The 72089-nt window shown below is 32.7% G+C and overlaps 4 protein-coding genes and 1 pseudogene across 10 annotated transcripts in view; 2 read left to right on the plus strand and 3 right to left on the minus strand.

Moving 5' to 3' along the window:
- Positions 1–6055: 6055 nt before the first annotated feature.
- LOC107641335 (lupeol synthase) lies at positions 6056–52479 on the minus strand. 2 transcript variants are annotated; one of them, XM_088488595.1, is made up of 19 exons: positions 52345–52479; positions 45315–45519; positions 44961–45146; positions 42547–42636; positions 42159–42356; positions 25407–25491; positions 25110–25276; positions 23107–23295; positions 22875–22988; positions 20471–20590; positions 20236–20358; positions 19836–19934; positions 19039–19095; positions 18913–18959; positions 17619–17762; positions 17259–17436; positions 17017–17097; positions 6309–6392; positions 6056–6190 (listed from the first exon to the last, which is right to left on the minus strand). In XM_088488595.1, exons 2-19 carry the CDS (start codon positions 45507–45509, stop codon positions 6080–6082), a joined length of 2268 nt encoding a protein of 755 aa, XP_088344721.1. In that variant the 5' UTR covers positions 45510–45519; positions 52345–52479; the 3' UTR covers positions 6056–6079. The 2 variants fall into 2 exon arrangements, with proteins under 2 accessions (XP_088344721.1, XP_016200317.1); XM_016344831.3 differs by having other exon boundaries at positions 45315–45514; positions 52345–52471.
- Positions 7808–8731, plus strand: LOC148566233 (uncharacterized; annotated as a pseudogene).
- On the plus strand, positions 48585–51468 carry LOC107644504 (uncharacterized). 5 transcript variants are annotated; one of them, XM_088488598.1, is made up of 4 exons: positions 48585–49356; positions 49453–49531; positions 49613–49749; positions 51220–51468. In XM_088488598.1, the coding sequence occupies exons 1-2, from the start codon at positions 48966–48968 to the stop codon at positions 49524–49526; spliced, it is 465 nt and encodes a 154-aa protein (XP_088344724.1). In that variant the 5' UTR covers positions 48585–48965; the 3' UTR covers positions 49527–49531; positions 49613–49749; positions 51220–51468. The 5 variants fall into 5 exon arrangements, with proteins under 5 accessions (XP_088344724.1, XP_088344723.1, XP_088344726.1 ...); XM_088488597.1 differs by having other exon boundaries at positions 51234–51468; XM_088488600.1 differs by having other exon boundaries at positions 49473–49531; positions 51234–51468.
- Positions 51600–56380, minus strand: LOC107644505 (uncharacterized). The gene is made up of 5 exons (XM_088488596.1): positions 56032–56380; positions 55821–55935; positions 55527–55643; positions 53376–53486; positions 51600–52650 (listed from the first exon to the last, which is right to left on the minus strand). Exons 3-5 carry the CDS (start codon positions 55587–55589, stop codon positions 52312–52314), a joined length of 513 nt encoding a protein of 170 aa, XP_088344722.1. The 5' UTR covers positions 55590–55643; positions 55821–55935; positions 56032–56380; the 3' UTR covers positions 51600–52311.
- Positions 56381–67984: 11604 nt separating this feature from the next.
- LOC107644506 (lupeol synthase-like) overlaps positions 67985–72089 on the minus strand; it is a 16505-nt gene continuing 12400 nt past the window's right edge. For both annotated transcript variants that reach the window (XM_088488594.1, XM_088488593.1), the window contains 7 exons: positions 71410–71466; positions 71278–71324; positions 70773–70916; positions 70511–70688; positions 68814–68894; positions 68462–68545; positions 67985–68319 (listed from right to left, as the gene is read on the minus strand). In XM_088488594.1, coding sequence (XP_088344720.1) covers positions 68209–68319; positions 68462–68545; positions 68814–68894; positions 70511–70688; positions 70773–70916; positions 71278–71324; positions 71410–71466 — 702 coding nt within the window. In that variant the 3' untranslated portion in view covers positions 67985–68208. The remainder of the gene's footprint in view (positions 68320–68461; positions 68546–68813; positions 68895–70510; positions 70689–70772; positions 70917–71277; positions 71325–71409; positions 71467–72089) is intronic.

Genomic DNA, 72089 nt, shown 5'->3' on the forward strand with positions numbered 1-72089 from the left:
TTAAAATATATCTAATAAATAAATTAAAATAATTAAATTTCTTTATTCAAATAAAATTAAAAATATTTTTGATAATTGAATGTATTTTTTAAAAATTTATATAAAATAGAATTTCTTAAAAAATATAGAAAGATTTTTTTTTCTCGCTTAACTTTCATGCAGGATGTTAACAAAATAGAAAAAAAAAAAAGAACAAAGCATTATATATGAGGGATGTGGCTTGGACACCTCAGTTGATCAAGTGATGGAAATGGTTTATCAGAGCCATGACCAAGAATGTTAATATTACAAGTGTGAGGAGTGTATAAAATTAGTTTCACATCAAAAAAAGTAAGAAAAAGTGAGGAATTCATAAGATGAGAGACCTATAAATTTACTACCTTAAAATTTTGAGTTAGATGTGCTGTCTTCTCATCTTATGTTCTCTCATTTGATTTTTTTCCAAAATCTTCGCGATAGTTGAGAGCTTCCTACGATGACCCAACAAAAAGATGCTAAAAAAAAGGCAAACTCATTAGTTAAAACTCCAATCATTAGCTCCAGGATCAAGAGTGGTATATAGGAGATACAAAATAAATTTTAGATTACTAAATTGTTTTAAGAATTCTCAATAACGTAATATAAGGTGAGTTTGGATTAGTTTTAAAAAATATATATTTTTAAAAGTTATATTTTATATTTGTATAAATTTTAAAAAATACATTCAATTATCAAAATATTTTTAATTTTATTTGAATAAAAAATCTAATTATTTTAATTTATTTAATAAAAATAAAAATAATGACTATAAATATAATAATTATAAATGCATTTAGTATAAATTTAATGACTATAATAAATATAGTATTTATATACCATTTATTAGATACATTTAATATTAACCATTTAAATTAATAATTTAATAATTATAAATACATTTTTACATTTTCATATAAAAATTTCATTCTCATAGAAATAGAATACATCCCCATATATATTATATAAGTGTGTGGAACTAATATGCCTATGCTAAGGTGATTATGTTATTTCAAAAATATTGGTAAAATTATAGTAATGTTTTTTTATTATTTAATAATATTTTTTAAAAACTTTTATTAAAAAAATATAACTTAAATTTTAACAAACACTTGCATAATCATTAAAGAATGAAAGTTAAATGCTAAGTTTTGGTTAACTAATTTAATTGTAAAAAAGACGTGAATTCAGTTATGCAGACCAACTTAGCATACCTTCTATCCTTATGATTATGTGTATATCAGTATTATTAAGCTAATAATACATACATTCAGTATTTGTAATTATTTTCTCTATTCAATTCCAATTTTCTTTTCTCTCTATTTTTCTTGAGACTCAAGTTATCAAAGATAACATCCTTATTAGTATCAAGAACAAGGTTTATTCTTGATCCATGGCTCAACCCAACAACAATGCCCTCATTGTCCCACCAACAATCCCATTCATTGCCAAATCGTTTCAGAATCCCATAAGCAACAAACTTAGTGAAAACAATTTCAAAACTTGGCAACAACAATCCTTGACATTTGAGGCCAAGACCTTGAAGTTCACTTGAAGAAGGAATTAATCCCAGCTCAGTTTACATCATATGAAAATCGTGCAGTAGGAACAGAATCTAAAAAATACAAGCAATGGAGGCAAGAAGACTATAATCTCATCTTCTTCTTGCTTGCTTCTATGGATGAAGAATTCAACAACAAAATGGTGGGGTGAGAGTTTTGTTATATATGAAAGCTAGCAAAAGATTGAGGATTACTTTGCCAGATCCACAAAATATATTATCAAGGTAAAACAGTTTAAGGCTCAACTCAAGAAACAAAGAAGCAAGGATTAAAGGCTTCAAATTACATTTAGAAGATCAAACATCTATGTGACTCTCTTACTGCACTTGGAAACCCCATCACTAGTGAAGAACAAATTGAGATAATTCTTAATAAGGACTTTCAAATGCTGCACACTTAGCACAAGCTAATCTTGGAGGAAGACGAGGTCGTCGTGGGCGCTTTTCTAGAAGGCAGAGGCAATTTTGGAACTTCTCGCCCTCAGGTGGTAAAATTGGCCATCTAGCTTGTTACTATTATTATAGGTTTGATCAATCTTTCCCCTATCCATCTCAATCACAAGCTAATCGTTCTTTCACAAATGTATGAATATTTTCTATATAAGTCATTCTTTACTTCTTGCAAAAGATTCAAATCTTATTTTCAATTTATATCAATTAATTTATACTCCTAATTTAACAAAGAACTGTATAAGTGATGCTAAATTTACTGAGGACAATCGGGTTTACTTTGAATTTCATGCTCATTCTTGTTGTTTGAAGTGCGAACATACTAAGGAACTTCTCTTGCAAGGAATCAGAACCAATAGCATCTGTAAATTTCTAAAGGTTAAGCGACATGTGAATTCTACTTTGTATTCTGCTTTTTACAATTCTTACAATATATGGTACATGAGACTTGGACATACTGCAACTAAAACAGCTCAGCAAGTCTTAAAACAATGTAATATACAACTTATTAGCAATAAAATTGACTCTTTTTCTTTATATTATTCTGTTTGTCAACACTGTATGCAAGTAAAAATGCAAAAAATGCCATTTACAAATTCATTAACACAATACACTAAACCTTTGGAATTAGTATACTCAAATGTTTGGAGGGCTGTCCTATTAGTTTCACATCTTGGCTTTCGTTATTATGTGACATTTATTGTTGCTTTCTCAAGATAAACATGCCTCTATTTGTTAGTCACTAAGTCTCAGGTCTTTCAAGCCTTGAAACACTATAAGGCAAGTATGAAAATTTTGATTGGTCATACAATCAAGAACTTTCAAACTGATAATGGTAATGAGTACCCCTCCCATCCTTTTCAAGATTTTCTTTCACAATCAGGTATCATTCATAGAAAAACATGTCCATATACCTCTGAACAAAATGGTAGAGATGAAAGAAAGCATCATTACATCACTGATATAGATTTGGCAATGCTCTATTCAGCATTTATACCTTTACTATATTGGAATGAAGCTTTTCTTACTTCTACTTATGTTATTAATCGACTGTCAACTAGTGTTTTGAATGCTAAATCAACCTATGAGCTTCTTTTTTCAGCTAAACCAGATTAAAAGTTTCTTAAGGTATTTGATAGTGCATGCTATCCACACCTTAGGCCATATAATCAATACAAGTTTGACTATAAGAGACAACAATATGTTTTCATAGGATAATCTTCTGACCAAAAAGATACAAGTGCCTTGTACCTACAGGAAAAGTTTATGTCTCAAGACAATGTGGTTTTGATAAAAACACTTTCCTATACTCTACCTTATTTACCTCTAAGCCATCTAATACCATGCATGCCCTCTATGTCCAATAATAACATTGCTTCAATTACAAAAGAGATCACTATTAACCCACCAACACTAAATAACCCCCTTTTTCCAACACCAGTTTTTGAAACATCTACTACTACTCACAATCAAAATACCACAAGTACCTCAAATACTGATGCCTTACTATCCAAATCCCCTAACTAAACAGACCCCTATGTCAGCCATAGAAATCAATCTTCCACTATTATGTACCTTCTACAAATAAACATTCTATGACAACAAGAGCTAAGGCTGGGGTATCAAAACTCAAAACATACACTGTTGTCATCAATAGTGAACAAAAAATGGTTGATCTTGTACCAAAATCTCTTCACATTTCTCTCACTATACCTCACTAACTTGAGGCTATAAGGGAAGAATACAAGGTCCTTATTCGAGCTAATACATGGCTTGAGGCTATGAGCTAATAATAGGATGCAAATGGGTGTTCGCAGTAAAAAAAATTCAAATGTCACAATTCAAAGGTACAAAGCAAGATTGGTTGCCAAGGGCTTCCATTCAACATGAAGGCATTGATTTTCAAGAAGTGTCTAGTCCTGTAATCAACTAGCTACTATCAGGCTTGTTCTATCTCTAGCTCTTTCACAAAATTAGACAATAATGAAGACATTTCGATTTTAACAATAAATTCCTTAATAGGAATTTGCATCAAACCATCTATATGACTCAATCAATCGATTTTGATCATGATTCACCAAATTTAGTTTGCAAACTCAATAAAAGTCTATATGATTTAAAACAAACTCCAAGGGAATGATTCACTAAGCTTAGCAACACACTTTTCTCTTTTGGTTTTAAAATACAAATTAAAATCAGATACTTCTCTCTTTGTCAAGTACGGTCCAAAATCTATAATTTTCTTATTATGTTATGTAGATGATTATGAAGAAATTCAGGCCATGATTCACTCTCTTAATAATGTTTTTACTCTAAAAAATTTGGAAAAACTATACTATTTAGGTATCAAGGTAGACAACAGCATTGAGGGACAATTGCATCTTTTCCAATCTCAATATATAGAAAAATTATTATCAAAATTTGGAATGAACACTGCTGCCCCTATGCCAAGCCCAATGAATTTCTCTATTCAACTACTTTCAATAGGGTCTGAAAAATTTGAAGATCCAATCTTGTTTTGATCTATTCTTGGAGCATTATAATATGCCACCGTGACTAGATCTGAATTATTTTTATTTGCTGTATATAAAATCTCTCAATTCAGGCATCATCCACTGCTTTCTTATTGGAAAACAGTGAAGAGAAATTTGCACAACCTACAGGGAACGAAACACGAGGGATTGATCATGAACGAGTGTGAAGATTATAGGATCTATGCCTTCTCTAATTCAGATTGGGCTATTGATCTTGAGAATAGAAAATCTATTTCTAGTTATATGTTTTTATGGGAACTAATTTCATCTCTTGGTCATGTAGAAAAAAGCTACTATAAGCAGATTGTCTGCTGAAGCAGAATTTCGTAGCTTGGCAGCGTGTGAGCTTGAAACTGTATGGATCCAGAACTTACTTTAAGAAATAAACATGAAGCTTCGAACTGCTCCAATAATTTTCTGCGATAACATAAGTATTGTTTTACTAATAGCTAATCCAGTACTCCATAATAAGACCAAACATTTTTAACTAGACATTCAAATTGTTAGAGAAAGGGTTAATAAAAAACTGATGCATGTTGTTCACATACTTGGAACTGAGTAGAGCTAGCAGGAATATTACCAAAACTAGTTACTGTAGCTACCTTTGAGAAGTAGAAGACCAAACTCAGAGTGGTTCCAAAACCACTCTTGAATTTGAAGCTAAGAGAGGTGTAAAGGATGCAGGTTAATGAAATGCTAAGTTTTAGTTAACTAATTCAGTTGTAAAAGATGTATCTGAATTCAGTTATGCAGACCAACCTAACGTACCTTCTATACCGTTATAAATATGTGTATATCAGTATTATTGAGTTAAGCTAATAACACATAAATTCAGTGTTTACAATTCTTTTTTCTATTAAATTCTATTAGAGATATAATTATTAATGTTACTTTTTGGAACACTCTACTATACAGATTGAAGTGGTACAGAGGGAAAATAAATTTTATTTATAGTTATTTTTTATTATTTTATTGTTATTCAAAGTGTGGGTCCTACCTTTTTCAATCCCTCTTTCATCCCATAAAAAAAAATCTGTAAACTTACATCTTTATCGTATAATTCACCTATTTTTTTCTATTAATTTAAATTTTTAGAATAAATAATTTTATGATATGTTATTAAAGCTCTATATTTAAAAGATTAAGAGTTTCAATGAACCCTAAAAATTAAAAAAATAACATAAAATAAATAAAAAAAAGCTTATGCAAAAATTAAAAAGAAAAAATAAAAAAAGACTCTTATTTAAAAAGAAGTATTAGACATTAATGTTACCTTTTTCTATTAAAGATAACTTCCTTTCAACTATTGTAACCACCATAAGCATAGACATAATAGAATGTTTGATATATATATATATATATATATAGCATTATTACGTACAGACAAGATGTTTTACTGTTTAGGGTTTAATTCGATATTTTAATAACTTTGATCATCTATCTATAGCTAGCACATAAATAAATATATATAAGAAGAAAAGCATGGAGGAGTAGTGGTTGAGTTGGTGGATTTGGATCATCATGCATGCAACCCTCTACGCCGATACTCTCCAAGAGCCCATATAGGGTATATGTTACGATATGATCCATAGTTTATGACACAGTTTCTGAAAACCACTCCTGTTGCTTCCTGGAAAATTGGATTAGAAATGATCAAAAGTTGTGTGTATATATATATATATATATATATATTGATTATAGAACCACTTTTACTAAGTGCTTAGATATAATTTATATGGAAGAATTACCGGCTGTGGGAAATCTCCATCTTCCATTTGCGAGTTGATTATTAACTTTATTCCTTTGTGTATGGGTGTAGCATCTATCTCACCCTTTTTAAGTTTTAACAACAAAACTCCAATGATTAGCACAATTTACATTCATTACATATAAAAACTTCCTTCAGAAAAATAAAAAGATCTTCATTCTCTTCATATCAACGGTTATCTCATGTTGAGGTTAGTTATAAATAGTCTTTTTTTTCCCTTTAATATATCATTATTTTAAAAATTTATTGCCAAATTGTCACTCTTTTTAAAATTATTTATTCAGGTGTCACTATTTTTACTACGATGGCATTTTATAAGAAATAAGTTATAATCCTTTATGATATATTTTATTATTATTGAATGAAATAAATTTGATTTATCATAAATAACTTTAACTCTTAATTAAGTTTAAGTTTTATTTACTAACTAATTAATTATGATATAATTTTTTTTTGCAAATTATAAAAATCACTAGAAGTCCCATTTTATAGTTTTTCAAAGCATACATCTATTAATTAATCAATTCTAATAAAAAAATATAAAAAAAACAAAGAAAAAGAAAATCCAAGAGACACTAAAAATTTAGAAATTCTCGAAACACTCTCTCTGCTGTTATAATAATTTTCTCTTATTTGCTTTTTTTTTTCAAAAATTTCCTTGGTTCTTGATACGTCACCATTATCCTCGGCCGCTCGAAAAGCTCGGCACGTGAATAGATAAGATCGGCCTCACTCATTTGAAAATAGGAAACGTGCTCAACAAACCTAATCACTAAAATAGAATATGATAACCAACTTACAAACTCGGACTTATCTACAGTAAACGGGTAAAACAACTTCTATAAAGCCGAATTAATATTCTCAGCTAAATATCAGGTTCCATTCTCAGTCTTTATATTTACTTAATTACTCTCACTCGAGATTATCACTAACTTGAGTGTTGGAGTATCTTTTACAGGTATTCCCGCCGCAGTGTTTGACCTTGACCAACGTATAGCTCTTCCACTCTACCTGCAACCTGCTCGGAATCGCTAAGCTCGGTCACTCTAGTACTCGGACGAATCACTGGCGCCCACCGTGGGGCCGGAATACATCTAACCCCACTTTTCCCTTTGTTTAGTCTTTTACTCTGTTTTGCAGGATTTCCGATCCTCGAACATGGCTGACAAGGAAAATTCACAACCCACACAGGCAGAGCTTCTAGCTCAAATCGCCGAACTTCAGGCGGAGGTGCGGAGGATAGCTGAGCTGTCCGCTTAGAACAATGAAAAACACGAAGGAGAAAGCTCCAAAAGCTCGGCTCAGGGCAACACAGATTCCCTGAACATCATTCCACCTAAAGAGAAGCTCACCCTTGAAAATCCCTTTTCTGAAGAGATCACTAAGTTCCAGATGCCAAAAAATTTTGTGCTACCCACGGCACTGGAACCATATAAGGGGTTCGGTGACCCCCGAGCTCACGTTAAGAAATTTCAGTCCATGATGTTCTTTAACGACGCTAATAACGAACCAGTGCTTTGCCGAGCTTTTCCTACTTATCTTGATGATGCTGCATTACTGTGATTTTCTAAATTGTCTGCAGGTTCCATTTCCTCTTTTGAGGAGCTGGCGAGATCTTTTATTGATTACTTTGCTGCATCGAGAATATATGTCAGTGGATCAGACTACCTGGGAACAATCAAGCAAGGCCAGCACGAGAGCTTAAAGGACTACATGACCAGGTTTGCTGAGGCTACTATGGAGATCCAAGACTTGGATCCGGCTGTCCACTTGCATGCCCTCAAAGCTGGCCTCAGACCTGGAAAATTCCGGGAAACTATCGCGATAACAAAACCAAAAATACTAGAAGAGTTCCGAGAAAGGGCCGCAGGTCAAATGGAGATTGAGGAACTCCGCGAGGCCCAAAAGTCGGACAAACAGCCACATCGAAGAGATGAGGAAAAAGCTCTCAGATCGCCAGGCAACAGGGATACAAAGAAACCTTTCAAGTTCACACCAAAATACAATACGTACACCAGATTCAACACCAAAAGAGAGAACATCATCAAAGAGATTCTGAATGCCAAAATCGTGAAGTCACCAGCTCGAGCAGGGAACTACCATGACCAAAGATTCGTGGATAGAAGCAAGCATTGCGCCTTCCACCAGAAGTTCGGCCATACCACGGACGACTGCATCGTTGCAAAAGACCTGCTCAAAAGACTGGCACGCCAAGGGCTCTTAGACAAATATGTCAAAGGTCGAAAAGCCAGAGGAGCAAACTTGGACAGGGACGAGCACAAACAAGCAGCGACAGATAAGAACAAAAAGGAACAAACAACTCCTGATCCGCCAAGAGGAATCATCAGCCACATATCAGCGGGATACGCTGGCGGAGGTGAAACAAACTCGGCCAGAAAATGAAGCTATAGGGCAATGCTGGCAATCGAGGGAACACTGCAGCCGAAGAAGGAGAAGGACCCAAATGTCATAATATCCTTCAATCAATCAGACTTCAGATCGGCAAGCCCTAACCTCGACGACCCAGTGGTGATCTCCATCCAGGTTGGAGAGCTGTTGGTAAGAAAAACACTGCTGGACCCAGGTAGTAGTGCTGATGTTTTGTTTTATTCTACCTTTAAAAAAATGAAGTTATCAGAAAAACTAATACAGCCCTCATCGGGAGAATTAATTGGGTTCTCCGGAGAGAGGGTCCCCATCATGGGACACATATGGCTAACGAACACAATGGGAGAGATCCCTATGTCGAAGTCCATTGATATTCAGTACCTAATAGTAGATTGTTATAGCCCTTATAATATTATAATTGGGAGACCCGCCTTGAATATATTCAAAGTGGTAGTGTCCACATTACACCTGTGTGTTAAGTTTCCAGTGCAGAAAAACAGAATAGCAACAGTCTACGCCGATCACCAAGAAGCTCGGCAGTGCTACAATGCTAGTCTAAAGCAAATCCAAACGAAACAGATAGCTCGGCCCCAAGTCCAAGCGATACGCAATTCTACCGAAGCCACAATGTTAGCCGATCTCGACCCTAGAGAAGACCTCGGCGAGCGACCCCAACCAATGGACAACCTGCACCGAGTAACATTAACAGCAGATGAAAAGCAGTATACTTACATCGGAAAAGCACTGGAGGGGGATGAGCGAACAGAACTCATACACATACTGCGCCAGAATGCCGATCTGTTCGCATGGACACCGAACGATATGCCTGGAATAAGTCTAGAGGTTATCTGCCACAAACTAACAATTGATAAGACAGTCCGACCAGTGGCACAAAAGAAACGAAACCTCGGAGAGGAGAGAAAGCAAGCAGCACTTGAAGAAACCAAGAAACTCTTCAATACAGGTTTCATCAGAGAAATTCGCTTCACCACATGGCTATCAAATGTCGTAATGGTAAGGAAAAACTCAGGTAAATGGCGCATGTGCGTCGACTTTACAAATTTAAACAAAGCTTGCCCTAAAGATGCATATCCATTACCTTGCATTGATAAGTTAGTTGATAGTGCTTCTGGTTTCAAAACCTTGAGTTTTATGGATGCATACTCTGGTTATAACCAGATTTTGATGCACCCAGAGGACCAAAGCAAAACAGCTTTTATAACAGAACATGAAAATTTTTGTTACAATGTAATGCCTTTTGGCTTAAAGAATGCAGGTGCGACATATCAAAGATTAATGGACAAAGTATTCCAACAGCAGATAGGTCAGAATATAGAAGTCTATGTAGATGATATGGTAGCAAAAACGCCTGCACAAGGGTCACACTGTGATGACTTGGTAGAAGTTTTCAACCAACTCCGAGCATATAACATGAGGCTCAACCCGGACAAATGTGCTTTCGGAGTCTAAGGAGGGAAATTCCTCGGCTTCATGCTAACCCCACGAGGGATTGAAGCCAACCCAGAAAAGTGTCACGCAATACTAAATATGGCGAGCCCAAAGACAGTAAAGGAAGTCCAACAACTAGCAGGAAGAGTAGCTGCCTTGTCATGCTTCATCCCTGCAGTAGCAAACCGATCTTATCACTTTTTCCAAACATTCTCTAAAGGCAGAAAATTCACTTGGACAAAAGAATGCGAAAGTTCTTTCATGGAACTCAAAAGGGTCTTAACGTCACCCCCCATACTCCAGAGACCAGATATGGGTAAGCCTTTGCACTTATATTTATCAGTGTCTAACCATGCTATAAGCTCGGTCTTAGTAATCGAAACAGGAAAAAAGCAAAACCCAGTATACTTCATTAGCCGAGTATCACAACCAACAGAAACAAGATACCCAAAAGTAGAATAGTTGGCGTTGGCATTAATCACTACAGCAAGGAGACTACGACACTACTTTCAGAGTCACACAATAATAGTACGAACTGACCAACCATTGAGGCAGATATTAACCAGACCAGAGCTCGCCGGACGATTAACAAAATGGTCTGTCGAGCTCTCTTAGTTCGACATTCATTACGAATCAAGAAAAACTCTGAAATCGCAAATACTTGCCGACTTTGTATCAGAAATGACCAACGAAGCACAACATACAAAGGTCAACTGGAGTATGCACGTTGATGGAGCATCAAACAAGGAAGGCAGCGGGGTAGGAATAATGTTAAAAGAGGGAGACACAGTGATAGCCGAGCAATCACTACAATTCCGCTTCAACGCAAGTAACAATTAGGCGGAATATGAAGCCCTGCTAGCAGGACTAAAACTCGCCCAACAACTAGGGAAATCTTGGATAACAGTTTACTGCGACTTTTCACTAATAGTGCACCAAGTAAAGGGCGAGTACCAGGTAAAAGATCCTTTGTTAGAGAAATATTGGCTCGTAACAAAGGATCTCATCTCAAAGTTCAGCAATTTTGATATTATTCATGTAAACCGAGAACAAAACACTAGGGCCGACGTGTTTTCCAAGTTAGCCACAACAAGGCAAACAGAAAACACATCGGCACTGTGCCAACTAACACTTGACAAGCCGAGTTTCGAGCAAAAAACAGTTCTAAACATCATGCAGGTACGAGATTGGAGAACACCTTTTCTCAATTACATCAAAACATGTGCAATACCAGAAGAGGAGCCGAACTTACCGCTTTTCCGAAGAAGAGCAAGCTTCTACACAGTAGTCGAAAATACACTGTACAGACGAGGATATTCCCAACCACTCCTCAAATGCATCAGCAAAGATGAAGCCGAAGGCGTTATGGCAGAAACACACGAAGAGGTCTGTGGAAACCACATCGGCGGCCGAGCACTGGCAGCAAAAATATTGCGAACAGGATACTATTGACCGAAGATAAAAAGGGACTGTATTTCAAAAGTCAGGGCTTGTGATAATTGTCAAAAGCACGCCACCCTCTCATAGACCCCAGCTGAAGAGCTCCACACCATAGATGTAAGCTGGCCTTTCGATAGGTGGGGATTGGATATCCTCAGACTTTTTCCGAAAGCGCCAGGCCAGGTAAAGTTCCTCTTAGTAGCAATAGACTATTTCTCTAAGTGGATAGAAGCACAACCACTAGCACATATAACGGCAGAAAAAGTGAGATCTTTTCTATGAAAAAAACATTATATGTAGATATGGTATCCCAAGAGAGATAATCTCGGACAACGGGAGACAATTTATGGACCATAAACTCGCTGCTTTTTTAACAAATTTTAACATTAAACACCATTTCAGCTCAGTCGAGCACCCGCAAACCAACGGACAAGTCGAATTAGCTAACAGAATTATCTTACATGGCTTAAACAAAAAGCTCGGTGAGGCCAAAGGGGAGTGGGCCGACCTCATTCCAGAAATCCTATGGAGCTATAATACCAGCATCTAATCTGCTACAGGAGAAACTCCTTTCGAGCTAGTGTACGGGGCAGAAGCACTAATACCAGTAGAGGTCAGCGTCCCAACATTAAGGGCCGAGCTTTACGATCAATCGAGCAACTTGCAAGCTCGGACAGCCGAGCTGGACCTTGTGGAAGAAGAAAGAGACATTTCAGCCATAAAGCAACGAGTCAGGAAACAGTTCATAGAGAAAAGACACAACAAAAGAGTAGTTCACAGGTCCTTCAACAAAGGAGACCTTGTGCTCAGACGAACAAAAGAAGCTCGAAAACCTCCAGCACATGGCAAGCTAGCAGCAAATTGGGAGGGACCATTCCGAGTACAACAAAACCTCAGAAAGGGGGCGTACAAATTGGAAACTCTTAGAGGGGACCAACTCCCAGGAACATGGAACGTCTCCTCACTAAGAGAATATCAATCATGATACATATTGTAAACCCGTGGATGATGGTACTCTTTTTCCCCTTCGAAGGTTTTTTTTTTCCCAAAAAGCATGGGTTTTACTCGAAGAGGGTTTTAACGAGGCCGGACGCCACAAATGATTGTACAAACGCCATTACTATTGCAAATAAACAGTTCATGCTATCATAATCCTAATAATGGACATACCTTATAGCAAAAGAGTGTTAATCAAAACAATCCGAGCTTCATACTCGGTAATATCCAGAAACATAAGCCGAGCTTCATACTCAGAAAAAATCCAAACAACAAAAGCAAATCAAGTTTTTACAACGAATCGTAAGGGCTTACTCCGCCTTATCACCTATACTAGAGCTACCGCTCTCCTTATTGATAACCTCATTGGCCGTTGACGACCATTTTCATTACGAAAACACCATTGCTATTGCAAAACAAAACCTTACTGTTATCATAACTTTGCCAAACGTCATATCTTATAAAAGGCTAAACAGTCACAATAAAACCGAGCTCTATACTCGGAAACCAAAAAATCACAACCGAGAATAATACTCGGAATTATCCAAAACGCAAAACAAACAAGTTAAATACAAGTTCTAAGGCCAAAGCGCTATATATAAAGCTTACAAAATAAAGCATAAATAAAAAAGGCCTACTCTGCCTTATCATCAATACTGGACTCCTCACTATCACCTCCAGCAGCAGCCTCGTCATCCATAAGCTAACCATTCACGACCACCTTCATAACATCAAGTCTCGAAGCATCGGCTTCCGGGTAAAGCACCTTAACCTAAGAAACGGCACGCTCAAAACCTTGAGCAAAAGCCTTGTAAATTCCACTCTCTAACTCTTTAATCCGAGCAGAAAGTTGATCATTTTCGGACCCCATATTCTTCAATCATTCAGAAGACGCCTGATGCAGCCGCCTCTCCTCAGCCAATTCCAACTCTTTCTTCTCTACGGAAGAAGATAGCTCAGCAATTTTCCCCTCCCTTTCCTGGATGATTCCAGACAGCTCCTCAACACGGGAAGCCTCCTTCTCCTCCCGGCCCAAAGCGAGCTCTTGTGCCCTACCAATGGCCACAATACGAGCACCAATCACCTACAAAAAGAAAACAAGTAATGACAACATCACAAAAACACCATGCACAACACTACAACAGTTAGTTATACCTGAAGAAACCGGCTAACACCAGCTCGGCCCACTTCATCAATCATCTTTATGTCATCCGAAAAATAGCAAAGCTCGTCAGCCATAGTACTAAAAGGGTAAAGCTTTGCCCACAGAGATCTAGCATACTCATTCTCATCATATCCATGAAGCCTTTTATGCGATTCATACGCAGACTCAACCATTTGCAGTATCATTGAAGACTCTCCTTTACCGTCCAACACCTCGGTGAGACCACCTTTCGCATGTCCTCTCTTCCGTTTAGACTTCTGCACGGGGCCATATTGAACCATCGCAGCAGCAGGACCCTTCCCCACAATGGAAGAAACTTCCTTCTCACTTTTCTTGCGTTGGTTGAAGTAAGACTTCAAACCCGCAGTGGTAATAGCAGGAGCTTTCTCGGCTGCAAATCAATAACAATCAAATCAGGAGGGACATGTCAAAATAAAATAAGGGAAAACAAACATAATAAAACAAATTACCTAAGTGTTCATACACAGCCTGCCTATCAGTATCCCATTTCAACATTTCAGCAACCGACAACAAACCTTTTGGACCCAAAGACTTAAACAAGAAATCCATCATGATATCATCATCAAGAAGCCTATCATCTACATCCAGTGCTTGATATGGCTCGGGATACCAAAATAAAGGGAACCTTTCGACTAAGTGCTCGTTTAAATAAAAGGGAAATTCCTTAGGAACACTTCTAACCTTTACAAACATGGATTTGAAATCTTTAAACGAAGATTTATATAAACCAAATATAGCCCGACGAGGATAGCTGCTAAGGTTCACCCACAAACCCCGACTCACCCCTTTCGCTTGAAATAAAGAGAAAAATAGCCTGAGGGACGGCGGCTGATCTAACAATTCCATTAATATCTCAAACGCCCGAACAAAACTCCAAGAATTAGGGTGAAGCTGCGTTGGGGCGCAATTTAACCAATACAAAATCCCACACTCAAACTCGATAAAGGGAAGCTTCACGCCTAGCTCAGTGAACAGACAACTATACATATAGAAGAAGGACTAATCATTTAATCGGTCACAGACCCGATCATCCCTCCTGCAAGGTAATAACTCTATCCTAATGTTACTACCATCTCTGACCCAAAAGTTCGACCCCAACAGCCTCACCGACTCCTCATCATCAAACTGAGACACACGCTCTTTTACCCTAGCATCAACCCAACCATATGGGTCACCCACATTACAGTTCTCCATCAGGGGCAACGAAAGAGAAAGCAAGAAAGCAAAGAAGAAAAGCAGGGAAGAATCAACACTGACCTTGCTTACTCATTTTCAGACAGGAAGAGAAACAAACTATTTTCCAAAACCCAGCAGTTTGAAAGAAAAGAGAAGTACAACAAAAGATAACCTCTATGAAACAAACGGTTACTAAACCCCTTGCATTTAATCCAGATTGTTAAAAAAGAGAAGCATTAACTCACTAAGGAATCCAACGGACAGGGGTGCCTCGAAAAACGGGGCACGTTTCACATCAATCATGTCATAATGGCGCGAAGAACGAAGCCACTACTACACACGAAAACGTTTTGCATTCTGCACAGAACCAAGCCGAGCTTGGGGGCTGTAAGGAACATACACGGCAACAATTCAACGGCCGAGGCTTGCGACATCTCTGATTCGAAAAGCTCGCCTTAGTCCTGTCCAAACTAAGGCAAGCTTGGGGGCTATGATACGTCACCACTATCCTCGGCCGCCCGAAAAGCTCGGCACGTGAACAGATAAGATCGGCCTCACTCATTTGAAAATAAAAAACGTGCTCAACAAACCTAATCACCAAAATAGAATATGATAACCAACCTACAAACTCGGACTTATCCACAGTAAACGGGTAAAACAACTTCTATAAAGCCGAACTAATATTCTCGACTAAAGATCATGTTCTATTCTCAGTCTTTATATTTACTTAATTACTCTCACTCGAGATTATCACTAACTTGAGCGTCGGAATATCTTTTGCAGGTATTTCTGCCGCGGTGTTTGACCTTGACCGACGTATAGCTCTTCCACTCTACCTGCAATATCGGAATTGCTAAGCTCGGTCACTCCAGTACTCGGACGAATCAGTTCCTATTGGAGAACCTCTATAATTTTAGCTATCCTTCACACACACACACACCCCCCTCTCTGTGTTGCAGAAATTTTTGATAATTTCATGTGTATGAAGAAAAGCAATAAAATCTAACGTGGTTGGCACTCAATATGGAGTTTTCATTTATATCAAGCCTATTGTATAACAACATTTTTTTTTACTGAATCACCAAATTAAATTCAAATCATCATTATATAACACTACTATTTATTTGATCTTTTCCTAATTCAATATGCATAATTTCTCTTTTATTATTGCGATAATATAAAGTTTTACCAAGTTATGATCTATGTATTGATTTCTATTTGGTTATGTGTTATACCATGTATTCTTCAATTGTTCAATTCTGTAACTATTTGTTATATTATATTCCCTTCCCTTTCTTCCTTGTTTTTTTTATGGTACCCTTTAATGTTCTAAAAAATTGATCAAATATTCGAAAAATTAGAAACCAACAGACTTGTCTTACTAAAAGGAAAACATAATTTTCTTAAATATAGATATTCAAAAGGTAATATCAAGCTTATGACATGAAGTAACTTCCTTTAGCAACTGGGTCATAGGTTAATAAAACTTAGATTAAATTAAAAGTTAAAATTAATTATGATAAATTAACTTATTTTATTTAATAATAATAAGATATATCACAAGAGATAATTTATTCTTTATTTTAGAGAAGATTGAATAGAATTCACTTTTTATATATATTGTATTCTTTAATTTTTTTTTTTTTTTTGAGAACAATGATGTGAAAATTGTAGAAGATTTTAGGATAGATATAGTAGTTATTTCTAATTTAACAAGGCTTTTTTTACAAATTTCCAATAATTTGTAGGAACTTATTAACTAATTGTGACGCGTATCTTTGAAAAACCAATCTGTTAAATGTTAATAGTAGCGGCCTTTATTTTAAGAAAAAATCTAGGAACACAATATAAGCTAATTCAAGCTAATTCTTTATATTTTTAGTTTTAAAATTTGAAAAATTAAGATAGTAAAAATTATTTTTTTATAATAAATCTTTTATTTTTCAATTAATTGACTCTAATCGGCTACTTTTCTAATTAATTTCCTAGCACAACCGTTATTTTAATTATATATCATCATATAAGAAAAATTAGATAATTTGAAAATGTTAACCTGTCCTGCTCCAATAAGAGACAACAAAGCCCATGAAGTTTGAATTAAGTTGGCGCGGCTGCCTTCTAGATTTGTATATACCTAAATGAAGGAAATTGAGCGTGTAAGGCAACACCAAAATAACAAAACCCCAACAACCCAAAAAAAGGAAATTAAACATGCATGTAATAATTTAATGATATTCTTTAGTTTCTTAGTATTGTCCAAAATTAAGAGCAAAATGAAATTTATTAAGGCATGACCTTGGTTTGGCATGACAAGTAACTTTCACCCCAACCGCCATTAGGAAGTTGTTTAGACAACAAAAATTGACATGCTTTGCGCAATGCAGGACAGTTATGGTAGTTCTTTCCAACGGCTTTTAGTGCCTCTACACCAAACCATGTGCCATATGTATAACAAACTCCCCAACAACCATACCTGTATAATAAATGTTCTCATCAACTATGTTAAAGTACGATTGCACTTAATAAACAATTTAAATTAAAAAGTAATAAAAACAAGACATTTCATTAGTTTCTAATAAATTAATCCCATCTTTAAAAATAGGATAGCATAAGGAGTAAATTTTTGGAAGGGAAAAAGCAAAAATAAATAAATACCATGAGCCATCTGAGTTTTGTGAGTTTTCAATGAAATGGATTGCCTTGGAAATAGAGTGATCTATTTCTTGTCTTCTATGCATTGGGTATTGCTCTCTAAATATAAGCAAGCCCTGCAGTGCCGATGATGTGCACTCTACGTAACTATTTCACAACATGCAACTCAAATTATTAGCTGAATTAATGAACTAATTCCATAATATAAAAGATCTTATATAATGTCATGAAATTATTTCTGCTAAAAGTTTAATTAATTCACTAGAGCAAACTCGATAGATTGTGGCAAAAATGTACTAGTGGTTTTTGATACTGTCGCTAAATAGGAAGATTTCGGCTGTTTGGGGGGAATTTTTTGGTTGTGCAGCAAAATCTCAAGATTTAGCGGCGGTTTTTACCCAACAGTTGCAAAACTATATATTTACAAATGAAGCAAAAATATATATGACTATATATCTAATCCGTTTTCTTATACAATGATCTCTTTTTAAGTGTTGAAACATGAACTGTGTGTGGGCTTGAAACAGTTGCAAAACTATATAGGTGAATGCTATGGTGCCTAAAAAATGGTGCCTATTTACTAAAAAAGGTTAAAAATTAATATTTAATTTAAAAGATATAAAAATAAATTATTTTTAAAAATTCAAAACTTACTACAAAAGATAAGTTAGGCAAAAGTTAGACAACAATTGATAGGCACTATAGAATTGGCCAACTATATATTTACAAATGAAGCAAAAATATATATGATTATATATCTAATCCGTTTTCTTATACAATGATCTCTTTTTAAGTGTTGAAACATGAACTGTGTGTGGGCTTGAAACATGATGAACTCTGGTCTGTGTGTATGTCTGGGCTTGAAACTTGATGAACTGTGGTCTCTCTCTCTCTGTGTACTAGGCTTGATACATTTAAAAAGTATTGCTAAATTCAAGGCACACTTTTTTACAATTTGAAAATATACTATTTATTTCAAATTTTAAATTAAAAATATTATTAAATAATAAAAAAATATTACTTTAATTTTAACAACACTCTTTAAATATTGTTAAAATTATATAGACATTATAACTATCAAAGACTGCATATATATAAATGTCTTATAATTAAATATTTTCTTTTAAAGTAATAATGCAAAGATCGAATTATATAGATATTTTTAATCATAAAAATTCTGTTAATATATCCTGAAATTATTTATAATAAACTTTTAAATAATTAAATAAAAATATAAAAATAATTATATATTTGGCGAACTCAATTTGTAACATATATAATTTTAACTAAATCTTACTCCATCTCAACCATAACGCCTTCAAAAGATTCTGTTGGATTGAATTTCTGCATGCATTAATTAAAAATGTGTGACTCAATCAAAACAAAGTCCATAATTAAATGCTTTCTAATTAAATGTTATTACCTCTAACCATTGATAGCCTCTTTTAGGCTCCCAAGCCGGGAAACCGCCATTACTACTCTGTAGTTGAAATCAGTGAACATGTGAGAATCACATTTAATTATTTTTCCATGTATAACTAGGGCTTTACTAATAAATACTTGGATAAAGTATTAAATTGGTCCCTTCAACTTAATCTTGTTTTGGTCCTAAGGTTTAAAGTGTCCTATTTAAATTCAAGAAAGTTTTATTTAGTTTTAATGTAGTCCTGCCGTAAAGTTAATATTAAATAATTAATATTATCGTTCCATTTTAATGTCCTTCCTTAAAGAAGAGGTACAAACTCGAGAAGCACATATCAACAGCGGATGTATCAACGCAAGCCATTTGCCTTAGTTTAAGCACATGGAGAACATCGTCGAAAACTCACTTTCCGCGAAAAAATTCATCAGTAGCAACGAAAACAAGACCATCGTCACCTCTACCGCAAGAAATTCTCCTCAACAACTGAAGAGTTTGGTTATATAAGTTTTTCATATTTAAAAACTGAATTTCTTTAATTATTTAATATTGATTTCATGGCATGACTACATTGAAGCTAAATGAAACTTTTTTTGAATTCAAATAGAACACTTTAAACCTTAAAGGTCAAAACAGAATTAGACCCAAACATAAATGACCAATTTAATATTTTATCATAAATACTCTTAAGAAACTTATTGAAATAAGTTTTAGCAAGACTCTTAAAACATTAGAGGATGTATATCTCAATGTATGGTTACAATGAAAAAATGACATGAAGGATATGTAGAATGCCATACTTGTATAGAGAGAATAACATTCACAGCATCGTATAGTCTTTGTGTTTCAACTTTTTCCCCAACAATTTCAATTGGCATTCTTGACATTAGAATCGATGCCTATGGAAAAATATAATTTAGTAGCAACCGTTATAGCTAGTTTTGCAAAAAAGAGAGAATAATTGAGTAGATATAGAGAATATAATAAATAATTACACCAAATTAAAGATAATTATATACCATCTGTTAATATAAGTTTCTCAAAAATAATATATATATTATAATCATCTTTTTTTTAATATTAATCCATTCTTAATTTTTATGTATGATTATAATTGAATTCTTGTTTTCGTATTTGAAAAACAAGGATAAACAATTAAACACCACCACCATATTTAATTAGCAGAATGGTGAATTTAACCTTTAACGCTTCTCCAGTGCTATCGGAAACTTGTAAAGCTTGATCATGTATTGAAAATGTCCACGCCCCTTTTGAAATATGTCTATGCATTGCCATGAAGTCGCCATATGGATTTTCAAGAACCTTTTTAATATGATATCACCATACAATTAAGTAAGTCTCTTACTTTCATTAGTTATTATAGCATCTATAAGGCATATATTAAACGGTAAGTAATATTTTAATTTGTTGTTACCTGAGAAGCCTTCAAGAAGTCATGGGCTCTTTTAAGTGTAGGTCCAAATTCTTCACTAAGATCACAAGCAAGTATTGCTTCCATACCAAAAACTACATCCCACATTTGACTACCAATACCCTGCATTAAAGTCAATTATATTGCTACAATCAATACCATTATGAAACATTTTTCAATAGGTGCATTTTAGTATACCTATAGTGCGATAATTATGGTGGATATAATATTTTAAAAAGTATTGTTAAAATTAAAATAACGTTCTCTTATTATTTAGCAACATTTTTTAAAAAATGTTAAAAAATGTTATCAAAATATATAAAAAAATAATTTTAATTTTAACAACACTTCCATAACTACCATATAATCACCATAAACATAACAATTTTAGAATCCACCTTCTTAATATTGCCTATGAAAAAGTGAATAATCTTTACAGTCATTATTTGTAAAGAAAATATTTGAAAATATTCTCGACGATCATCACTATTATTGGATTAAATTTGTAATATAGTGAAAATATGATACATTGAAAACTATAATTTATATCTAATTTAATGTAGGCAATTTATTCTAATTTATAAAGGATAATTTACCCCTAATTTATCCTATATATGGTGACTATATAACTTTAGCAGCAATTTGTATGGTTATGTGATTGCCACTCAAGCATAAAGTTGAGGATGAAATATTTTGTTGCCTTTGATTTTACTCTAAAATCTTGTTTTTTTATTTTTCAACTCTAGGTTGAAAATTTTGAATAACTAATTGAGACAAGATTGATCATCTTCTGTTAGTCACATGAACTTCAACAAAATAGACCAACTAACAATTTCGTTAGATAATTAATAGGAGTCTAATTAACAAGCATTTTTGAATTACATTTCATATTAATTTATTATTATTAATTAGTGATTATTTAAATTTTATTTTTTAAAAATACACAATTAATAATTATTAATTACAATTGTTTAAAATTAACTGATTAGGAGTTGTTTGCCTATACTTTTTCTTAGAACTATTATTAACTTTACTTGTTAGGATTAGGTTATTTGAAATTACATTTTTGAAAACGTGCTTAAAACTTGTTGCTTGAATTTATGATTTCATAGGATTATGATGACTATGTAAAACTTGCTACATATTTTTTGAAATGCAATGTTGGTATTTTTGTCAAATTCTATTTTTAAAAAAGAAATATTTGATATTATAGTATTTATATACATATAAACTATATTATTTATAATGAAAATAATTTATATCATAACTAAAAACTGAAAATTTTGATGCTAAAGAGAATGCGGTAGTTCAAAACCGCCACAAGCATTCAACATAATTTTTCACTGTCATTTTAGCGGTGTTTTAAAACTTGTCAATAAATATAGCAAAAAATTGTAACAGAAACAAGTAGTTTAGGCGATGATTTCAAATTGTTGCTAAACATAGAAAAAAAACCACCATAATAAGTGCTATAAGTTAACGACAACTTGATAATTCTAAAACCGTCACAAAAAAAGTAACAATGGTTTTACCAATGTGTCCTAAACTGTCGTTAAATTCACTGACAACTCTAAAATTAAATTGATGTAATTTTATAACCATCGCGAAAAATTTATAGATGATTAAAACTGTTGGTAAACAGTAAAAATAACCGTCGAAAAAATAGTGTTGTAGTGATATTTGATCTTTTAACTACTCTTGTATGGAATCATTCTACTAATAACAACTATTTAAAGTTAGGAAAAGTATAGGAAGACAATGAGAATATTAAACAATGTAAATGATGGATATGGTTTTACCAATGTGTCCTAAACTGTCGTTAAATTCACTGACAACTCTAAAATTAAATTGATGTAATTTTATAACCATCGCGAAAAATTTATAGATGATTAAAACTGTTGGTAAACAGTAAAAATAACCGTCGAAAAAATAGTGTTGTAGTGATATTTGATCTTTTAACTACTCTTGTATGGAATCATTCTACTAATAACAACTATTTAAAGTTAGGAAAAGTATAGGAAGACAATGAGAATATTAAACAATGTAAATGATGGATATGCCGGATGTTCAATTCAATAGGAATGCAGATGATTATGTTGATTCTTAATTGGATGGTTATTCCTTTTGATTCGGTTTACTCATGCACAGTTAACAATGGCTGAATATTCAATTCATGAGGTGTGCGGATGGTTATTCTAATGTTAGGGTTTAGAAGGTAATTTAGCGGTGGAGTATTTTTTTACTTTATTGGGTCATTTCTAGATCTCATTATTCATATTATTCATATTGTTCACAAAATTAAAGTCATTGTATACCTAACAAAACCCTTAAAGTTATACCAATTTACATGTTTACATAAAGTTGAAGTTTATTTTGAGTGTTACAGAAGACGAAAAAAAATACTAACCACAATTTTTAAACCATCTTCGGCAACCCAAAAGTAATCTGGAATCCGAGCTAAGTGAAATTTGTATGCCTCTGAATTGGGATCTTCAACCCAACATGCAAGCATAGACAACACCTTCCATTTCAATTAGGTATTCATTAATTAATTGTACTTATTATGGACATTGATACTATAAATACTACAGCAATTTAATAAGTGATAATTAATATATACTTTTGGTTATCATGTATACCTTCTCTACAACTCCAATACAAAGGTAGTTACTAATCTCATCCTCATATTGTATGTGCTTGATTGTAATTTGAAGTGCCTTCTCTCTAAGCATTGAAAAGGGCCACCGATTTAGCAAGGGCTCTCCAATGTGATAGAGAAATTCCCATAATACATCTTGTATTAAAGGATGTGGGTAATACAGATCCTCCTGAAATTATTTACATGCATGACATTGAATTTCACTGTTAGAGATATAAATATAATTATTCATGTATCTTCTCTTACTAGTTTAAATTTTTTGAAGAAGTAATTTTATGTTATAGTATCAAAATTTTTACAACAAAAAACTTTATTAGAATTTAATTCTTGTTGAACTCTAAAAAAAAATGCTAACATAAGACAAATAGAAAAAAGGGATAAGTACTGTTTTAGTCTCTAACGTTGAGGGTCAGAATCGAAACCGTCCCTAATGTAATTTTTGACTTAAAATCGTCTTTAATGTTGCATTTCATTTTAAAATCGTCATTTTTAATAAAAAATTTTAATTTATTCCTAAACTATCCCTACTTTAATAAAAAAATTATAAATTTTTTTTTAAAAAATAAAGAAAACGCGTTTTAGGGGGGGAGGAAAAGGGTATACGAAGGAAAGGGGGAAGGGGGGAAGGGGAAGGGGAAGGAAGGGAGGGGGGACGGCGCCGGCGGCGAAGCTTGGAGCCACCGTCGCTGTCAAGAAGGAGAGGGAGAAGGGGAAGTGGAAGAAGCCAGAGAAGAAGTGGAAGAAAATGAAGGGGACGCGGGTTCGGGGTGGGGGGAAGGGGAAAGGACGCGGGGTGGGGGTGGGGGGAAGGGGAGAGGGGGAGGGGGAGGGGGACGGTGGCGACGGCGAAGTTTGGAGCCGCCGTCGCCGTCGTCGTGGCCGTCGCCGTTGGGGATCGCGAGGGAGAGAGGAGACGCGAGTCACTGCCGCCATCTCGCCGCCTCGCTGCCTCGCCACCTCGCCGCCTCTGCCTCGCAGCCTCATCTGCATCGCTTTCTGCTTTCTGTTTTCTTGCTTCTGCTTTCTTGTTTTCTGTTTCTGCTTCTTGGTTTGGTGTTGTTGCTGTTGTTTGGTGTTCTTGGTGGTGGTGGTGGTGGCGGTGGCGGTGGTGGTGTTGGTGGTGGTGGTGGTGATGGTGGTGGTGCTGTTGGTGTTAGTGTTGGTGGTGCTGGTTGTGGTGGTGCTGTTGGTGTTGGTGGTAGTAGTGGTGGATGAGGTAATTGTGCTGGTAGTAGTGAGGGTATTTTTGTCCAACAAAAATTAAAAGGACAATTTTAATACGAAAAAAACGTTAAGGATTATTCTAAATCAAAAATTACGTTGGGAACGGTTTCGATTCTGACCCTTAACGTTAGGGACCAAAACAATACTTATCCCTAAAAAAAAACTATACAAAAATTCATATACAAATTCAAAAGAGACTCTTAATATAAGGAACGCTTATTAGAGATATAAGTATAATCATTCACATACTTTCTCTTATTAGCTTAAATTTTTTTTTAAAAAAAATAAGTTTATGACACATATACATTTAAATTTAGAAAATATTTAATTTACGCATTTTCACTACTGTTTCATCAGGTCACACTAAATTTATCTAAAGGAATGTTTTTTATATAATAAATTTTATTTATTTTTAATATTTTACCATTAATTATGAAACATATAAAAAATTCAAATTAAATATTTTTATAATAAGTTAAAATATTTTATTTCACTTGATAAAATATTAAAAATAAATAAAATGCATTACTGTTATTATTAATTTATATACGTAATTATAACTATTATTGAATGAAGCACGTATGTTAGACTAGCAGACTAACGAATAGATTATTTTAATAATTTTATAAAGAGAAAAGTGCCATTTTCTCTTAGAATTATATTATTAGGTAGCATAACAAAAACCAAAACAAATCAAATACGCCTTTAATTATGTAAAGATATGAAGATTCCATAAGAAAATAACAAGTTTGTACTTACCTTAGCAATAGTATTTCTGGCTTTATTCCATTTAATTTGATCATAAGGTTCGTTGTACATTTCTTCTCTAAGAGACTTGATTAAGCCAGTAATAGAACCTACAAATCTCTTCCCATATACATATGATATGGACATGTAAACCATCCGACAATAGGACAGGATTTTCCCTATTATAGCATATCATCAATTAATTGGATAATGGACATACAATAATTAGAGCAAAAATAACAAAAAAAAAAAAAAGAAATAAAATTTGGTTGAACAAAGAAATTGTTGATTAGGGAAAAAAATAATGACCTGGATGAAAAGGACTGAATTTGGGTAGAAGCCATAACTCTGGTGGAAATGGATTGCAACCTGACCACTCATAAACTCCAAGCACCTTCAACAAATTAAAATAATTAAGTACTATATATATATGTTATACATGTGTACTGAATTTCATATGCACTTGCCTGTATGGCACTATGGCTGAGATATAACAAAACTATTTTGAGCAAATATGTACTATATACCTTTCTTATCCCTAACATTTAAGGATGAAATAATCTAGTGCTAAAATCATTGACACCAGTTTAATCATAATACTAATTTTGACATCACTTATATTTTTCTGTCAAAACTAATTGTAATTTATTTGGTATCTTATTAACTAGCTGACATATTGACTATATATTGTGTTTGAATGTCCTTAGGAAGTTAATGGAGTTTTTGTACAATATGTATAATGGGCTATTTATTTGGTCCAATAAAAATAAATAATAAAAACCACTCTACAAATTACTCTAAATTTAAAAACTCTCATTTAGTTATTTCACATCAAATTTTAAATTTTAAATTTTCCAATTTTAAATTTCAAATTTTCAAAAAATTCAATTAATTATTTCAAAAAAATAACTATCTAAAAATTCTAATTTACCAAAATATTTCACTCCAATACCCTCTTTTTTTTTCAATCGGCGGCCACCCCCACCTTCATCAATAATCATCCCACTTCACCTTCGCTGTTTGGCTTGCCACACACCACTCACCTTTATAAAAAGTAACCATCCACTTAAAAGTAAAAATAATCATCCGTATATCTAATGAATTGAACATCCAACTTATTTTAATTATATATAACTAAACTCAATCCAGTCAAAATAATCATCTACATAAAAATAAAGTAACCATCCGCATATCTACTAAAATAACCATCCTAAATTAACAGCGTGCACAGGCGGCGAGGTTCCGACTGCATCTGAATGGCATTAGCGGAGAACGACGACGGTGCTGATGGGCGTTCGTGGTGCGCACATCGGTGTCAGCCGGAGCTATGGGCTACAACGGCTGGTGTCTGTGGCGGCACGACACCGATAAGAGAGGATGGAGAGGGAGAGGAAAACCGGTTGGAGGTGTTCGTAACTGTTTGTAATCCTTATTTGTTTTGTATTTGAAATTAGAAATAATTTTGTAATTAATTAATATAATAATCATTTAATGTTAATTTCAAAAATATTTCCATTGTACACATTGTACATTAATTACATTAGCTCCTCATACTTTTTCATTGTGTTTTTAGGGGATAAGTATTATTTTGGTTTCTAAGATTTGGGATCAAAATTAAAATCATTCTTAACTTTTTTTTTTAATTCAAAATGGTCTTTAACGTTGTATTTTGAATTAAAATCATTCTTTTAAAATTTTTCGGACAAAAATACCATTTTCTTTGTTCTAACTCCAATCTCATCATCTACCGTCACCACCCTCACGATCACCACTCTCCTTACTCTTACCAAATACCAGTATTCAAATTTAAGAACATAGTATTCAACAACAATAATACAATATTCAATTCAAGGACAACAACAAAATTATTTATTGCAACCTAATCTTTCAAATTCAACAACAATGCAACATTCGTGTTTTTTAAGAAAGAAAGAAAGAAAAAATTAGGACAGAGAGAGATAGAGTGATGGGGGAGAAGAAGAAAAAAAAGGAGAAGAAATAGAGGGTTGGGCAGTGGCGGTGAAGGAATCTACCGTCACTGTTGCTAGTTGGGTCACTGGGGGGGAGGGAGAGGGAGAGGGAGAGGGAGAGGGAGGGATGGAGGGAGGGAGGGAGGGAGGGAGGGAGAGAGAGAGAGAGAGATCACTGTTGAAATCGCCACTACCACCGCTATCATTACTACTGAAATCAAGTTGTTCCTGTTCTTCAAATCTGAAACCACCATCGCTATTACTTTACTCACTCTTTCTCGGTTTGCTGCATCAATGGTGACGACTTCACTCAATTCCACCAGCACACTTTTGGTTCGTAAGATTTAGTATCAAAATCAAAATCTTCCTTAACCTTTTCTAATTCAAAATGGTCCTCAAGATTGCATTTTGAATTAAAATCATCCTTATAAAAATTCTTGGACAAAACTACCGTTTTCTTTGTTCTAACTCCAATCTCATCATCTACTACTACCACCCTCATGACCACCATCACCCCCTTACTCCTACCAAATAAAAAACATTCAAATTCAAAAACATAGTATTCGACAACAAGAATACACCATTAAAATTTAAGAACAACAAAAAAATTATCCATTGCAATCTAATCTTTCAAATTCAATGACGTAACATTCATGTTTTTTAATGAAAGAAAAAATTAGGATAGAGAGAGACAAGAGAGATGGAGTGAATGGGGAGAAGAAGAAAAAGAAAGAAAGAGAAAAAATGGAGAGCTGGACAGTGACAATGAGGGAATTTGCCGCCATTGCTGCTAGTTGGGGAGAGAGGGAGAGAGAGAGAGAGAGAGAGAGAGAAAGAGAGAGAGAGAGAGAGAGAGAGAGAGGAGATATGAGATCCCTGTTGAAATCACCGCTACTAGCACTGCCACTACTGCTAAAATTGCCGCCGCCGTTGTTCCTGATCTCTGAAATCGTTGCGAAAAAGGGAAGAAGAGGAGATTTGAAACCGCTGTCGTTGTTACTCTTCACTACAAGAAAAATGCTGAATATCGTCAGATTTACTGTCAGATTTAGCAGCGAGTTTACTGGCATATTTGGTAATAAATTCGTCGGGTAAAAAAATTACCGTCGAATTTGGTTTTCTGACAGTAAATTTACCGGTAATAATTAGAGGGAAAAAAGAAAAAATAGCATGATCATTACTGTCGAATTTACCGACGAATAAATTGTCGGTAATCCAAATTAGTGCAACACTGTATTTTGGTCATTTGCAAAGCATTACTATCAGATTTATCCGCCGGTAAATCCAACGGTAATCTTGCTCTTAATTCGAATCGCAAACCCTCTCCTCTCTCATTTTTGAACTACTCTCTCTCTCTCTCTCTCTCTCTCTCTCTCTCTCTCTCTCTCTCTCTCTCTCTCTCTCTCTCCCCCTTCCAAACCACCTCCGGCAGTCCCTCCATCAGCGTCGGTCACCACCAACAACATTCAAATACTACGTGGACTCCTTGCGCGACGTTGGTCGCTCTATCGTCGCCGTTTCATCGTTCCCACCATTTCTGCCATCGCTGTCGCCGCTGCTCCCTGTGTTGCCGGAGCTGCCTCCTTTTTCCCTCCAGGTATGTTGTCCTCCTCTTTCTTCCTATTATTTATTTTCAATTTATTTAAAAAAAAGACCTTAATTCAGTTCTGTCAATTGGTCACCGCCGCCGCCACTTTGCCATTCGTGCTACCACCATGTCAACAAAGTCCTCTGCACCACCACTATCTCCTGATAACTCACTAATTAGTTTTGGATAGTTAAACGTCAAACCCTAATTTATCTAATTTTAATTTGTTGTGTATTAAAAAAATTTACAATTAGGATGTTTGTATTAGATATTTAATTGTTTTTCAGATTTAGTTAATGTATTAGTTTAGATTTAGGATTTTTTTTTAAAATTTGTTTTGATTTAGGGTTTTGTTAATTCTGTTTTGATGGTTTTGTGTTTGAAATTTTTTTTTATGATTTTGATTTTGAATTTTATTTTCATGATTCCATGTTTATTATTCTGATTTGTAATTCTATTTTTATTATTTTGTTTCAAATTCTATGATAATTATGAAGTTTGATATTAGTTCAAGTGAGAACATTAGCGACACAGAAGCTAAGGAGCAATATAATATGGTGTTGCTCATCCGAGTGAATCTGCAAGAGTAAGATCCCCAATTGCATTGTTTTGATTTTTGGTCTGATGTTGTTTGAGTTAATTATTTTCTGAGTTAATTTATTGAGTTGTTAATTGTCTGAGTTAATCTTAACTTATTTATTTTCTGAGTTAATTATTGAATTATTATTTATTGTTGTTAATTTTCTAAGTTTATTATTATTTGAGTTAATTAGTTGATTGTTGTTAATTATCTAAGTTAATCTTAACTTATTTATTTTCTAAGTTAATTATTGACTTATTGTTTATTATTGTTGATTTTCTAAGTTTATTATTATTTGAGTTAATTAGTTTATTGTTGTTAATTATTTGAGTTAATCTTAACTTGTTTATTTTTTAAGTTCTTGTTTATTTTTTAAGTTAATTATGGACTTATTGTTTATTGTTGTTATTTTTTTAAGTTTATTATTATTTGAGTTAATTATTTTTGGAGTTAATTAATTGATTATTGTTAATTGTCTGAGTTAATCTTATCTTGTTTATTTTCTAAGTTAATTATTGACTTATTATTTATTGTTGTTAATTTTCTAAGTTTGTTATTATCTGAGTTAATTATTTTTGGAGTTAATTAGTTGATTGTTGTTAATTGTCTGAGTTAATCTTAACTTGTTCATTTTCTATTTAATTATTCACTTATTGTTTATTGTTGTTAATTTTTTAAATTTATTATTGTAACGACCCAGCTTCTAGCACGTCATGACCAATGCTAGCCGCTAGGCGCTACTACACGGCTTTTCTTAGAGACTCTAGACTTTATATTAAATATATACATATGAGCCTGTAGCGCTAATCGAGATCACGTGTCAGATATATAGATATAAGAAAATAGATAATAGTTAAATAGATAATATATACATGAAGCATAGAAAATACATAAAACATAGTAATATCATGCATATATGCCCTAAGCCTCATTTAGTACATCATAATTCACACCGGCTTACGTCGTTGTTTATTCATGAAAATATTTACAGACTCCATATACTAACAGGCCTCACTCACAAGAGTCACCCTAGTCAGGGACCTATTCTAACTTATTTATATAGGTATTTACAAAAGCACATATCCCTCTTAAAGTCTATACAAAGCAAGGGCAAAGACAACTACTACTACTGCTACTATTATAACTACTGCTGGTCATCGATCCCTGGTAGCTGAAGAAACACGGAAGTATTGTGTGGAAGTAAGAGAAGTCACTCTGACCCTCTGATAATGCTACTGGTGCGTGCTCGCTAGTCCCAAGGCTGGAAACTCAAAGAAGATCTCGCCAGTTTGCATCTGCGGAATGGGGAAGTAAGGGGTGAGAACCTAAGGTTTTCAGCATGGTACTACACAAGAAAACTATGGGTTCCGCAGCCTAAGTCTAAGACTTCGCGCAGTTAGGTTGGTAAGTCACACAAACAAGTACAAGCACAAGTATATAGCAGAATAGTAAACAAACACAAAGTACAGGAAGCAGAGACAAAATACAATTACACGTACAAGTAAGCAACCACAAACATAGATAATGCCGCAACCAAGTATGATGCATGTCTAGTTCCATGCAGGCCATGAGCTCATCCGTCGGTTGACTACCCGCAACCTGACGTTACCTAGGAACTAGTCCTAGATATGGTTTCTCAATTGCGTCCGTCCGTGTATACGTGTCGATGTGGTTAAGCATACCACCAGTCCGTGACAACAGGCAATCGTCGCAACGCTTGATGCCATAATATACGCACAAAGGAGAAACATAGTTTTAGCAATCAGTGGGTAAATACCCGCCTCCAAACAACCTCTAGCACCTTGGGGTTTACAGTTCTTTTTTCGCGGCACATCTCAATAAACTTTATCTCTAAGAGACTTCTTTGCCCTTCTTTTTAAATAAAATTTGTGCCCGATTCTTTCTTAAAATATCTCAGCCTTGTCACATTTTACCATTTTGTTCTTGGAATTTTTGTACATTTTCAATTTTACCCTTTTTGTACATAACTTCGTTTTTCTAGTTTTCTTTAGGCTTTTATTGACACTTTCACCACTAGTGTACTTCACCATTTTACCCTCATATTTTTTCTAAAAGACCTTCTTACCCTTCATTAAATTAATTAGTATTTTTTAATTTTGATTTTATGCCTAAAATTACTAATATGTCCCTAAATACTCTAGTTTATTATTTAACTTGATTTAGCGTCAAAATGTTACCGGATTAATCCTAATATTTTTATATAACCAAATTATCCATAATACTTTTAATTAATGTCAATTCTATACTTAGGGACCTAAAAGATCATTTCACCTTTTATTAATTTATTTACTTATTCTATTTACCACTTTTTACCGTTTTATTTCTAACTTTTACTAAAGCTTTTATTTAGACCCGAAACTTTATTATAATTATAATTATAATTTTGACTCAAATAATTTATATAATTACTATCTTACCCCTAATGATACTAAGTTCATAATTTTATTCATTTTTCATTTAAATTATATTTTTAACTCTCTTTTTACCCAAAAATGACCATAACACCCTTTTTACTTTTATACCTTTTTTTCATAGGATTAAAAATAATTTTTTTAACCTCTTTTTAACCCTTATACACGTGACTGTCATGATCATTTAGTGGCTGAATTTTCAGGGGTGCAGTTTTTCATTTTTATCCACTTTTAGTGACTTTTAAGGCTTGAAACTTAAACCCCAAGTGCTCCATTAATTTTTTACTGTCCCATACATTTTCCAGAGGCAAAAAAGCTTCAAATATTATTCAAATAACAGTCTAAAAATAGAGAAGTATCACTGAATTTTCAGAATTAAGAATCAAGGACAAAATCACTACAAAGTGGCTCATATGAACACCAAAATCAAGCACAAACATACTCTAACTAATCCTAACCCTTACCTCTTATGTAATTTAGTTAGTAAACCTTTCTCACACTAGAAAATGTGCATACAAAGGCAGAAACACAGCTGGTGGTGGTGAATTTCATTTTTGGGCCTAAAGTGTCAAAAAACGTCAAAATTCAACCACAGTGAGCTCGAAAATCCTTAACTCCTTAGGCGTGCTCCATGGGTGCTTCAAGATGATTTCTCTATACATAGAGAAGAGTAAGGATTCATCATTATTAATATTTATTTTTAAAATAAAAAGAAAAGGAGAAAGAACAAGAGTTTGCTTAGCCGAATTCGGTATAAACGCAAAGATTGACGAAAACGGACAAGAGTTTGTGCTTGTATGGTTTGAGTCCTTGAAGAACACTTGAAGAATAGTGTATGAATGGTGAGATAAAAGGCTGAAAATGCAGGTAATGTGTGCAGAATTTTCTCTCTTTCTCTCTCAAGAATTTGGTCAAAAGAGTGCAAAAATGTGTAAGGTGTTTTATGAATTTTGTGGCAAATACTTCCTTAAATAAAAAATCAAAGTCTAGTGAATTTATGATGGTAAAAGGGGCTGGAATTTTTGTGGTCAAGGTCTGAGCTTCAATGAATAAGGGGCGTGAAAACGAGGAAGCTTGGTCAGCGCTTACGTGTCGAGCTTATCCACGGTTAACCACAGTTAGTTACTCGAGGTTAAAAGCACATCAGAGAGGGTTGAAAGGCTGAGATAGTCTCGTCCCAGAGGCTGAGAAGGAGATACAAGTTACTTTGATGCCAAGTAAGAAGATTTGGGGTCTCTAGGAGTCGTTTGCAGAATACTAGTCAGAAATTTGGTTCGGATAACTTTTACCGTGCTATAAAATAATTAATGGCTAATATTTATTCTTAAAGGAGTAAATCATGAATGGATGTCTAATATAAATTTTGAGGCACATTTAGTTGGGTAAAAATTATTTTGACCACTAATTCCGAGGTTTTCGGTTACTAGAGGTTTTCTCGACACACGCAAAACCGTCACTAAAAGTGAATTTCCATCTCAAAAAGTCTCTAGTGAGGAAAATAAACCAATGAAAAGCTAATATTTATTATTTACTAGTCAAACTTGACTTAGGGGGATTAATTACCCTCATAAAGTCAATTTTGACCATATTAATGGCCTTTTTCTTAATTTTTTATACCATTGGGCCAGCCTCACTATTTCTTATTAGGTCGTGGTTCAAAATTTTGTAAAATAAATTTAAAATAGCCAAAAAAAGTCTGTTTACTGAAAATTGGATTCTTACAATTATTATTTGAGTTAATTATTTTATGAGTTAATTGGTGTTTTCTGATTTATTAGTGTAGAAATGATTGAATTTAAATATTTAAAATTTAAGTTTACCGTTGTATTTACCGTCGATTAAATTCACTAGTAGTTATTAATTTAAATATTAATTAATAATTTATTACCATCGGATTTATTGAAAAAAAATATGGCAATAAGAATTACCAGCGAAAATTTTCCAACGATAATTAGTAGTGGACGAAAAAATCTGCCAATAAACAATTACTGAAAAGATTTATACCGTCGGATTTATTCTGACGGTACATATTAGCGGATTTTTTTTTGATAAATCCGCCAGTATCCAACAAATTTTTTGTAGTGCTTGCTCTCTCTCGATTTGCTGCGTCAATGACGACGACAGCACTCAATCCCATCAACGTTGTCCTTTTTCCTCCTCTCGTCTTCCTCTTCCTTCTCTTATTCACTTTCTTTGCTTCTCTCTTCTTTTCTTTTCTTTTGAATGTGTGTGAGATAGAAGAAGAACATTAGAATCAGAAGAAGAAAGAATGGGTAGTTTGATGGAGATGGTGATAGAGTTAGTGATGTGAGGATAAAATAGTCAAACGGATAATTTTAAAAATAATTTTAACATTGAGAATTATTTTGAATAAAAATAAAAAGGTTAAGGATGATTTTAATTTTGTCCCAAACCTTAAAAACTAAAATAATACATATCATATTTTTTTAGTTATCTTCTTAACTAGTAAGTAAAATAGTTTTACACAATCATCAACTTGAGATTATGTTGATGAATTACAAAGCCGTTGAGTTAAATTGGCATCAATAATTTCTTTTAAGAATAGATTGGTGTCAATTTTAAAATTGTTCTTGCGTGAATTGACTGGATATAGCTCGTCTTCTTGGTAGCCAATTCCGAGCTTTACATCCAGAGAGTATATCTTGGTGTGGAAAGAACAAAAGGGGAGGGTACTTGCAAAAGGCACTCCGATGCTTAAGTCAGTTCAATGTATATTCGTATGAATTGTCCAAAGATAATATGCCTTACCTTTTTTATATGTGAGGCGAGGTATTAACAGTTATCACTATAGCAAATATGGAGGATAGTGGCGGTTAATTGGCGGCTATTTATCAAATAGCCACAAATTGGCAAGATAGGAATGGTTATCCAAGCGGTTTGCGTTTCAGCTACAAAAGGAACCAAGATAACAGCAGTTATCTTCCCAACTGTCGCAAATCAAATCAAGAAGAGAGCCAAAAGCCCTAAGTGCCCCGTCACTCACTCGACAAAGTTCAGAGCTCTAAAGTCTGAATGACTCCCCTTTCTCCAACCCTTGCTTCTCTTGGACCACCAACGCAACGCCACCATCGATCATCACCTCCAGTGTCTCTGTTAGAACCACAGAACCACCACCGTCATCTTCTTCTTCTTCTCCCCTTATTTCTTCTTCTTCTCCCACCTTTGCCGAACAACCCCCGTGAAAATCCTTTCTCTCTTTCTCTTCCCCTGTCTCCTGCCTTCTTTGTCTCGCCGCTGGCTACCATTCAGCACTGCCGTGACCATCTTCTTCTCCTCCTTACAATCTCGCACTGTGGCTCTCTCGCTCGCCCCTGCCTCCCTCATTTCTAGTCGCAGAATCAGAACAGAGCCACTTCAGTTCCAGAGAGTTACGGAGCAGCGGCTGGTCACTGCCACTGCATCCCTTTCTCCTATGCTCTTGCTCTGTTCTTTGACTCAGGTTCTTAGATCACCTTTTCTTCTATGTTTTAGTTAATTTAGGATTAGTTATATGTTGATTCTAGTGTTAATTTGATTTGGTTAAGATTATTTGCTATTGTTAGTTGAGTTTAGGTTAGAATTAGGATTTTCTGATTAGAATTAGTGTTAGTTTATACATAGTTAAACATGCTGTTAAAAGCTTCTTGAGTTTGGATTTCAATTTGTTTGGATTGATTAACTGATACTTTGCTGAGTCACTATGAAATGCTGCTGATTTTTCATGTCATTGGTTCTGAATTTTGAATTGGTGTTGCAAAGAATACTTGTTAGTGCTATTTTATGTTGTTTATACTTTTGCATGCCAAGTGTTGGACAATATGCCAAGTGTTTTGAATATGTTTTAAAGTTCTATGCAGATATGATCTATGATAAGGACACTATGGATGGCAATGTTTGATCCATTTAGTGCACCCAACCTAATGAGATATGGCTTGGTTGTTGTTGTATTGTTCTGGCTAGAGAAAATTTTGTTTCTTGGTATATAACTCTATAGTGTATTATTGCTACTAGCATTATCTCTTTTGTTTGTACTAACAGCTAACTCCATATTTTATTGCGAAAAATTGCATCATCTTGTGGTTTTGATATGCAAAAAAATATCAGATATGTATGCTAAAAAATATCAGATATGAATTACCAGATATGTACTTCCTCAGTCCTCATTTCTTCTAATTTGCGAATTTTCTTGCTCAGCGTATATTTCCGGTGACAATTGTAACATACAAACAATGCAAGCAGCATCTCTATCTCAAACGTTCATCATAAATAAAACTCCACAGGTTATTCATCTTCTTCTATTCTGAGAGAAGTCAGTAATCGTAGTTTGTTTATTTTTAAAATACATATTTTGTGGCAGCTGCAGGTGGCCAGATGCAAGCATAGAGTAGATGAGTTCATAATCCCCACCATGAATTTTACACATCTGCCTCCTTCATGGAAGCTTAGACATGCTGTAACAAAAAGGCACTGCTGCTTTCTTTATTTCAAATTGCGTCATTATTTGTGCGAGTTCAAATTGCTTAAATTCATTCATATTAAATTTGGAATGTTCAGGGAACACGTTAGATATCTTCCTAATGCTGCCGTTTTATCAGGTGCTAGTCTTCCTTAGCTCAAACCATGCTCATTTTAATCGAAACTCTTGATTTTTATGAAAATAATTTCTCTTGGACTTTGGTTTTTCTTGTTGTAGATGCTGAAATTACTTCTGCATAGTTTGAAGAGTTCTCTGTCTCTGTTGGTGACATCAGTGATTTTAAATAACTAAAGGTACATACAGGCACAACCTCTAATTGAAATAAGTTTAAATGATCAGAGAAGGAATATGCAGGGCCAACAGGGTAGAATCATGAAATAATTGTTTAGATATATGTACAATATGATAATTACATTATTCAATAATAAGCATATGCAAGCTCATGATTTTGCTCAAAAGCATAGTGTGTGTTTGGATAAGTCTTTTGACAAAAAGATGGAATTCAGGAGCACATACAATTTTTTGTTGTATTCTTTTACACGTTTAGTAATGTGCAATTGGTTGTTAAATTGTCCCACACATGTAATTTCTAGGGTTGCATAGTCATGGTTTCCTTATGCCTGTAAATTTTAAATGGTGAATGATTCTTTTAAATTCTTCTGTTCAAATAAGCATAAAGGTATCTGGAAGCAAAACTCAACAGATCTTTGATGCTGTCTTTGGGAAAATGGTTGCAGCACAACCAATTCCGTGATTCCGAAGAGTAAAAGGAGGTGAAGTATTTGTCGACTTATATATCAGATATGTTAGTATATTATAAGTAGATTTATCAAACTGGCTAAGTATGCTAACTGCCAAGTGAGTAACATCAAAAGGAATCTTGCACTGACTTAGTTATGAACATGTATATGTAGCTTATATTGTGAATTTTTTTGAATCTGCATGCTTCTGGGTTTTCGTCCTAGTATTTCTTATTATCTTGCTTTATGTTAGATAAGATAAGTAAGCTATTTTTTATGTTGTATTACGGTGTTATTTGTAATCAATCTTAATTTTTTGTGTTGTGACAAGTTTGTCAACAATATGAATTTTATAATGATAAAAAGCTTGGAAAACCTATTAAGTTCAATGCGTTGTTGACTACATATGAAGTAGTTTTGAAAGACAAGGTTGTTCTCTCCAAGATCAGATGGAGTTATCTGATGGTAGATGAGGCTCATAGACTAAAAAATAGTGAGGTGCAGCGATATACAACACTTTCAAAGATGATTCTCATTTACTATTATTGTTTCTGTTGCTGGTAGAATTTTCTTGTATATGCTTCAGTCAAATAATACATGATCTTTTAGATTCTATATTATTATGCAACTTTTTCTTAATATTGTTTATTCAGTGTTCTTTAATACTAATATCTCAAGTATAATAAAAAAAATTGTATAGAGAATAGGTTATAGTAAAGAAAAATGGCGTAAACTATTGTAATTATTAAATTTTTTTATAAGTCCAAGTATGAAATTACGGCGGTTCAAAATTGTCGTTTTTTTTTTAAAAAAAAAAACCTACATAGATTTGTGGCGGTTTTAAAACCGCCAAAAAATTTTTAAAATCCATTGACCAGCAAAATCAGTTATCTGATTTGCTACGATTGTGCCAGCAGTTTGTTAGAACCGCCGCAAAATCAAATCTCCACCCCCTAACTCGCAACGCTTCTGGAACCGTTGGTATGTCGTTTTGCGGCGGTTTAAAACTGACACAAATCCATCAAAAAACTGCCGCTATTTAGCGTGTCTCTTGTAGTATATGCTTTTAGTAATCATTTTCATTGAAGAATAGTAATACCATATCAGGACGTTATGATATTTGTTATGGTGTTCGAATCTAAATTATAACATTTGGACGAGTTATAGCGCATGGAGTCGAGTTATAACGTGCGAAACCAATTTATAGCTTTTTAATTGGATTATAACAGCCATATCACTGCCCCAAGCTTGGCCTGACGATATTTTAATAAAGCAGGTTGAGCTTTTGATGAGTCTCGCCGAGTGTGATGATTATGGAGCCCCTGGTTCAACATACTTTATTAAAAATAAGAATTTAAAAGAAACAATAAATGATTAAAAGAATAAGCTGTTAAATAAAGAGAGAGAAACATTTAATGGCATTAAAATAATGGTTTAGCTTTCCCATTTACCAATGTCATATGTACCGTTGATTTGACTGATGGCAACGGTCATGATTGTGTAGTTGGAAATCAATCAGTTTGTTAGTGTTGGGTGTAATTATGTATTTGGAATCCAAATGGTTTTGGTAAATATAACTTTGCTTGTATCAAAAACATTGGGAAATGTATTGATAAGGACATGAGTAAAAGATGTACGTATATGATTCTATTCTTGCTATTTTATTTTGCTTTCTTCTTCTACATTTGTTTTTTGGTTTTGTGAAGAATGGGTATTGACAAAGATAAAAAGACATAGATTGATTGGTCGAATGAGTGGGTGAGTAAAGACGTGAAAATATGGGGTTCGTTGTTTGTTGATAGTGAGAGTGTTAGTGAAATAGATGCCACAAAGATAGTGAGGGTAGGATCTAGAGTCTGTTTGGATTTGCTACCGTGTTCTAGGTCTGACCATGTATTTCAAAGGGGAAATGGTTGTGAATTCTTTTACATGGATAGTTTTGAGTTGGATGAATTGTGGGTTAAGCTTCCATTTACAAACTTTCAGTGCAATATTTTGAATCAACTGAACTGTGCCCCGTCGTAGCTTCACCCTAATTAATGGGTGGGCATTTTTGCGATGTTTCGAGATTTTGATGGGGTTTTTGGATGAAAAGTATTCATTGGAGTTGTTCTTCTATATGTTTCAGGCAAAAGAGGTTTGGAAGGGGCTTGGGTGAACTTGAATAGCACACCGGGTTTTTCTGTGTTTAAGTTATATAAGTCATCGTTCAAAGACTTCAAATTAAAGACATGTATTTGAAAGTCAGAAGTGCCGAGGATGCTTTTCCGTTTTACTTGGATGAGAATTTAGGGGAGAAGTTTCCTCTGTGGTGGTGTCCTGAGCCACAACATATTTTGGGCTTTGAAAAGATTAGTCGGAGGAATGAGTGTTTTATTGAATGTTTGGTGGAAGTTGTTGACAAGAAGAATCTAATATCGGTTTTTGACTTACTTCCATGGGAAGAGGATAAGCAAGCTGTAATAAGTTATTTGGGGTAAGTTTGGTAAATATGATTAGGCAGTCATAGCTTTTAATGCCAAGAATTGTGTTGATTGTTTGTTTGTTTTTGTACCAGGTGGAAAGTATCCTAGGGTTTTCGCTGCTAGTTTGAGAGCTCGGTTTAAGAGCAAAAATGTGGAAAAGGAGGGTTCGTCATCAAACCCGGACAAGGGAGTTAGGGAAGGTGAGGTGAACCAACCTCAGCCAAGGCCGAAAGAAAATCATATTCAAGAAAAGAAAATCAGATTTTATTGATATTGATTTATCCGCTGAGAAGGGTAAAGAGATACCTTTGGAGGAGATTACTGCTTTTATGGAGAATCAGAAGAAACTTCATAGTTTTGTCGATGATGTCAATGGATCTTCTGTTTGGGGAAAAGATTTCCCTTTTATGGTTGTGACTGATGAGGTCTGTCAATCGTCGACCGATGTGGCCTTGGCAAATGAAGTTGGAGACATCGCCATTGATCAGTATATGCAGGTATGACTTGTTTTTCTTTTTGTTTGATGTTGGTTTGATTGTGCATAAGTGTGTGTTGTTTTTTTAGGTGCTTGGTTTGCATTTGACTAGCTTTGGTTGGAGCCAAGAAGTTAAGCATAAAAAGCTGTTAGGGAAGATTAAAGAACCGAGCAAGTTGAGGGACGAATTGGCTTTGAAGAAGAATTTAATTTCGGATCTAGAGGGTAAGCTTTTGAAAAAGGAAGAAGAATTGGAGGTGATGAAGGATAATTATGAAAAGGAGGCTGAATTATTGAAAAAGAAAGAAAGCAATCTGTCTAGTATGAAGGATCAAGTAATCGAGGTTACTGTGAAATTAAAGGAGTTGGAGAAAATAAGGAAACAGAAATATTGGATTTGTTTGTTGAGGGTTTTGAGCATGCTGTGCTGCAAGTGAAATTTTTGGAACCTGACTATGATTTTTCTCAGATGGAGCCAGGGAAAATTGTTCAGGATGGCGCTTTAGTAGATGATGATGAAAGAGCCGAGGGAAATGAGAATCTTGGATAGTGAATTTGCCTCGTTAAAACCTCTCCAACCAAAACCTTTTTGGAAAAAATCTTGTGAGTAGGAAAAAGAGTACAAGTCTAACCCTGACTTTTAACTATAATAAAGCTTTAAAGAGAAATATTCCAAGTGTTGCGTAAAATGACACCGTTTAAAGATTGCAAACGATATGCACCATTTCCTAGGATTTCAATAACTCGGAAAGGACCTTTTCAATTTGTGGCTAGTTTCCATGTGCTGGAGGTCGCCTAACTTGTTAAGTTTTCCTTAGTACCAAATCGTTGACTTGAAAAGATCGGGGGTGCACTTTTTGGTCGTATCGTCGGGTTATATGCTCTTGCATAACTCGGTGTCAGAGGGTTGCTATTCTCGGATTTCTTCTATAGTGTCTAAGTCAATTTGCCGAGCAGTATCTTGTAATTGTTGATTGATAATTTGAGTTCGGAGGGATGACTGAGAGATCTCCACATGGATCATGGCTTCAGACCCATACACCAGTCGGAAGGGTGTTTCCTTGGTTGTTGAGTGGATAGTAGTATTGTAACCTCATATGATTTCTGGTATGAGCTCGGTCCAGAATCTTTTAGCGTTGTCTAATTTTTTTTGTAAAGCATATAGAATGACCTTGTTGACTGCTTCTGCTAATCCATTTGTTTGCAGGTGTTCCACTGAAGAGAAGTGTTGTGCTATTTTTAGGTTCTACAAAAAAGATGTAACTTTTGATCGGCAAACTGGCGACCATTGTCAGTGATAATATGTCGAGGTATGCCAAATCTACATATGATATACTTCCAGACAAAAGAGATCATTTGTTGAGATGTTATCTTAGCTAGGGGTTTTGCTTCAATCCACTTTGAGAAATAATCGATATCGACGATTAAAAATTTTACCTATCCTGGTGCCAGAGGAAAAGGGCTGAGGATATCAAACCCCTATTGATAAAATAGCCAGCTTACCTCGGAATAATGTAATAACTCGGTTGGAATATGTGTTATCGGAGAGTGTTTTTGACAATTAAGGAAAGCTTTCACTTTGGCATTGCAATTTTGTTGTAAGGTCAACCAGAAAAATTCAGCATGAATTATTTTGGAGGATAGACTCCGAGCTCCGACATGGGTTCAACAAATGCCTTCATGTGCCTCTTTTATAACTAGGTTGGCTTCCAACTTGGAGAGACATTTTAACAAAGTACGAGAAAAATCTTGTTTATATAAAAGATTATAAATAAAATGAAGAAAGACGCCTGTCGTCGGAATTTCCGAACATTTTCAATACCTTGGGGAATGTTCCTATTCTTGAGATATTCTATATAAGGCCGTCGCCAATCCTCTTTCTGAGTGACACTTAAAATCTAAGTTAGATCGATACTTAGTTTAAGTAAAGTAATTATGCTTTTAGCAATCATTTTTATTGAAGAATAATAATACCATATCAAGACGTTATGATATTTGTTATGGTGTTCAAATCTAAATTATAACGTTTGGACAAATTATAACGCATGAAGCCAAGTTATAACCTGCGAAGCCGATTTATAGCTTTTTAACAGCCATATCAAAAATGTTAAGACTAAAAAGTATAAACATTTACTCATGAATTATTATTTGTAGTTTGAAAATTGAATATACTTTTTGTTTCTGAAATTTTATTATCTCGGAACCACAACAAAAGTTAAAAATCAATCGAGTGTAATCCAATAATAATAATAATAATAATAATAATAATAATAATAATAATAATAATAATAATAATAATAAATAAATAAATAATAACAAGTATAATGTATTTACCGAAACCCAGAACTTTCCCCAGGATGTAATAGTCACTAATCCACCATGGTCAAGGATCCACTTTCTGGCTCTGGCCATTGGCATGTCTTGATGATCTTCAAGTTTTTCTCCAAGTATTCTCAATGCAATGTAACTCAATGCTGATCCAAACATTGTGCTGTGACCCACAATATGGGTTCCCCACCCACCATCTTCATTCTGTCTCATGAGAATAATTACTCAAACCAATAATTACCCACCTACCGTCTTCGTTCTGTTTCATGATTGTGGCAACCAACAATTATATATTGGTTGGTCTTTTCACTTATAACCAAATTAAGTAGTGGACAGATATATTTATTTATTGAAAAGAAAAAGATTCTCTGTGAAGTGAAAAAAATGTACCTACCTGGTGATTATACAAATATCGAATAATTTCTTTCTTGTGTTCTGGTCCTATAACTTCATCAAGGGATCCTGTAATATATAATGTCATTATCTGCAGTAATTAACAACAATGTTTAACATCAATAAGTATTTCGGTATAAGATAAAATAAATAAATTATATAAAAATTTTAGTATAAGATAAATAAAAAAACATGTATAAATTGTTTATTACATATATTTTTTATCTATATATATATATTATTTTAGACTTTTAAAGAAGGTGATATGTAATATAGTATTAGAATTTCTATGACTTAAAGGTTTAAAGTTTGATTTTTATTGATCTTAAAAAAAAAATATAAGACCAATAAAAAAAAGAAAAAAAGCTTACGTAAATAATTCACTCAAACCAAAAGAAATTTTTGTGTGAACAAATGTGTTAACGATATATAAAATTAATTATAAAATCAACCGTTTGGTTAAAACTATTTTTTATTTTATTTTTTACTCAAAATAGAGTAATATCCTAAATTGGTTGTTAAAAAATTTTTAGTCAGATAATTTAATCTTCAACAAATTTTAATAATCAATTCAGTTTTTATCATTTTATTTTGTTAGATAAATTAAGTTTTACGCTATATTTTATTAAAGGTGAGTTCTACTCAATCCCCTCTAAAACAACATGTAAATTACCTTCTATGACGTGATATATTTTAATTGGATGTTTAGTTTTAATTTGAGTTAATTTAATCCACTAAGAGTTAATATCTTAACTAAAATAGGGACATTTTGTAATTAAATAGTTTTATAATATGGATAATTATATAATTTCTATAAATATTAAAAAACAAATTTATATTTTTTATCATTGTTCTGAAACCAATGCAACAACCCCATTCCTTTAAAATTGAAAGAAAAAATCAACTAAGCCCTACCCACCCATTGACCCAGCCCCGCAACCCGCAGCCTCCATTGCCCTGCAGCCATGCCAACCACCGTAGCCACCTCAACCCCGCAGTCCCGCAGTAGCTTTATGAAGGTATGGTGTTTGATATAAGTAATAAAAAGTTACTATTGAATAATCTGCTGCTATTTTTTTATTGGTTTCCTGGTGTCATTTTTTCCTTTCTATAGGACATATGTGATGGCCCAATGAAAGAGTTGGAGACATTAGGTGTTTCAAGGTCTTTTGGTTCTAAGATGTCTGATGATCTATAAGTAACCAATGAAACAAAAGGGTATGATTCAGGAAGGTTGAATGAGTCCAATGAAATGACAAGTGATGTTGGGACCAACAAGCATTTTAATAAAGGGTCTAAGAAAAAAATGGAGAAAGCCACTGGAAGTATGATTTGGGGAAGAAGAAAAGATTCAGTTTGTAGTATTTTAGTAAATTATACAATTATTCATTTTGGGATATAATTTAATTTTAAAATAGTTTAACCATAGTTAATATAACCAATTAAAGAATGACATATCATAGAGGGTAATTTATATATTATTATAGAAAGAGTATAGTAGAATTTAACTTTATTTAAAAATTAGATTAACTGTTAGACAAATACATCTCTGTTGTTATTTAATAAAGACATATCAGTATTAAATTTTTTTTAGAATTTTCAAATCAATCCTTCCAAAAAGATAAATGGTATGATGTGTAAATTGATTTGTCTAACGAAATAAAAATTGGTGGACTGATTTGGTAATTAAAATTTGTTAAAAATTAAAGTGTCTGACCAAAATTTTTTTTAAAAACTCCATAACCAAAGCATCCAACTAAAAATTTGTTGAGATTCCCAATCCATGGTCCGGGTCACCACCTTTCCTGCAAACTCAAACTCTTCTTCGCCCAATTCCTGATAAGCTCTAAGCTCTAATACCATGTAAGAGAAGCTGAGGTGCAGTGATGTGCAAGAACAAGAATATGAAATCTTGAGAGAGAGCAAAAGGAAAACAATGATCTAATTGTGATGTATTAGTCTTGATTAGTAAAAGGGCTGAAGGTCATTATTATTGCCTTATCAGAGACTCAAAACAGGTAACTTATGATTCAAGTAATGCAGAGTTAGTTAATGTTGTTTTATCAGAATTAGTTTTATCTTTGTTAATTGACTTTGACTCAGTTCTATCACTACTCTCTATACTTAGAGACTCATTTGAAATATTACACTTAAAAATAATTGTAACTTTATGAATAATTTAAGAAAAATTATAAACGATTTTAATTTTAAAGACTAAAATAGTGCTTAACTCCAATAATATATCCTCTGTTAAAAGAGGAAATATTCAGGCCGGAAACGATGGGTTTATTATTAGGAAAAATTTTACTATTTGTATCATTAGATCCATGTAAACAACAGGGTTAATACTCAAAAAATGAACGATGATATAATAAATCATATAAAAAAGCTATTATGAATTTGATCGTAGCTAACCAAAGGTTGAACGAAAAACAAAGGGCCAGAAAATTCAGCAGGCCAGTGACCATCATGTGCTTGAATAGAAGAAAAGAAAGTGAGAGATCTTCTCATTGTTGTAATCAATGCTTCTTTTGTTATCTTCTCTTCTTCTCCCACTTTCACTGCTTCTGGAATTTCTCCACGTTGGTTCTCCTTTGTGAGCTGCCAGTTAGTTAATAAATTAACAGTTCAATTAATTAGTGAAACCAAATATCAAATAATTAATAAAGGACGTAACTGGGTCATGAATTTAGAATTTTGTGTTCGACTCTCTCCACCGATATTATCTTTGATTTTAAAAAACTAGGAAGAGCATCAACTGTTATATACCTGCATCCTCGTTAAGAGATCAGAGCTTTGTTTGATGGAAAATCTATTTTTAGTAAACTCTTGGCGCAGCCTTTCAACCTCGGCACGTTCTTGTGGTGTTCCTGCATTTGGATCAAACTCCCAATGTTGTCTTCCTATGAAATTGTTCCCTGAAACCAGGTTCTTCCCTCCTTCTGCTATCTTTAACTTCCACATCTTATCTTAACTATCCGCACACACACACACACGAGGTTTTTGTATGCATAAAAAGTAAAGCTTAAGTTTCATCAGGAAGATATATATAGAAATGTGGAATTATTAATCTGAACTAGAGTACCACCCGCGCTACGCGCGCGGTTATATAATTTATCTATATGGCTAATCAATCACAAAAATTAATATTAAAGAAATAAAGAAAAAGTCTAAATTTAAATACAATGATATAAACATGTGTAATATAAAAATCAATCCTTCAATTTAAATATGTTAATGTATGTGGAGAAGCTTCACTTCTTTACTAATAAATGTCTAGTTAGTTGCATTATAATATTACTTATTTTTTTGTTTAAATTTTTTTGAATTTCATTATTATATTTGTTGGTGTATGATTATATTTTTCTTATCTAAACAAAGTGGAACAGAGGACCGTTAAAAATAATTTATAATGTTGTTTAAATTATGATTTCAATTTATATAAAATGTTTGAAATATAATTTTTTATTTGTAAATTTTGTTTAATTAATTATATACTTAAATTGTAAAAACACCACTTAACAGTTAGTGTATTATAGTTATTCATTCTTTTTATACCAATCTTATTTAAAAATCAGGATAATGGTCCTACTTATATTTTGAACTACAAATATTCTATTGTACTAATATAGTATAGGAAGCATTTCAGGTATTCCAGTGTAGGAGGTCTGGTATGCTATAGGTTATATCCATTGAGATATATGATAAAATAATAGAAGGGTTTGGATGAATTGGAAGCGGACTGGTGTATATATCAGGTGATGTGGGTGCATGGTGTAGTGGTGGGGTAGTGGTGGTTGTCCTAAGCGCTGAGCCGGATGTGATGGTCTGTCTAAGTCGAGCCGCGGTGCTATGGCTCCTGACCGAAAATCGTTGTTTGGCACTATGGCCACATTTTATTTGGTTTCACTCGTTGGTGGTGTTTAAATTTAAAATGATACAAATTAAATTGCTCCTCTAATCTAATTTAAATTAAAAATTGAATAAAATTGTATTAATTTGGATTTGATTAGATTTTATTTTTTACAAACTGCTAGATCGAATTTTGTATCTATTTCTTGTAATCGATCAAATCCAATCTAAATTGTACAATGTATTATAATATTATTATTTTATTACATTTATAATTATATTTATAACATATTCAATTTGTTATATATTTTTATACTATTTATGTATTATTATTATTTAATAAATATTTTATATTCAAAATATGATTTATTTATTTATTTTAACTAACCTATAATTTTATTTTTATTTGTTATGTTATTGTTAGTTTTTTAAAATATTTTTTAGACTTATTATGTATGGGTTAGTTGTTTAAAATTTGGTATTGAGACTTATTATATATATATATTTAATTTTTTTAAAAATTTATCCAATTCAAATAGCACCGTAAATAAAATTAATGTTCAGATCGAATAAGTTTTTAACTTAAATCGATCCAAATCACACCGCAAACACCCATCAATTTCACAGGATTTAAGGTTTGAAAATGGAATTATATAATTATGAATTGAGGGGATGTTTTTAGTATTTTAATTTCGTTTACTCGTTTTTTAGTTATATTTATACGGTCACTTAAATAATGAGAAAAGCCATCATCATCATTTATAATAATTCATGTTATTATATATGAGTAGATGTTAACGAAGCCATCATTATCCATATAACTCCAACCTATTGAAAAGTAAACTTACCTAGTTTTACAACAAAATTAAAGTAAATGACGGATGTACCCAAGTAATTAACAATACGTAATTTCACTTTTCCTTATATATTAATCACACAGATAATAACATTCCAGTTGTTGCAAAGCAAGGAGTTACAGAGATTGTATATTAATTACCAAAAATATGAAAACTCCCTGCAAAATTACCCTCTTGGATTTCACTATTTTTCGCAAGTCCTCTAATTACCAAAAATATGAAAACTTCATGCAAAATTACCAAGCACCATAATAGATTATCACTTTAAATATTAAAAGAAAAAGCATACACAAAAGTGATGCATATAATATTCACAACCTCATAGTGGTTGAATTCAATATAAGGGTTCAATTTATTATTTTTGAAAAAAAAAAAAAACAGACACACATTTTCTAATCTCTCCCATTTTATTGGTGTTAGCACTTGAAAATAAGTCTATAATGATATGCATGTAACACATTTGTCTGCCATTCGTCTGGGGAAGTATTGAACCAAACTCTAAATTGAAGTTTATTACTGAAATGTAAATTTAAACTACATTTTTTTATTAGAGCAAAACACAAAATAAATTAGAATTTAGTCTTAGTTTGTTAACTCAAAACAAAAGATATATTCGAACTTCATAATAAAGAGCAGAGCATAAATATATTTTAGTGTAGGATCCAGTTAATTAAACCCAATTGATCAATTAAGAATTGCTAACTGTGATGACGGGGCATATTCAAAACAAAATGGATATATATATATCTAACTGTTTTTATCCTTTCTTTTCTCTGTCATATAATTTTAAAAAAATATCATTTTGAAACTCAAATCAAATTGTTTATTGAGTTCATAGAGTAGTTTATAAATACACATATAATTTCTCAAATCTCTATTGAAAATAAAAAATTTGGCACTCAAAAAATTTGTAATCTGTAAGACCTCTAACTTTTTAAAAGTTATTAATTAATTATTTACGATGATTATATTTATTTAAGACTATATTTCGAAAATTTTTATATAAAAGTTGAGTAAACTCTTATTTTTGATTTAGAGTTCTTATAATTGAAAAATAGTGAATATTTTATATGCCTTAATTTTAAATATTTATATTTTTAACCTTATTTTATAAATAAAGGAGAACTAATTTATTTGCCTCCAATTTTTATTTAATTAGTATTTAATTGAAACTAATTTATAAATTTGTAATTGAAAACCCAATTTAAAGATGGATATTTTATATTTAATTTAATATAATATCTCTTAATTTTATTAAAATTTAACAAAACTCCAATTTGTCTAAAAATCCCTAATTTTCCATTTGGCCCAAATTAAACCCTAATCCCACTTGTATCTAACCCTAGCCGCCATCAGTCCTTCTCCTATTACACCCACAGCAGAGAAAAAACAAAAGAAAATAAGGAAAGAAAGAAAGAAAGAAAAGAAGAAAGAGAGAAGGAAAGAAGGGAAGTGGGAAAGGGGGGCTGCCGAGGAAGAGAAGAGGGAGGCGGCGCGGTGGGTGTCACTGCCACCGCCGCCGCCGCTGCTAATCGAGAGAAGGGGAGATCCAAGGAGAGAGAGAGAGCGTTGGTGGGAGAGGAAAACCGCTGCCACAGCTACCGCGGATCGCCACTGACCTCGCGCCCGTCGCCGCCGACCACGAGCCAGAGGAGAAGAAGAACGATGCTATTACGCCGTCCCTCGCTGCAGATGAAGCTCGCTGCCGCAGATGAAGTTCGCCGCCGCAGCTGCTCCTGTTCGCGCCGTCGTCGTCGCCGAAGGGAGCCATCGTCGCTGTCATTGGAACAGAGGGCGAGAGAGAGACAGAGAGCTCGCGGTGGGGGAAAGGATAGGCGCCGCCGTGCTGCGTGAAGCTATCGCCGCCGTTCCTGCCGCCGTCCAGCCTCGGTTAGCACCGCCGAAGCTCCTGCCATCACCGTCGTCGAGGAAGCTCACCGGAGTTGCTGGAGGCTACCGCCGCTCTATCTGGTTCTATTTTGAGTCGCACAACCGTGTCCGTGGCCGCCGGAGACCGTATCTGAATCCTCTGTCTTCTTGGGTTTTGGTTGTTGCAAGTTACTCGGCTATACGCTGTTGTTGGAACCAGGCCAGATTTACCGGTAAATGCTTCCTCCTTTCTTGAATTTGTTCTATTTCTATTTTGCTCTGCTATTCTGATTTTATTGATATCCCTGCTGCCTTACCAATCAGAATAGTGTTATTGCCATCAGGACAGATGCATAGGTCTCTGATTATGTTCTTTGCTGCTCCATCGTTCTGTTTTCTATAGCTGCAGTAAGTTATTTTAACCTTGATATCCTTACTGCTATTATTTTGCTATGAATTATTGAGAATTTCGTGATATTGACGTTCTAGGGTCGAGTTTCGGTAATCGCATGGTTGGAGTAAAAGCCGTTTTTGTTGTGAAAGTAAACGGAACTGTGGATGCAGCTGCCGCTGAATGCGAGCCGAAAGAAAAAGAGTTTATGTCTCGTAGTTAGATCACAATCGAGGTAGGATTTTTTCTTAAAATCTATTTTATATTACAGAGTTGTGATAAATAGATATTGATGCAAAAAGATATATTTCTGTGATTATATTTGTCTTGTGGATGTGATGGTTTGTTGGACTGGATTATTGAGTGCTTGATTGCTTGAGTGAAGTACGGTTGTTGATAACAAATAGATTTGAAAAGTTATTTACTTGATTATTAGGAAAGTGGTTTTTCTTGGTTTGAAGTTAAAGCGGTTTGATTTTGAGTCGGTCTGATTTTATAAATGATTTAATACTTGAGCTGGTTTGACTTTAAAAAGAGTTTTATTATTGGAATTGGTTTGATTTGGAAATAATTTGATGCTGGAATTGGTTGAATTTTGGAAAGTGATTGAGATTTGGAAATGGTTGAGAAATGGTTTGAGAAATGTTTGGATTGGACCCGAAAAGGGTGGCAGTGTCCGAGTTTTAGAGGAGACGCTGCTGAAATTTTATAAAATTAAAAGTTTTATTTAAAGTAATTAATTAAAAAGATTTGTTTTTAAGCATTATACGTTTTAAGGTTGATTTGTCTATCAAAGAAAGAATTTTGTTTTGGAATTGAGATTGTTAACGAACAGAATGAAAAAGAGGATGATGAGGATTTTATTTGAAATATGGCTTTGAAATGAACTTGGAAATGAGATTTGGATTGATGAATGGTTATGATGTTGAGAATGTTGAGATGTGAACTTTGAATTATTCACATGGCTTATGAATTTGAAATATCTGAGATACGAGGTTCCCTGGATTAAGTGCCGTGGCTTGCCACCACGTGTACCAGGTTGAAAACTCGATACTCTGTTGACCCTACGATGTAAGTGTGTGACCGGGCACTATATAAATTCTCGGGAATGTTACCCCCATTGAGTAATATTGATTATTTGAGAAAAAGCTATGCATAGACTCTTGGGGATGCACGTCGGGGGACAGTCTAAATACAATTCAGACTTGTCGGGTTGGCTGGATAACCGACAGATGAGCCTCATCAGCCATAGGACAGGCATGCATCATATGCATTTGTATGCTTTGCTTGGGTTTGAACTTGTTTTGGTTTGCCTAATTGCTAAACTGTTCTTAATTGCTACTTGAACTATTTGCTGTAACTGCTTCCTACTTGTGCTTTCGTTGTCTGTCTTGCTTGTGTTTGTCTTGGCGTGTTACATTTGAGAATGGACTCTGGTGCTGAATTAATGATTGTGTTGTTTGATTGCGTGGTTGGTTTCTGATTGAGACTTGCTTATGAGAAAAAAAAAAGACTTTAGATTTCTGAAAATAGTAAACATTGTTTCTTTGAAAAGGTTTTGAACGATTAGCTATTGGATTTTAAAAGGATTCATAAGGCAATGATAATCACTGAATTTGAAAACAGTTTTCTTATTGAATATCTTCTTATGACAACTTTGAAACTCCGTGGTGAGACCGTGTGGTTAGGTTCTCACCCCCTACAGCTTTACCTTTTCAGGAACCGGATGAAGAAGCGTTAAGAAGAGTTATATTGCGTTTGGTTTATATGTCGTGTTAATTAGATTATTTTCTTTCCTCGTCTTTGTTATTACAAGTTTTTATAAGAGGGATAGGAGTTATATGTTTTATATGTATATTATATATTATGAGATATTATGTAAGGAGTTCTTGTATATGAATCTATGCCTGCTTGTATTTTTCTTAAGATAAAGTATTAATTTCCAGTTTTCAAAGGAATCAGCGATACAGAGTCGAGTCACAGGCTCCTATTTTAATATTTAGTATGTAAAGTAGTCGTAATACTTCTTGCTATCAGAGTAGCGCAGCCGGAAACGTGATTTCTGATAGTAAGGGTGTTACATAATCCATATAATATAAACATAGTTAATAGCATTAATGATGTAACATCAGAAACAATCCAAGATGAATAGCTTTAAAAAAAACATTTTACCTGAAAGTATGCACAAAATAGACACTTCTTTGTTTTTTTTTTCTCTTTAATTTTTTCTTATAGAAGCAAAAGAGAGGGACAAAGCTCTTAGTTACCACTTACCAGTATTCGAAAGTATGCTCAAAGTTACTCAGTTCGCACTGCTTTTGAAGGGTAAGCCTCCCTTGAACCAAAGACATGGACAACACCACGACTCATGTTCACATTTCAGCAAAAATTTCTCTTACAGAATTATTTTTTGCATTACTTGATGATCTTCATTAATCCAAAATTATCTCTTACAGAATTCCCAAAAACAAATCCTTCTATTCCAGCTAATAAATTAAGAACTCAAAACATCTTTTGAAAAAATTTATATTGGCATATGTGAAGTGTTAGTGATGAGAGGATTGACATACCAAATGAAGAATTTCTAACAATGTGATGGTGGGTGCAAATCCATAAAGTTGTGTTATTTTAGTCTTGGATCCAATTAGTTAAAATGAAATGGATATAACATACTAATGTTTATTCTTTCTTCTCTATATGTTATAGAATAAGGGCTGCTGACTACAGGCATCAAACCCAAATAAATAGAAATATCAAGAGTACCGAAGAGGGTAGAAAAGAGTATAACAAAATATAATCAAAATCCAAAAATGAAATGATAGAATAATACCTGTCTGCTAGGGTACTTTGGGGAGCTTTGATATGATTCATTTTCAACTGCATCTGACTGGATAGAGTAAGCTGAGTTTACAGGAGGCACTGATGGAAACTCATTCTGATGCTTTGAGGGAGTGACTTCAAACCACCAAAAGCTTGTCTGTGTGCTCCCCTCTTTTGTCGCATCATTCCACCGTTGCCGACATCGAAATCTCCCAATCTTCTCCTCTTCAAGTGCGGCACACCATTCTGCCACTACGCTCTTCCATAGATGCCATTGAGCCACTGCCCTGTCTGGTGCTTCTGGCTCCCTTGTAAGCTATCCAACAACAAAAAGAATAAATAAATAACTATCAAATGCACAAATTAAATTTTATCCATAATCCAATATCATTTGATCAGAGGACAGATCAGAAATTTTCAATGTTAATAGTACTTTATCTATAGTCAACGATATGATTTTTAAAAGACGGATCTCAAAACATGATTTTAGATGAATAATTTGAGAAAATGTATGAACTTTAGAAGTGAATACTACCATATGTGCCTTTGGTCAAGAAAGTCATTATACTATTACAAAACTGGAAATACATGTATCTCAGTATCTGTAGAGTGTAGACTTGATAAAAATCAAGTCAATGAAGAATAAAGAGAAAAAAAAAAACAACAAAGGTCGAGCTGTTTGAGGTTTTTTCTTTCTTAACTTCATGTTATAATCTCCTTTTAATATATATTTTTTTAAGTCACAAACTTACAGGAAGAACAGAAATTGCATCAAAGTTTAACGTCCTCATACTAACCAAAATGCAAAAAATGTTAAATAACTTTTTTGGTTCTTGTATAATTCATATATAGTATAGGTCATGTAGTTTCTCATATTTATTCAGATTTCGCTACAAAAACAATTAAAGAAGATTGATTCTAATCCAACAATTAATTTCTTTATATTAAATATTAAGGTGGTGACATGGATGCTATATTTAAATAAATCCTAAACCATTCAACATTTAAAAGTTAAGGACAAAGTTCTCACAAACATGTTACCTCCATCATCCTAGTTTGAATAACTGAAACCATCATTGGGTGAACTGGAAGAAACACTGCTGAGGCAGTTAATAACTTTGAGTTCTTCTTTTTAAGGACCCTCAACAAACACTGCATAACAATTATGGAAAATTTAAAATACATGGAGAAATACGTAGATTGCATCAACATTCTCAAAAAACAAAGCTTTTTTACTCTGATTCAATCACAGTTTCAAGGAATACAACAATTTTCACTATCTATACATCAGTTCAAAGCCTTACACAGTAATATTAGATGAAAGACTCATATCCAAGAGATTGAAAACCGATATCACAGCAAACAGTCCTTAAAAACAGGTCAACAATTATACTGTTGGTTCTTTGGCTTTTGATTGCAGTTTATAGTAAAAGAAAGCAATTAATTATTTGTTCTATTGAGGCTAATGTATTAAAAGGAATTATATATTTACATGTAAAAATATATATGTATATATATTTGAATTGCATCCACAACCTAATCAGCAACATAAAGCTACATTGAATAAGTGGCTGATGAACAATCACAATGATAATACAGTTTAATAATCAAACTTTAATATTTTTTTTTGAATACTCAGACGTACTCTCTCCCTAGGTTTTTCTCTAATGATGTTTATGAATATTCTTTACAATTTCCAATTTTCAGTTTATTAAAACCCGAGTCACAGACTCACAGGCCAGCTTGATAGAAACCTGAAGCTTATATCACCAAATAAAAGAGAAGGAAATCAAACAAAATCATCGATAATGTGAGAAAATCTCTTAATGCTAGTTTCTTGTCCCTCTTATACAGTATAAACTTCGTTAATATTTTACTCAAAGACGCTGCATTTCAATAAAAAAATATAAAAAAAGAATATTTAATGGCAAAAAAGAATAGGAGAAGAAAAAAACACTGCTCGATTCCTCAATCATGAATATTCTTTCCTAAAAAAATGAAGAAAACGATATACAAAGAAACATGCAATTAAAATTCACCATTCAGCCCAAACCTGTGGCACTATTCAAAAACAGGGGAGCAAGAAGGAGATCATTTGTCATGGGATACATACTAAATGATTCACACCAATCATAATATTTACCAAATAGACCTCGTTCTGCATTATATTGCAGGTATATTCTTATGTTGAATCTAGAACTATATATATGGGCAATAAAATGCAGAACTGACAATATCTCCCTCCTATGCGACAATTATTATCAGCTTATGTGCATACATTTTTCCTTATGAATGTCATTTCTTATTTCTTATTTTTTTTATTGGATCACAGTAAATAAACAATTATAATTAAACTAATATATAAACTCTGCAAAAATTTTTGATGAGGAAGGGACTGAAATTGTTCATAAAGAATATACCCGCAGCAAGACATTGATCTTGACGGGATTTTTATGTAGTGTTCAAGCTTGAAATTACTGAGAAATGAACCGGCTTGAGACATGCTAATGTAGCCATAAGTTTTGAAGCAAACACTTGCAATTAGTTATATGAGACCAAAGACATCCCACCTTAAGACACTACCAATAAGAGAAGCCTTAAGACAAACTTCAAGTAACTATCTTCTACTTGCAATCACTGTCATTGCTAAAAGAAAAATATATCTAAATCCCCAATTGCAACATGAATGTCAACAACCCAAGCAATTTGAGATGATAATAAAAATTTTGGTTATAGTTTTAACAAAACACATCACAGGCAAGCAAAACTGATTATAGTCTTATATTTGTAAATATATATTCACCAAAAACATGTCTTTGGGGTGCTTTTTCCTGCTGCAACGATGTAAACAATTATCTAACCTGGGAACAATGTCTACAACAGAAAATATTCAAAAAAATATTGTCCTTCAAAGCCTAATGTAAGATATTTAAAAATTCAACTACCAAAATATTCTATATAAGTGCTTTGTATTATGAATTTGCATATAGAGTTTCAAGCAAACAATGGAATCCAAGTCTAGATTTACAAATGTCTAGCAGAAGACAAAAGAGTAGTACCTCATCCTGTTCAATTATTAAACAAAAAAGGCCAAAACACATAATCAGTAACCACAAAGAGATTTAGAGAATGAAATCATCACAAAACATTCAAATAAAACAAAGAGAACAAAAGATATATACCTCTACTCACCTTCAGAAAGTAGCTTCTTATTTGGTGGTGCAAGATATATACCTCTAGTTCATTCACAACCATATTCACTGACAACAGTTCCTAAACATGATTTTAGCTCCTAATTACCTGCTATCACTGAAAAAAAAAAGATTTAGATCACGTAAATTTCCTAAACGTGTTGTAATTTTTCAAATATATGAAAACACAGCTTTTTGATAAAGTTTGAAAGTCAAATAAATACTTCCTTAGTTTCATTAATTTCTCGGAGACACATTGATTTTGTGTGGCTATTCTAACTTAAAAGTAAATTACCTCTGTAATACTGCCCACGATAGGATACCAAAGCTCACCGTTCTCTACACCGGTGTCATCAACTTGCGGCTAGCTGCTCCTTCACCGTTCTCTTCTTTAAGTGTAGCACGCCATTCTGAAGATATTAACACGAAAATCCATATTCAATTTCAATTAGCATTTTCAACCAATCAAACAACAAAATAAAGTATATCCAAGCGAGAGAACTAACCATCCTTCATTCGCAGCACTAACCACTAAAGAAACGACGGCGACACCGTCCTGCAGAGGACGCGGCTCTGCGGATCCAACAGCGACGGTGGACTCCATCACCGTCGTCGCCTCGTTGCTCTTTTTTTCTCTGCCGATTTAGCTTCTGTGACCGTCGTCGTCGTCGCCACCTTCTTCTCCTTCTTCCGTCGTCCTTACCTTATTCGCCATCATTTTCTTCTTCTCTGCGACATCGACCGTCTTTCTTCGTCTTTCTTCACCGTCGTTCTCTTCTTCTGTCGTCTTTTCTTTCTTCAACCATCGTTTTCTTTGTTCGTCGCCACCCTCTTCTCTGTGACCGTCGGTTTCTTTCTTTCTCTCTTTCCTTCTTTTCTTTCTTCACCGCTTAACTTACATATATATGAAAACAGTTGTAACAAAATCATTTTGAATTTCAATTTGAATCAAAATCCCGCCAATTGTTTTGTTCATATCAGATTTTTTATTACTTTATTAATATTAATTTTTGTTGTTTTGCTATTTGTCATGCAATAAAGAGTAACACTTGTCTATTATACAAAGCACCACTTGTCAAGCAACCAACCCACTACTACTCTCCTATTATATATTAATAGATTAAATCATTTTGGTGAGTATATTAAAAAAATGTTATTTATATATTAAAATTAGTCATTATATATTTATATATATTATATAATAAAAGAATAAAGTATACTTTTTGCTGTCTCTGAAATTTGACAAAAATTTTAAAAATATTCTTAATTTTTATTTTGTTTCAATTTTGTTGTGACATAAGTTTTTAATTTGTATCAAATATATTCACGAAGACCAACTCAATAATAATTTCATAAGAATAACATTCAACACAAGCAAATCAAACATAATTTTCATGCATTATTGTTAGATTGGTCTTAAATTTTTTGAAAATTTAACTGTTGAGGATTATTTAAGGGTATTTTTAAAACTTTTGTCAAATTTCAAAGACAAAAAATATATTTTATTTTTAATAAAAATATTATTTATACATTAAAATTAGTTACCATATATTTATATATAAATACATATATTATTTAAATAATTTTTAATATATATTTTATATTTTATTATATATTTAATATTAATAATTGATTTTAATATTTATCTAATATGATTGATTGTTTAATTTATTTTTAATATATATTTTATATTTTAATATATATTTTATATTAATAATTAATTTTAATAACTGATTTGAGTAACTTGATGTGGTGGATATAAAATTTTTTGTACATTTCTTGTTGTAACACCCTAACTATCAAGATGTCACGCTTTCGGCTGTGCCACTCTGATAGCTCGGGTATTACGAGAATTCTTATAATACTTAACACAAAAATATGAGCCTGTTTAAAATCTTAAATCGTATTACCGCTCCACACACTTTTTACAAGCATTAACTAATACAATTTCTATCCCTCTTACAGAATGTATAAAGATAAAGGCAAGGAAAAACATAATATATAAAACAATACAATACATCATATAAACAGAAAATAGAATAAATTCTTTGTGACTTCCTCGTCCATATCCTGAAAAGAAAACACCTGTAGGGGAGTGAGAACATCATCCTCGAAAGGATTCTCACTATAGGGTTGCAGAATTACTATAATAGGATACGTAAAAATAAAACCGTTACAGTGATTAATAACCACCTTATGCATCTTTTCAAAAGTAAAGGTTTACTATTGAAAATCTGAAATCTTTTCTGAGAGAGGAAACTGTTATTTCTTCAAAAATTCTAAAGCCTTTCAAAAGGTTTTTCCTAGACAGTATGAATGACCAACATGTTCCAAGAATAGGTTCATTAAGTCTATGCTAAACCAGTTTAGTTTTTCATACTTTTCTAAACCAGAAACACAAACCAAACATGGCCTTCAGCCCACCTCATGATCAACTAAGGCCCTAGGCCTAAACAATCCAAACAACAACCAATTACCACAATCCAACAGAGTTTCAGTCACAAACACAAGTAGGAAAGTTCAAGCACAAAAAATTACTTCAAATAGAGCGAATAGCAATTAAACATAATTAATCACATAGGCAAACCAAGTACAATATGCACACCCACACAATGTCACATAGATGCATATGATGAATGCCTATCCTAGTGGTTGATGAGTCTCATCTGTCGGTTATAAAACCAACCCGACAAGTCCTGGTAGCTAACAATTGGACTATCCCCCTGTCTGCATCCCCTACTCGAGTAATTCTCAAACATAAACATATAACACCCTCACTGGTGTTTATCCACGGGGGCGAGCTCATCCGGAAATTTCAAAGTGTCCGGCCACACTTACAACATGGGGTCAGCAAGTATCGAGTCTCAACTTGGAGCACGTGGTGGCTAGCCACTGATTTTACCCAGGAAAACTCATATCTCAGATAAGTGGAAGTGCAACAATCACCTTATCAACTCAATAATCATCCATATTCATACTCAGCCATCCGGCTCATAATATATTCCACAATCAGCCATAATTTATTATCATATACAACCATCCGGCCCATACCATAATAGCACTTCCACTATCCAACATCATCAAACTCATAAAATATTGAAATAAAAAATCAATTCTTTCCAACCTTGGCATTAAAATTTCCATTCCTCAAATCATTTCAAGCTCGTAAGCCACTTTTCCTCAAACATAAATTCCTCTTTTTAAAACATGGTCACTGAGCACGTGGTGGCTAGCCACTTCTCCTCAAATGTAAATTCCCATTTTTTTTCTTAAAAATAAGATCACTCTCCACAACTTTTTTCCAAACATTTCAGAAACTACACCAAATCAAAAGCCTTTTCCGAGGGATTCAAAATCATTCATTCTAAAACAGGATTTGGTAACAAAAGTTCCTCAGCAGAGTCTCAAGTCTTTAGGGGAGACTGACCTAACTCATTTTCTTAAATTCATTTAACCTCTAAAACCTTAGTTTCTTGATTTGAATAAAGGAAAGAGGATTTAAACCAAAACCAAGTCATGTATCCAAATATTCCGAACCAATTTCAAAACCAACTTAATTAAACCAAAACCAATTTATTTAATCTGAAAACCAATTTTAATTTCGTTCTTAAATCAAAAATCCTCCCAAAGGCTCGGAATTGTTTAGTCTCGCTAAGCCGAAACTTAAAGAACATTTCGAAAACAAAACGAATTTAATTAATCAAAATTTAATCTCTTTTTTTTTTAATCCACTAAAACTCCTCCAAAAGCACTTCCTTAATCAAACTTCAAAACATAGGCCCTTTCATATTTAAATCAATCGGAAAAACATAAACTTTTCTTAAACAGCTTAAACTCGAAACATCTATTTCTTAATAAATCAAAAACCAAATAATAGGACCTCTCAAATCCAAATTCTTTTCTAAATCACATTTTAAAACAGGATCTTAATTTCATAAAAATTCGGCAGCATCTCTCCTAAAACTTGGACTTTGTCACCCTTTTCGGGTCCCAACCAAACCTTTCTGCAACCCTTTCTACGGGTTCAAAACCAAAATCAGTTTAAAAGCAAGCTAAATCCAACCATTCATATCATTATTATCTCTCCAAGAAAACCGATTCAAAATCAACTCATTATCAAATGACCAAACCCATTTTCAAAACTTTAAGGAAACAATCCAATAACAGTCCATTTATCAAAACCAAACAATAATCCAAGCAAACATATAATCATATTCGTTCAAAACAGCCAGACAATACATAAGACTTATACAATCACTAAAAAGTATATAATTCTCACATCAATATCCATTTATAACAATTCCAAAATATAAAATAGCTTTTTAGAAAACCCCTACCTCAAAGTCGAACCCTTTAAAAGTTAACGCATCAAGAGTCATCTTTCTATTCTTAACTCGCGGCAACAACCTCAGTGATTCCCAGGCAATATCAACAGCGACAATCAAGATTCACAATCAAGATTCACAGCAACGACAACCTATTTTACATAAATTGGGATTAATGCGAAATGGATATTAAATGAAATTAGAACATAATTGTTAATAGAGCATCGCAGTAACAAGGAACGAAACCAATTAGTCTACGAAGCAAGACGACATCGCGGCAGCTTTCATTTTAATCATACAATTTTCGAAACTCAACCCTGAGATATTAACATCGCAAAATTCTCAATAGTTGATAACGGAATACTAACACCGAGAGTTTGAAATAAAATATACTTACGATAACAGCAGAACGGACGAGCCGCAATCCCAAACTGACCTGACAGCAGCTCAGGTAGCGGCCAGAAACTCCTGTGGATCAACTATAATAACCACGCAGCATCAAAAATCTTCTCGAAATCCAAAAGAACAGAAACCACAATTAAAACCCTTACCGACAGTGTTCCCCGACGATGGCAGCGGTATCTTCCAGCGCAGAGGCTCGGCCACCCACCTCCAGCAGCGGTATCTTACTCACGTTGCGTATATTATTACAACATCAGAATATGTTTTTTATTCTTCAACATATTCTTAATAACAAAAATTAGTACAAATTATACATATTATTATTATTATTATTATTATTATTATTATTATTATTATTATTATTATTATTATTAACGTTTATTTTATAAAAATTATTGTTATATTCTTAAAATATTTATAAAATACACAGAATAATATTCTCAACACAAAATATACATGCATAAAAAACATACATAAAAAATAAAATAATTTAAATACAGCAAAAAAAAAAATTTGTTTACTTACATAAATAGGATGATCCAAATAGTTGATAATATGTTCTTCAGGCGTCAGATAATTACGTACCATTTTTTTTTAATCCTTTAAACTAATATTCTTTTTCTTTCCACGTATAAACTTAACTCACCACTATTCACTGCTACTCACTATACTCTCCTCACTAATACTACCTACAGACTAACCCACTTCCTTCTCTCCTTCTCCCTTATATTTTTTGCTTCAGCTCAAACACCATGAATGGGAGGAGAAGAAGAGAGCCCAACGCATGCATATATACATGGAGCATCACTGGCGCTGGTTTCCGGGGTGGGGGCTGTCTCCTGCATGCAGGCAGGACTGCAACACGCCCCCCGCGTGGTGCAGCAGGTCCATTGGGACTCCGCGCAGCTCTGCCAAGCCTCACGGGCCTTGACGTACCACGCTCCTTGCGTCGTGACTCACCACGCCCCCGGTGTGCTGCCACCTGGCTTTTCCTCTCAGCCACCACGCCCCCGGCGTGCTGCCACCTGGCTCTCCCGCTCAGCCACCACGCCCCCGACGTGTTGAGGGTGAGCTCCACCCACCGATAATTTCCCTCCTTGGCCAATATCCGGCCAATTCACCAACACTGCATCTATAAAAAAAATAATTTCCGATGGAATTCAGTATTCCTTGAACCATAAGCATTGGTCAGCTCAACTCATAGAATAACTTTGCATTCACATAGAAATGACATTAGGAAAAACGAGATAAGAACACAGGAATTACTGCAAAGCAAACATTATTTTCATAAATGGCTTTGTACCAAAAGCTTTCTGTATTCTATACCATGAACTTCTTTTTCGTCTATATCGTTTCACTTTTAATCGATTGTTTTGTGATAATCTGAATTATAATCGATTGAGTTATGAAAAATCTAAAATTCAATTAATTGTTTTGTTAATTCGATCAATTGATTTTTTAAAAAACACAATTTCACAATCCTATACGGATGTAACGGATCAAAGATAAAATTTTAATCGATCGAGATTGCCAAAAAATTATCACAATTAATAGAAGATCTAATTCGTTATTGTTTTTTTATTATTAATAAACAAAATAGATGAATGATAAAATAATAATTTATAAAATAAAAAATAAATTTTATAATTAAATAATATATATAAGAGATTAATTTGTAATTAAAATTAGATAAGAACTATTTAGCAATTATTAAAAAATTTAAAAAATATATTTTGTTATGGGACCATTTAATGGTCCAAACGTTTTGGGACCATCGAATCTTTTGCGCTCCTTAACTACTATAGTCGTATTATTGAGTGATTAGAGTTGCCAAAGCACTTTTTGATTTCGTAATGAAACCATAGTGTGAACAAGTGAGGTTGAATGAGTCCCTCTTTTGATGCATGGGAAATTGAGTAGAAGGTTGAAGAATCATTTTGACTCAATTTCTAAAATATGGTGTGAATAAGTTAGGTTCAAGAGTCCATTTCTTGTTGCATCAAGAAATTAGATAAAAAATACAGTGATTCTCTTTATATCCAATTTCAATCTATCCCTTTTATTTTTTATTTCAATTTTAATATTTTTTTTATTCAGTTTCAATTTATGTTATTTTGTTCATTTTTTTTCTTATCATTATCTCTTTTAAAATCAATAAAGATCAAAACTTTAGACTTTAGATTATAAAAATTTGGTTTAATTACTCTGTTGGTCTCTATAATTTCGTGAAATTTTCAATTAGGTCCCTATACTTTTTTTTTAATTGGATCCCTGCACCAAATTTTTTTTTCAATTAAGTCCCTCTTAGTAGTAATTAGCTTAATTTTATAGGGACCCAACTAAAAAAAAATTGGTACAGGAATCTAAATAAAAAGAAAAAAAAGTGTAGGACCCAATTAAAAAAAAATTTGGTGCAAAGACTCAATTAAAAAAATATATAAAGACCTAATTGAAAATTTTGCGAAACTACAGAGACAGCAGAATAATTAAACCTAAAAATTTTAATACTATATTAAACCACTATTTCCAAAAGCTTATAAGATAATTATAATTTAATCCTATCAAATTATAAATATTCTAAAACAATTAGCGCATATATATATAAAGGGTAGATCTTACTCCATCTCAATTATAGTGCCCTCAAAGAATTCGGTTGGATTGAATTTCTGCATTAAACAAAATTGTATTATTCAATTAAAATAAAGTCTTAAATTAATCTTGTGTCCAATTATTTTTTAAATATTCTTACCTCTAACCATTGAAAGGCTATCAGAGGCTCCCAGACAGGGTATCCACCATTACTGCTCTGAAGTTGAAATTCAGTAAAATCACATCAAATTGGTTGCTTTGATCAAATTATATGCGTGAATAAATTGTTTATTTAGGAAACAACAAAAATTAGCTAACAAAAATTTAAACATAAAAAATTTAAAAATTGTACATAAGTATTTAAAAATTTGCACATTTAAAATTCATATTGGCTTTGTTTTTTCAAATTTATTCTAGGTAAAAAGTTTTAATGAAATCCATAATAACAAAATTATATAGGTTATGGTGAAACTATACAAAACTAGAGAAAAATTAAACTAATAAAATAAAAAAATGAATAAATTTTTTTATCAACTATAGAAATTTAATAATAAATTTTTAAACTATATAAACCATTGTAAACTTATAAGAATTTATAGAATAATTAAATTAACAGATAAAAAAGGAACGCATATGCAGAAATAAAGTAATAATAAAGAACGTCATGATAGAAAGGCATACTCGTAGAGAGAGAATCACATTCATAGCATCATAGACTCTTTGTTCTTCCATTTTTTCCCCAACAAGTTCAGTTGGCAATTTTGACAATATAAGTGCAGCCTACATATAAATTTAAGGGAAATTTAGGTAAATACAATAAATGAAGAACAATATTATTAGATTATTTTAACTTAATTTTTATTTTTTATATATATTTATTAATGTTAATTGTGAAAGAGAATATTTAAGTATTATATTTATATTAAATTGAAATTCAATCTCCTCTGAAGGGATTAAGGGAAGAAGAAGTATGAAAGGAATTGAAGGTTTGAAATACTATGAAAAAATATTAAATCTGAATCCCCAACATGTACAAGGCTGTGCTATATATATAGAAAGCTCAGCACACCCGAATAATAAATTCTGTCATTACAATTTCTATTATAACTACATGAACTAACTATATTACCTAATCTAACTAACTAACTATACATTCTATTATCCCCTCAAACTTAAAATCATCTCTTGGGAGTCACTCTAAGTTTCTTCTGAATTTTTCAAAAAGAAACCATGGATTTAAAGCTTTCGTAAAAAATGTTAGTAACTTGGTCTATTGCACTTATTTGAACATCATTAAGCAGCTTTTTTTTAGTTTACTCTTTCACGGACAAAGTGAAAATCTAGTGCAAAGTGCTTTGTCTTACTATACTGTGAAAATTTGGATTATCTGCCAATAATACTGTACTTATATTGTCATAATACAAAATTAGAAGTGCAATAGGCTGGACATGAAGCTCCTTGAGTAGATTTATTAGTATTCAAATTATGTCAAAAGTAGCCAAGAATTGAAGCCCATGGTACTATACTTTTGTGCTGATTTGCTCACCGAAATTTATTTTTTGTTGGACCATACAATTACTACAGGTTGATCTTCTATTATCAATGTTTGACCCACTATCCGAATTTGAAAAAGCAAACATTCTCAAGTCAGAACTAGAATGAGAAATTAATACCTGATAAGATGTTCTTGCAAGATACGACCTTCAAATCCTTTAAAACATTTTCAATGTGACAACAAAGGATTCTACATCTACTGCCTAACCTTATTTATAAAATAAGCAATCTCTCTCAGATCTTGTATGTTAACATAGTATACTGAAGAGAACTAACTATGGATCTATACAATGTTGGATTTTTAAAATTATCATTGCCATATTTTGACAGTTTAGCAGCTAATACCATAGGAGTCGATTGATATAGATAGTTTGAGATAAGTAATAAGAACTAGATTGCAATTTATATACTTCAATCTCTAGAAAATAGTTATCACCAAAGTATTTTGATGAGATATACTTCTCTTTCCTTTCACTTTCTTCGTATTCCCTTCCCACCTCCTTTGTTTTTTGTTCTTTTAATACTTAAAACACTCAATGCCATAGCAATTAGCAATGGCAGCGCCAAGTAAAAACACACCAGATCACAAAAACAAAACTAAAAAGACAGCCTAACAAACTACATAAACATCCAAACAAAATTAGCTACCTCTTAGAGCCACCATCACAATAACTACACAAACTATCAACACTAATATACTCCATACCATATAGTTCTTTCTTTATATCCTACAAGTGAAACTCCTAAACTTTGAAGATCTTATTATTATTTCAACATCTCCATATACTTCTTGTATCTCGATTTTTCTTTGGCCTTACCCTTCAAATCCCTGTTGACAATCATACTACCTTCCAGTATTGCAAATTCATTATCTAAAATTCAAAAAAATATAGCTTCATTTTGACTTAAATTTCACATCTGATCTTAGTAACATCTTACTGGCTCCATCAACATGTTCTGTTCCCCCTCTTTTCCTTCAAGACACATTTCTCCTCCTCCTTTTCAAATACCATCCCTCTTTCTATACATATCTTCATGGTCTTCTCTGTCTCTCCACTTTTTGTTGCTCATGCTAGACTTTGGTTGTTACTGTCAACTCTCTCCCCCCTCTTTGTTTTGTTAGAATTTTTATTATAATTGTAGTCCAATTTGTTCATATAGAAATTAGTTTGGGTAGTGTTATAATTATTAATTAATTATATTAGTAGTTGGTCTGTTTTTTAATGAAAAGAATATAATTGTTAAAATTTTTTATAAAATTTGAGTCTCCAATTCTGATCACATAACAGACAAACACATCTTGATTTCATTTGACTTGGTGATTAAAGAATTGAAAATTTTAAATTAAATCAAAGATTTTATTAGCAAGAAATGGAAATCCGTGAATTATTGATTTTTTATAAAATATCTAACATGTAATATCAGAATAAAATTGTCTCTGCTTTGTCATTTTAAAATTGAATCACTATGCGTTATTTTGATTAATTATTTTTAAAAAAATGCATAATATGAATTTTGAAATAAAAAAAAGTCATTAAAATTAAAATTAATGCATCATGAGAAGAGTGAATAATAAATAATACTTACTGACAAAATTTTTTGTTGCTGTAATTGTTTTTTATATGGAAGTGGATCTTCTCAATTTTTTTTAACAATTGAGAGATTTAAGTGTGATTTTTCACTATTAATTTTATAAGTGGGATTAAGAATAAATATGAGAGAAAAAATAATGAAGAGTTAGAGATCACACTTTACACTCTCAATTTTTTTTAACAATAGAGAGAATCTATTGCGGAGACATGTGTTCAACAAGAACGCAAAAATGAAGAATTGAAAACGTGCGTTACTTTAGGTTTTAGTGACTTTTTATAAAATTATTATTGTGCTTATTATAGGTATGTTTGGATAGGTTTATAAGTAATTTTTTTTGTTACTTTTAACTATGAAAATGTACAGTATTAATGTCTAATACAATTTTCAAAAAATCAAATTGTAATAGTTTAAAAAGTTATTTAAGTGTTTATGAAAAATTTAAAAAAAAAATAAATTCTCTCATAATAAAATTTTTTTTATCACATATCTTTTAAAATAAGTACTTTTAAAATTAAAATAAAAAATCAAATACAAAATAACTTATTTATAAGTTACTTTATATAAATATTATTGTTTAAACTATTTTTTTAAAAAGATGTTAATTAAACTTTTTTTTATCTGAGCTCCATTTAAGAATCTGTCGCTAACCAATGGATTGTTGTATGCACAATACGGGATTCAAACTGCCTACACTTGCTTAAGCAAATGAGTGAACTAACCACTCGACCAACCCAAGTTGGTTATTAATTAAATTGTTTAATATAAGCATTTATGTGTTTGAAAGATATATTATATTTGGCCCATTTTGCTTTTAACTGGGCTTCAGTTTTGTTGTTGTTGCTGTTCACTTGTTTGGATTCAAAGTTGAAGCAAAAATTGCAATTTTGTTTTGTTGAACTTGGATACTCCATGTTTTATCAAAATCATTTAGCGAGTGGAATATATTTAATTTTGCTAGTCACTGAATTTATTTATTTGATGATAATGGTTATATTTATATGTAATATTAATTCTTCTGCTGTATATCATATTGTGATTAATATATAATTTATTAAGGATTTAATTATTTTGTTGATCTCTATAGTTTTGGGAAATTTTCAATTAGGTCTCTATACTTTTTTTTTAATTGGGTCCTTACACCAAAATTTTTTTTCAATTAGGTCCCTTTTAACAGTAATTGGTTTAATTATATAGGGACCCAATTAAAAAAAATTGGTGAAGGGACCCAAATAAAAGGAAAAAAAAAGTATAGAGACCTAATTAAAAATAAAATTTGGTGCAAGGACTCAATTAAAAGGAAAAAAGTATAGGGATCTAATTAAAAATTTTGCAAGACTATAGGAACTAACAGAGTAATTAAACCTTTATTGAGGAGTAGACACAACATTCTTGATAATAATTATATTTAAAGAAATCACATAAATATTAATATGATATATTTATAATTGTTGTAAATTATATAATGAATTTACCCACATGAATTTATTATATTATTCACATATAATTAGGTTGAAATAGAAAATATTTTTACTTTTTAATTAGTCTACAGGTATTAAGAAGTAATATTTTATTTTCTAATTTTAATACTTCAGTTAATATAGTGAATATTATGTGTGTTAAAATTTTTGTTCACAGATAAATTTTAATGACACTGTGATTCATATTTATTTTAATATAACTTACATTAGCATTTATGATCATATGTTACGGATTTTGATATATCTATTTAAAGGATAAAATTTAAAATATATCATAAATTAAGCCACTTCAATTTGTTAGTATAGTTGTGAAGTTAGTTTTAGTTGTTAAGTTTCCCGCCATATTGCAGATAGTTAGTTAGGAGAAGTTTGTGCTGTATAAATTAAGCCACTTCAATTGTATTCAGTGGGATTCATCGTTCTAAGCAAGTTTTCTAATTGCTCGCTCTCTTTCATGCTCTTCACCATTGTCACACACAACCTTCAACACTAATTCTCACTCGGCAAAAAAAGTAGGATGACTATTAAAGTACGACCAATTAAATAAAACATTCATATAAATTTATTATAGAGCAAGATGTTTGAGAAAAGACAACTTGTATCAAAGTCAAACAAATACATACGAAATACGAAACACATTTTACATATTGTAGACAAGCAACCATATTATTATGATAAAAGCAGCTTAGAAAAGTGTAGTAGGAGTGAATTCGAGAATTTAAATTATTATGGATGCAGTGGTTCATGTATGCAAAACTCTGCTGCGATATTCTCCCAAAGCCCAAATAGGAAATATCATTCGATACGATGCATAGTTCAAGAAGCAGTTCCTAAAAAATACTCCTGTGGCATCCTGTATATACGTATTTGAAAAGTATTAAAATTATGTTGATGACTGATTAGTAAATGACACACAAATATATACATTGTTTTCTGCTAAATGCTAATGAAGAAAATAAATATAAAGAGGACTAGTTAATTAATTAATTAATTACCGGTTGAGGGAAGTCTCCATCTTCCAGTTGTGAATTGATTAGTAACTTCATTCCACGGTGTATGGGTGTTGGATCAATCTCAGCCTTTTTGATACAAAATAAAACTTTATATAATAGAAACTATGCATGCAATAATATATTGAAAAACAGGGTTCACCATATGAGTATAGTACTATATATCACATATGATAATTGCAGTTTGCAAAATAGATATAAAAACTAAGTGAAAGTAAAATCTATTATTTCACTATGTGCATTTCAAAAAAAAAAAAAAAGAAAAAATAAATTCTCTATCTCAATATTCTATCGTATCATGTTTCTCGTTCCAAACACAGTTTAAGATTTTACTTACTTGCCCTGCACCGATAAGCGACAATAAAGCCCACGATGTTTGAACTATATTTGCGCGGTTGCCTTCTAAATTTGTATACACCTGTTTGACAAAGAAATTAACCATCTTATATGAGTACAATTCTGATGTAATGAAAATGGTATATTTAGTATCATGACATTATATTTGTGCAAATTGTTGCAAAGATACAATTATGCAGTGAGATCGAAAGCAATAGAACTAAAGAAAAAACTTGCTATGCAAGAAAACTAGAAAGAAAAATATCAGTAATTGTGTATTAAATGATTTCAGTATTCTATCTGTTAGTAGTATTTGTTGGGTATATGAAGATGGTAAGATGACAAAATCTTATATTTGTGTAGTGGTTTCAAGGCACGATTAGATCGCTTTCTTTAGAGAGATATTTGTCCCCACACTTAGTTGCTATATGGTTGATGACAATACTCTACCAGAATACAATGAAACCTAAGAATTTCTTAATTAGCAATGGTAAGAAATTCTCAACTCTCTTAAACAAAGAAAATCTCTTAATAATTGAGTAAATTGTACACTTAGTACTTGTATATTTGAAATAGTGGACAATGACTTATTTATACATATTGCACATAGCAATTATGATTAGTTACGTATACAAATAGTTGTGTCTTTTCTATTGCCAATAGATACTATATTTTGAACATACACAATCGTTAAAGAGTTGTATCCCTTTAGCCAATAAACACAATATTTTGAACATACACAATCTTTAAAAGGTTGTGTCCCTTCAACCAAATGGTACTAAACGATTAGTAACCGTTTATTAATATTAATAATATTAATAATAATATCAATAATATTAATAATTTTAATTAATCAAATTTGTAAATACCCTTCAGTATTTAATCGATCTAAGGCTATTTATACATGAGACTTTAAATAGCTTAGATCACAAGAAAATACTCATAACAATATATCAGAATGTGTAACTAACATGAGACTAAACAATCTTGATTTTCTTTAGCTATTTGCCTAATTACATTTTGTTTGCTCTATTTTACTGTAATTTTGAATAGTATCACACCTTCTATAACCTAAAAGTCTAGATTTCAATCTTTATTATCCTCCAAAAGAAAAAAAATAGCATAAAACAAAATAAAAAGAGAAAAAAAAAATTCATACCAAAGATTCATGTAATTCAAAAAAAAAAAAAAGAGACACTTGTGTGAAGAAATCTGTTAAAAATATAACTATTTATGCACTTTTTTTTTATCAACTTAAACTTTTGACAAAAACAGTTTTATTATGAGAGTTTTTTTTTATCTCTTCCGTATAGTATAATACAATATAGATCATTCAAAAGCAAAATGATAGTAATGTAGACCTTGTTTTGATCTAACAAGCAAACAATCTTGATTTTCTTTAGCTATTTGTGTAACCACATTTTGTTTGCTCTATTTAACTGTGATCTTTAATAGTATCAGACTTTTTATGACTTAAAAATTTAGAATTTGATCTTTGTTATTCTACCAAAAAAATAGCAAAAGGTAAAATAAAAAGAGAAAAAAAATATGCCAAAGATTATATTCATGTAATTCCAAAAAAAAAGCTCTTGCATAAATTTTTTTTGAGAGAAACAGTTTTATGATAATTTTTTTATCTCCTCTGTATAGTATAATCCAGCATAGATCATTCAAAAGCAAAATAAAAGTAATATGGACCTTGTTTTGGCTTGACAAGTAACTTTCACCCCAACCACCATTAGGAAGTTGTTTTGACAACAAAAATTGACATGCTTTGCGCAATGCAGGACTGTTATGGTAGTTCTTTCCAACTGCTTTTAGTCCTTCCACTGCAAACCATGTGCCATATGTATAACAAACCCCCCAACAGCCATACCTGTATATATCATTGTGCTTATAACCTTTGAATTATTCTTATAATTATATTTTTTGAAAATAGGAAAAAATTGAACAAGAATACCAAGAGCCATCAGGATTCTGTGTGGTTTCAATGAAATGGATTGACTTGGAAATTGATTGATCTATTTCCTTTCTTCTGTGGTTTGGATAAAGCTCTCTGAATATAACCAAGCCAAGCATTGCTGATGCAGTGCACTCTACGTAGCTATCAACTCAAATTAGTTGTATTAGTTATATGTTGGCAATTAGTTGTTCCAGAATTTCTCGCGGAAATAATTAAACCTTAGAGTATACTCTGTCTTTTATAATGTTTGATGAATTTAGTTTTGATGTATTATAAAATGGTTTTATAAAATATTTTAACGGTGTGAATAATCATTCAAAAAATACATACAATTAGATAAATATAAAAAATATTTTACATTGTTAATACATTAAAATAAAACTCATATTTTATTTCATAATAAATCTAAATACATACGTGTAACTCATGAAATAATCATAGTTTAATCCTCTAAATTAAATAATTATTCTAAAACAATTGTCTAATCAAGGGTGAATCTTACTCTCTTTCAATGATAACGCTCTCAAATATTTCAGTTGGATTAAATTTCTGCATTAAATAAAATTATGTTATTCAATTAAAACAAATTCTTAAATTAATCTTGTGTTCCAAAATGTCTTTTAAATTTTCTTACCTCTAACCATTGAAAGGCTATCTTAGGCTCCCACACGGGATATCCACCATTACTACTCTGCAGTTGAAATTCAATAAAATTATTTGTAACTTTCACCAAATTGTTTGCAATGTGTGAAAAATTAAATTGATTTTAAAACTAGGAAAAATTACCAAAAGTACCAATGAAATTTACGAAAGCTGACAAAAATACCCATAAACTAAGAAAATTAACGATGTACCCATGGAAGATGAATTTCGTATGACAAAAGTATCCAAATCCTAATTTTTTGTTGATTTTTTAATAAAATTCCCAAACTATCCCCACCCTCAATCTCAACTCACTTTTTTAATCTTCCATAACTCAATATGCACCTTTAAAACTTGCCATGGAGTCCAAAACTACTCCTACAATAGATGAAATGAACCTTTTATGGTGGAAATTTTGGATAATAACGCAACAGAGGATTGCAGCGCTGAGATTAACAAAAGAATCAATCAATACCGATGAAAAATCAGAGAAAGAATCATAAAGGAACAGTTTTCATTTGTTTTTTCCTTTTTTTCTTAATTTGAGGGCTTTCTTTGTGTGAAGGGATTAGCGAAAAAAATGGAAAAGAGCTCACCATACTAAATTTATCTGTTAGGAATCGGTCGAAGTCCTCTACCACCACCACCACCATTGATTTTGGCCTGGTCTAT

The sequence above is a fragment of the Arachis ipaensis genome, chromosome B5, assembly GCF_059453495.1.
Source record: "Arachis ipaensis isolate K30076 ecotype BB chromosome B5, ASM5945349v1, whole genome shotgun sequence".
Taxonomy (NCBI): Eukaryota; Viridiplantae; Streptophyta; class Magnoliopsida; order Fabales; family Fabaceae; genus Arachis; species Arachis ipaensis.

Excerpts from the sequence above, each read along its gene's own strand:
- LOC107644505 (XM_088488596.1), bottom strand. The coding sequence starts at position 55,589 with ATGGTTGTGAATGAACTAGAGGTATATATCTTGCACCACCAAATAAGA. Across the intron at positions 53,487-55,526 it reads TAAGAAGCTACTTTCTGAAG|TGTTTGTTGAGGGTCCTTAA; the intron begins GTGAGTAGAGGT and ends ATTGTTATGCAG. Across the intron at positions 52,651-53,375 it reads TTCAAACTAGGATGATGGAG|CTTACAAGGGAGCCAGAAGC; the intron begins GTAACATGTTTG and ends GTTGTTGGATAG.
- LOC107644504 (XM_088488598.1), top strand. The coding sequence starts at position 48,966 with ATGAAGTTCGCCGCCGCAGCTGCTCCTGTTCGCGCCGTCGTCGTCGCC. Across the intron at positions 49,357-49,452 it reads GAACCAGGCCAGATTTACCG|TGTTATTGCCATCAGGACAG; the intron begins GTAAATGCTTCC and ends CAATCAGAATAG.
- LOC107641335 (XM_088488595.1), bottom strand. The coding sequence starts at position 45,509 with ATGTGGAAGTTAAAGATAGCAGAAGGAGGGAAGAACCTGGTTTCAGGG. Across the intron at positions 23,296-25,109 it reads CCAGAAATACTATTGCTAAG|GAGGATCTGTATTACCCACA; the intron begins GTAAGTACAAAC and ends AAATAATTTCAG. Across the intron at positions 18,960-19,038 it reads GAGGCTATCAATGGTTAGAG|AAATTCAATCCAACAGAATC; the intron begins GTAATAACATTT and ends TAATGCATGCAG.